Here is a 56,512-nt window from a genome sequence, read left to right on the forward strand (position 1 = left end):
TATGCTTCAAATTTGTTTCCTTGTTGTTCGTTGAATCCGAATCATGTCCAGTGGCCGTGCATCGCGTGCTTCAATTCTCTGCTGTTGCACGATCAGAATGGAACACCTTCGATGTCACGACGCTGAATAATTTGCAAAACCTTAAAAAGGGCATTACAGAGTACGGATGACTGTTTTAGCGGTTGGTTTTGCGATTGGATCAAACACATGCTTGTTCATTTACTGACAGTGAAGCCTATGGAGATATCACGTTGCTTCCCGTGGCTTTCGCGACATCGTCAGGGCAAGAAGCGGGACAGCTTCGAAACCTTACCGGACGATGTCGTAGTGGATGTGCTGAGCAGACTGGAAGTCGACCAGCTCGGCCGCACGAAAAGAATATGCAGAAGGTGGCGTGCTTTGATCGGGACGGCTCACTTCACCCGAGTGCATCTTCAAAGAGCTTCTTCGGTAACTGTCGTGTGCTCCATGTTCTCCGAGCGCCGGGCCGTTGACATGCCCTTTTTCTTCTATTATGACTGGGGCACTCGGGAGAAGATTAGAGGAGCAAAGTTACTGGGTTTGCGACCCATGAGGAGGACCATCCACAATTATTGTGATCTTCTAGGTTGTTGTGACGGACTGCTTATCTTCGTCGGGCCTCTCTCCAATTCTACGTATGAGATTTACAACCCCGTCACGCGGGAGGGAATCAACTTGCTGAAAGGAGGCTCGATCTGTGGTTTCTTTCTCCATTCGCTTTCGAACGAATACCGGCTGCTTTCTTACAGAGAAACTCTCAATGGCTTCTCGTATCACGTGGGCGGTCTAGGGCCAGCGGCGTGGGAAGAAGTCGGGGTGTTTCCTTATCGTCCCGGAGAACAAGAAGCCCCGTCCGGCGTAAAGGGTCGTCTTCACTGGATGGTGGTCGGGAAGGAACGCATGCCAGCCCCGTGTTTACATTCCATCATGGTCTTTAGCACCGGAGAGAGCGAATTTCGTTTCATGCCACATCCGGGAGATACATGTCTGTCGAGCCATGGACATTCGAATATGCACTTGGTGGAAAGGAATGGCCGCGCATATGTGTATGCGATTCGCGTTGAAGTCATGTGCGTATGGGTTTTGGAGGACTATGCGAGTTGGCATAGGGTAAAGAAATGCGATATCGATCTAGAATGGTGCTTAAATCCACATCCTGAGTTTGTAACAAGCTACTCAAACTACAAGAACATGCAGCTTGTCGATAGCCGAGATGGCGAGCTGCTACTGTTCTGGCCTCGCAATGGATTCTTTCGGTATAATCTGCGGTCGGAAACGATCACAAAAGTCGACTACTCCAAGTAAAGTCTCAAATCTCGCACAAGCGTAGCGATGAGCAGGGTGGTCGTCGCGGAGTGTAAAACGAGCCTCGTGTCCTTGAAAGATCTTCAGTGAAGATAGTTTGATTTTTCTAGGGTTTAGGGTTTGGGGGAGAAGTTTTATTGTTGACACTGGTTTACAAGGCCATGTGACGTACCTCTTTAGTCTTCATTTTCAGCATCGGAAGGATCATCTGTTTGGGACTCGGAATGATTTCTATTGTTTTGACTTTTGATCATCTTTGTGGATCCCTTGCTTTGACTTTATAAATTGCGAGTCACTTGAAAAGCCTCGTTACCTAATTTTTGAGAAAATTATTTTAATATTATTTTTTAAAAAAAATTCGAAAAGAAAAGTCAGGAGAAATCATCATGGAAAAGTACCAGAAAAACCATGATTTCTCACAAAGTGATTATTTGGGTCGGTTATTTTTCCTCGAAAAGTCGTTAGTAGGGTTGATTAATTGTTTATATTCGTGGCCACAATATAAAATGAAGCCGTGTCGAGAATAAAATATCTTTAGGAAAATCTATGCTGGAGGAGCTGGACTTAACAAATTATTTTAGCTTAATATAAATTTTTTGGGAAAAAAAATCTATACACTTGATAGAAAAGTATCTCACCTGCAAGGTAAATTTGAAAATAAGGAGAAAAAATTGCTTATATAGATACTTAGGTAGCGAATGATAACTATTCTGTTCCGGAATGAGTTCCTGAACCAGAAATAGATTTTTCTATTTTTGGTTCCTGGATGAGTTTCTGAGAAAAAAAACCCGTTTGATAACGACAAAAATTTCTATTTCTGTAACGTAAACCCGTTTGATAACAAAGACAAAATTTCTATTTCCCGAAATAAAAACTCGTTTGATAAACAATAGAAAATTCTATTTCCAGGAACAAAATTCCATTTTTTTAGAAATGGAATAAAAATAATAAAAAATCCGAAAAATTCATAAAAATCTTTAAAAAAATTCAGAAAATCTCAAAAAATTGAAAAATTCCAGAAAAAATCATCAAAATGTCGAGAAAATAAAAAAAATTTAGATTTCGGGAAAATAGGAAATTTGTTGAATTTTTTCAAAAAAAATCAAGAAATCAAAAATTTCAAAACTTCACAGAATTGCTTAGAATACCTGTGGCTACCCACTTTTAGTGAAATTTAAATTTTTTTAGGTGCCAAAAAAAAATCAAAAAATCAAAAATTTCAAAACTTCACAGAATAGTTTAGAATACATGTGGTCACCCGCTTTGAGTGAAATTTAAATTTTTTAAGGTGCCCAAAAAAATTCAAAAACTCAAAAATTTCAAAACTTTACATAATGGCTCAGAATACCTGTGGCCACCCACTTTGAGTGAAATTTTAATTTTTGGAGGTGAAAAAAAAGCAAAAAAATCAAAAATTTCAAAACTTCACAGAATGACTTAGAATACATGTGGCCATCCACTTTGAGTGAAATTTAAATTTTTTTAGGTGAAAAAAACATAAAAAATCAAAAATTTCAAAACTTCACAGAATGACTTACAATACCTCTAGCCACCCACTTTGAGTAAAATTTAATTTTTTTTAGATGCCCAAATGGTATTTTTTATTTTTTTTTTATTTTTTTTGGTTCCTAAAGAAAATTAAATTTCACTCAAAGTGGATGGCCACATGTATTCTAAGCCACTCTGTGAAGTTTTGAAAATTTTTCTTTTTTGCTTATTTTTATTTTTTTTTCGACAACTAAAAAAAATTAAATTTCACTCAAAGTGGGTGGCCACAATGTATTCTAGCAATTATGTGATGTTTTTTATTTTTTATTTTTTTATTTTTTTTGGCACCTAAAAAAATTTAAATTTCGCTTAAAGTGGATGGCCACAGGTATTCTAAGCCATTTTGTGAAGTTTTGAAAATTTTTTTTTATTTTTTTTATTTTTTTCGGCACCTAAAAAAATAAAATTTCACTCAAAGTGGTTGGCCACAGGTATTTTAAGCCATTCTATAAAGTTTTGAAATTTTTACTTTTTTGCTTATTTTTATTTTTTTTGGCATATAAAAAAATTTAAATTTCACTCAAAGTGGGTGGCCACATGTATTTTAAGCTATTCTGTGAAGTTTTAAAATTTTTTATTTTTTTATTTTTTTCGGCACCTAAAAAATTTAAATTTCATTCAAAGTGGATGGTCACAAGTATTTAAGCCCATTCTGTGAAGTTTTGAGATTTTTGATTTTTTTTTTTTTTTTTTTTATTTTTTCGGCACCTAAAAAAATAAAATTTCGCTCAAATTGGGTGGCCACAGGTATTCTAAGATATTCTGTGAAGTTTTTAAATTTTAGAATTTTTTTTTGGCAACTAAAAAAATTAAATTTTGCTTAAAGTGGGTGACCATAGGTTTTCTAAGCCATTTTGTGAAATTTTTTATTTTTTATTTTTATTTATTTTTATTTATTTTTTTCGGTACCTAAAAAAGTTTAAATTTCACTGAAAGTGGGTAGCCACAGATTCTAAACCATTCTGTTAAGTTTTGAAATTTTTGATTTTTTGCTTTTTTTTCTCACCTCAAAGATCGTGACTTCCATATGAATATGTGTGTTGAAGAAAATGAATTCCTCAGAAATGGTTCTCACTTTTGTTCCAGAAATGAAAAACCAACTTTTTTTTTGTTCTCATTTCTGGTTTCAGAATCAGTTTTGGAAGCAAACTTGTCCCGGAAATAGAAAAATGAAATTGCGTTACCAAACGGGTTTCTGGTCCAAAACTGATTCTGGAAACAAAAAACCAGTTCTGGACAGAACCAGAATGGTTTTCATGCAGCACCTTAACAAGCGGCAAGAGGAGGGCCGGCTTCGAAAGCCCGTCACGTCATGACGGATGTGCTCATGAGACTGCGGGCCGACCAACTCGTCTGATCGCAAAGTCTGCGCAGGAGCAAATCACCTTGATTCGAGGGGGCCTTCATCTGCTGCTTCTTTCTCCATTTGCTTTCAGACGAGCACCGGCTACTTTTCCGTGACGAAACGGGCGATGGCCTCTGTCATAACGTAGGCAGTTCATGCTCAGCAATGGATGATTACAATTCTGGAAGTACATCATTTCTGGATCCACATTGAATAAACACACAGAAATATTGCAGAGTACTATCATTCATATAGAAAATTTACTATACCTTAGCATTGTCAATGACATAAAGATACCAGCACAGAAACACAAAAAAGAAGAAAACATTGGGCAAGCAAAACTTCGACTCAGAATCTGCTATTGGCCGATTCTTCTGTCTGTAAATTGCAAATACAATGAAACAAGAAATTGTGGAAGCACGACTAGGAAAAGAAAACGGGATGCTATCGATAGAAGTGTAAAGAACACTTCAGTCTCATCTTCCACCAGATAGCTGAATTGCGTCTTGATTATTCATGGAGTCTTCTCCCCAGTCGAACCTTCTCTGCAGCCTCTCATATTCTTGCCTTCGAGTGACTTCGACGTTCTGCCACTCCTCCCACCTCTCGGCCAGCCCTTCGCCTTCCAGCATCCGGACAACGTCCGACATCGCCGGACGTTCCTCCGGTGATGCTTGGGTACAAAGAAGAGCCACTTGTATCATCATCTCCACCTCTTGCATGTTGTAGTTCCTACCTAAGTTACGGTCTACGATAGCATCAAGCCGTTTCTCCCTCTCCAGCTTCTTGACCTTCATGCACACATATGAAGTGAAGTGATCAAGCATAAAGAAATACTTCACAAAGCATGAACATCTACTCAACTTTAGAACAAGTCTCCGCAACACAGGAACAAGTCACCCGATTTACAGTCTAACAGCACCATCATTCAACCACCAATTCAGAGGTTCATAAGCTGCAAGCTTAAACAGCTTAAATGCTGATTCAAGCCTTTAAAGGCTTAGCAAAATTAACACAGGAGAGCAACAAGGATATGCACGCTTCTATTTGTTGAAAGGATTACAATGTCCTTTTTCTCAAATTGGTGGAGGTCAGAAAATGACGATGAGAGTTGATGCATAGTGAAATCCCAGTTCCATGAATGAAGCAACCACTTTAGTGAACATAGAAAAGAAACGAAAATAAGAGGCTCTAGCTACATGGAACCTGCCTGGAATATTGATTTCCCACAGCACAAAATGTGGTTGAGCATGGATGCGCAAGCATCAAAGCCAGTATCATCATTCCTATGTGCTCAACTCACTTCTGGAACTTATGTAAATAATGATAAACAAGCAGCAGTAGTAGTTCGACTCTGACGAATAGTTGTTTAGTCTATTCAGCTTCACTGAGAATGTCATAGATAGGTACACACCAATCATTCTTTGTTAGCCAAAAATACTTCCATTTTGAGCATCCTACAATAACAAACGGATAACTAGAAAAATAGGAAGGGAGGAGGAATAAATTCCATAAAGAAACAACGAGAAGAATAAACTGTCTTACATGATCAAGCAGTAGCACATCATCTTCTTCTTCTAGACGTGAGAAGTCAATTGCACGTTGACCTGTTACCAGCTCTAAAAGCATAATTCCATAACCAAAAACATCAGTCCTCTCTGAGGACTTCCCAGTTGACAAATATTCTGGCGCAATATGGCCCATTGTCCCACGAACTTGAGTTGTAACATTAGTCTGTCTCACGTCAACTAATTTTGCAAGGCCGAAATCACCCACAACGGCTTCAAAATCCTCATCGAGCAAAACATTAGCGGCTTTTACGTCCCGATGAATAATCTTAGGATTACAATGTTCGTGAAGATACTCCAGACCACGTGCAGCACCTAAAGCTACCCGTTTTCTTCTGGGCCAATCCAAAACAGGCTCTCCAGGCTTGATCTCTGCAGCAGTCAGATCAGATTAGTGCGTAAGTGATTAACAAATAAAAAATCATGAAAAAATGTTAAGTCTTAAGCAACAATAAATGTCGGAATGTGTCATCCATGATATGAAATCAATTTTCGTGATCATCATCCATGAGTATTAACTATGTAATGCAGTATAAAGAAGTATGGGCTAGAAATCTAGCCTTGATAAGACTTTCAACTCTTTAGTTAGTCCGACAAATTTTTGTTACCTAAGTAAAGTGCAGTAATATATCTAACAGGAAAAGACTGGACATAATAATGGTCAAAGTAGGTCTGAAGTTCACTGCAACGTCTGATTTAAAGCTTTTGTCCAATAAGGATATCACTAAACTGAATTCTCATCCAAGTATGATTTCAGAAATCAATTGCCAATAAGTCTCTTCTTTTGCTTGGAAGCAGTACAAGAGAGCATTTTCGTTGACGAATAATTTAACAATTTGTGGACTTGCACCAAGCGTTCTCACCTCGAAGCCGATAGGCAACACTTAAGTTTTGCATGAAGGGATACACCAGCAAGCGCTCTGTAGGTGTTGTGCAAAATCCAATCAACCTCAAAAGATTCCTATGAACTGCAACACTTATCATTTCGACTTCACGTTGAAAAGCTGCATCTCCGCCAGGACTCTCGAAATCAGTTAATCGCTTCACGGCAATTTTCATATTATCAGCGAGCACTCCTTTGTAGACTTTCCCGAAACCTCCCTGACCAAGGACATTTTTCTCATTGAAGTTGTCTGTTGCAAGCTGCAATTCCCTCCATGAAAATCGTTTTAACTGGCCAAATGCAATTCTCCGGTCTACTTCACCTGCCAGCAGGACGTCATAGTTAGTACTAGCAAAAGGTACATTAAAACAGGATAAAAAAAGTAACTCTGATAAATCCAGTTCAAGGCTTTCTTTCCAACAATCAATCAAATTCAAACTCTGTACACCGACTAAATTCTACTGACTTCAAAGTAAAGTATCCTTTTAGATGCTAACAAGACCATTAGTCAGGTCATTGACAGAAAGAGCAACACATACCTGCGACATCTACAAATACTTCACGTTTATAGCCTTTGAGTCGACCCTTATATAGAATAAACACCAGAATGACAAGGAGGAGAATAAAAAGCCCTCCAACTATACCAACTATAATTCCAACTTTCGGTTTATGCGAAGCACCTGTCAGAAGAATGAAATTTACATCATCAAGGCATATGTGCCTCATATGACACTGCCTGGTTACAGTAAAATAATTTAGAGCATTCAATACTGCAAACTACCTGAATCACCACTATCAGAGGCACATGAATGCGGTTGATTAATGCCACAATTCAAGTTGTTTGCAGAAAAGCTGCAATTAACAAACAACAAGAAAATCAATGCTCTAGCCCATGCGATAAGTAGAATATACATGTGCCTCTGTGCGAGCGCTCGCGTGAGAGAGAGAGAGAGAGAGAGAGAGAGAGAGAGAGAGAGAGAGAGAGAGAGAGAGAGAGAGAGAGAGAGATTCTTAAAAGAAGTAAACAATCAAGAGGAGAGGCTTAATAAGGTAAAATGATTAATTGATAAGTATTACTGTTGCCATACTTGTATTTCGGAACTTGAAATAAGTGAGCAGGAATTTGCCCTTGAAGGTTGTTGGAGGCAAGCTGGCTGCATAAACAGCTTAAATAGTACCCTTAGAATTTGCTGAATAATTGAATAAAACTAGGCACAAACTCATAGCAATCAACTTTTAAAAAAATTGAAAAAAAAAAGATGATTAAGTATGATGCAACCATACCGACTCATCTTGAAGTAAAGAAGGAATGACTACTTACAGATTGATCAAGTTAGGAAGAGCAGAAAGTAACACAGGAATGGTTCCGCTGAGATTATTTTGACTTAAAGACCTGCTAGCACGGTAACTCATATCGTTAAGGCTGCGATTTCCCTATAGATTGTTTCAGACAGTAAAAGCACTGGAGATACTGATGCTTACAAAAATTGAAGCTTTTGTAGATTCCCAAGGGAAGATGGTATTTGACCAGTCAAACGATTGTTCTCCAGATCCAAGTTGGTCAAACTTGTCAAATTTCCAAACTCTTCAGGTATCTCACCAGTTATGCCATTCCCTTGCAATGTACTACATCAAAACAATGGCAATATTTAGAAAGTACGAAAAAGGCGAGCACACTAGAAATAATTCAGATTGCTTAAAATAACCTTAGCGTGAAAGGGAACACAATGCTATCACCAGGCGCAATGTAATCTTTTAAATTGGAAATAAAAGTAAATTTTCTATCACGGATTAATAAATTGAATTTTTCAAGTTCACACAAGGTTTCACGAAGATAAATAGGAGAGAACCAATTAACAACCCAATGGACTCTATGACTTTTCCCATACTTCGACATGTGAACGACTCTGGTCCACACTTACAGTGTAGTGAGTGTCTTCAGCTGTTCAATTTTGGGGGACAATGTACCTGAAAAGTTCATTGATGACAATGTTCTGCATACAAATAAGTCAATCTGAAATTAGAGCCTTCATATGAAGTCAACCTGAAGGAACAGCCGCACAAAATGATAGCTTACAAAGAAATGACGTTGTTATTTGGATCACAAATGACATTAGACCAAGTGCAAGGATTAACTTGATTTGGATTCCAGTCTGTGAGCTGACTGCTTGATGCATTTAATGAATATCTCAATGAGTAAAGTGCATCTCCTGTAAAACCAGAAGAATTTAGTGATATTCAGCATCTAATCAAGCTAGCAGCAGTGGCTCAAAAAATAAGACCAACAACACAAACATTCAGAACATAGAAACCATCATAAATACATTAAAAATGCAGATCAAGTGAGTCTTTAAGGTTATTCAGTTCATGTCATTGAATAAGCCGAATGTCCTTATTTTGTTACATTATTAAATTTATCATGGAGGATGGACAAGAAAGGGTTCTAATTAATACAGCGTACTCAGCTTGTTTTTGTGGCAGATGCTTCTGGCTTTCAAAAGCTGTAGTAACTCTAGTTGAGCATTTGGCAAAGTTTTGAATGTACAGGTAGGGGAAAGCTTACGAAGTCAAAACCAGGTTTCTAGAAGATGTAGGGACATAACTAATATCCTTCTGATTATTTCAGCCATGATCTACTCTCAGAAAGGAGCCAATGAGAACAAATTTCTAGCTAATTCGTTTTAAGAAGGGTACCATCTCTTCACTTTCATTCTAACCGACTAGCAATTTCATTTCCTTCCTCAAAGAAATAGTACTCAAAAAAAGACATTAAGGCTCCATTTGTTTCGTGGAAAATGGATGATTTGGAAAACATTTTCCTAAACATAATCTCTTGTATTGCTTACAAAAATGGATGAACGAAAAAAATTTTCATTGTGCACAAAGATGTTTAGATTTAAATTATTGTAGATAATGTAAATATTTTTTATTGACTAATTATTTCGAGCAATATAAGAAATTATTTTAAGGAAAATATTTTTCAAATCATTCATTTTTCGCGAAACAAATGGAGCCTAATATGTTTGAGCTTACCCAGCAAGTATGGATAGAGACTTATAGACTTACAATCTAAATGGGACTTTGGCTCCTAATCAGTGCTCAGCATCTAAAGTCACTAGTCAATATAAATACTAAGGCATGGAGAAGCTATTGGACGTTTCTAACAGAGATCAGACCTTCTTATGGTACATGTTGTCCTTGATGAGAAGTAAAGTAACTCCCACCAGTGATTTGAAACGGTACCAAATTGAAAATCACTTAGGACTGTAGTTCCAGCTCAATCGATTCAGATAAACTCCCAGTTGGTAAAAAAAGCAATCAACATATCAATTGCATGCAGAAGACACCACAAAAAAAGGCAAAAGACAGATCATTCACTTCTGCCAAGTCACAGGTTGGAGCTCCAGACTCCACATTATTCCAAGTTTCACTCATAGATTACTTAAAAGAATTTATACAAGATCATTTTGTTAGCAAAGAAAACTATAGCCAGGTGGCATGGACAGGTGCTTCCTTGCCCTTGTGATGGGTTCTGCCTTATATAAAGAAAAACAGTGAGCCTCAATTGAACAGGTTTGACCATGTCAAATCTGCTTTTGACAGCCTCGAATTTAAGGGTATGAGCCAGACTGGACCTAAAACTCTTTCCAGGTACGACTGGTTGAACCGACCAGTCCAGTTATGAACAGTCCCGGCTCATGAGAATACACAATAACACCTTAGAGGCTTAAAAAAATCAGGAAATTCATCAGGTCAAGTCTCAAAAGAATTCATGTACCTTGCAAATCAGATAAGACAAAAGACTGCAAGCACGCCAAAGCCAAAAGAGCAAGAGAGACCTCCATCTTTATAATATCAACTGAAGCGCTCACAGCAGTGGCAAGCCCAGGTGAATATTAAAGCATATCCGCATGCCATCCCTGTCTAAACAACCCAGTATTTAGTAAATGTCAAAATCAACCAAAAAATGCATATTGACAAGCAACTGCACTGAAAAAAAATTTAGAATCTGCTATATGAGGTAAAAATATGAAGCAAATTGCCAATTCATCTCAACCAGAGTTTTCTCTGTTTATCATGTTGCTAAGCAATTCTTTTGGTCAATTGTTGCTTGACCACTAGCAAAAATCCCTTGGTAATTCCACTTAAAGTTTGTCCTTCGTGTAACTTTGCCCATGAAAATACTCAATCGCACTTTATGCACTAGTTTGGCCTAAATCCTAGGGGCAGATGAACTTTGCACCAGAATCAGATCATGCCTGCAATAGTTGACCCATTACTACTGAAATAAAATGTGCAAAGAAATCATTTGGCCACTTTACAACACTAACCAGTAAATTTTCAGCTCGGAGTTTCACTAATTTGTAATTGCAATCATAGAGCTCCACTGTTTAATGAAAGAAATTGACAACCAAATAATCTCGACGCCAATTCATTTTAGTGGAGGATTATGCTCATTGGTTTTGGCAATTATGTATCAAATTCTTCAGGGTGGCTCAACTTTGCCGAAAGTCACTAGCGATAAGAACTCGGGGCACCTTATTAGATTGTGAAAGTGTGGGGATAAATAAACCTTGGGAGAAAAGTGATATGGAAGGCAAATTTCATGGGCAAAGGGTGTTATCCGAAAAAAGAGTTTATGATACAATACCAATGACATGGCTAAATATGGAGAAGCGACACTGCTCATAACCCTTACCTATGAAGCTTATCCTCTACAACAAGAAGATAATTTGTTGCAAAACTTATCCTCTACAACTGAATCCTGTAGAACTTCTTAACATAGCAACTTTGGCATCATCAGGCTTAACAGAACATCTGCAACTGAATCCCATCAGGAGCTTATTGGCCAATTTTGAGTGCTCACTCTTTAATGTGCAAGAAATTGTACTCGTACGCAATACAAATTTAGCATCTTCAAGTCATTTATTTCAGTCATTTCACCAGCAAATGTATGCCTCAAGATTTAGTATACACCTCATTGAAAAATCAAAAGGAGTAGGGGAAAGAAAGAGTTCCGTAGGAACATGCATCTGTCAAAGATGACTGAACTATATCCAAAGCATCACCAGGAAAATTTTTCACAAAAAGTTGCTCATTCTGAGCTAAATAAACCAAAAAACTAAAACAGACTCTAGGATCGTTGCTCGTAATTTTTGCAAGTACATACCACGAATGATAGGGCAACTACAGCTGCATTACAAGAAAATGTGAAAACACCATGAAACCACAACAAACACCACCCCCCCCCCCCCCCACACACACACACACAAACACACACACAGAGAGTCTAAACCTAATTCACTCCAATCAGGCTCACTCGCGAAAGAATAATAAAATGATAAGCAATGACCAAAATGTTTCTAAAAACTATCACACCACCTAGAGAACTCTGAAAGAAGGGCAAACTTGTACCCCATCAGCTCCGACCTGATGCATTTTTTAAGTCTTCTTAATCATGAGCATTATAACCATAAATTTCACAAGAAATTGCTCATCCTGAGCTAAGCAAACCAGAAAAGTAAGCAGACTCTAGGATCGTTAGTCGTAATTTTTGCAAGTACTTACCACAAAACTCAAGATTTAATGATAGGGCAACTCCAACTGCATTACAGTCTGAGCATCAAGAGAGAAGGGGGGGGGGGGGGGGGGGGTATGTTCATAGTGTACAGGCCAAACAAAGAAAACAACGACCCATTAAAACAGTTGAGAAAGAACAATCAAAATGCAAGATTGACAACAACAACGGAAGATCTCAGGCAGCATTAAACGAAGCTTTGCAGCTCACAGAGAAATCCACTCCCCTTCCTGCCCCCAAGTTCTTTATAAAACAAATTGAATCAGAAAAGAAACAGAACAAAGGAGACACAAATTACAGAACAGAGACAACAAACCCAGAAACAGTAACCACCGGAACAGCACGTGAGACGACAAGGGACATGGAAAGCGGGGATCAAAGAGAAGAAAAATTACCTCCAGAGGAACCCAATCGACGGAAGTGTGAAATGGGAATGTTTCTTCCTTGAGCAACCGCACAAAAGCAGAAAAGATAACCCACCTACTGTATATCTTTCTTTATCTGTCTTCAAGCCTGGAACATGGTTTATTTTAAGAGGGCGAAGAGACCGAGTTGGACGACGACAGGCCACTGAATTCAAGAAAGGGGTAAGGGTGAAGGGACGGAGAGAGAGAGAGAGGGAGATCGAGAGAACAAAATCTGAAGAGAAGGTTCTTGTGTCCTGTTGCCTTTCCTTGCAATGTCTTCAGTTCTTCGCTAAATCTGAGAGCAAAAGAAGAATGCCCTTTGCGGGGAAGTCTGCAATAATTACCGCTTGGTCTTCAGAGGCTCGCCGAGGGGTGGACTTTTGGGGCGTGGGCAAGTCCGCCTACCCACTCACGACGCTTGGTCTGGAATGAATTCCACGCGAAGACTGATAAAGGACAGATTTTTAAAATGGCTCGCTCTTACCAAAAAATAATAAAGTGTCCGATTCCGACCAAAAAACACGAGCGTCCGAAGATAATTCGGAGTTAGGATAGACGATGAATGAAAACAAGATTCGGATTAGATCTCGAAGATTTTTTAATTGTAGATGCCACTCGATGCAATCCAAGTTTAGTTTGGCCACACTTGACCAATTTGGGTTTGGTTAAAAATCCCAAGTGAATCTCTTTGGCGGAGCTAAAATGGAATTTGCTTAGGATACAAGCCTACTTTCTCGTCTTATCGAGCACTTAAAATTCGTGAAGTCACAGCAATCATTGAAATTAAATTAGTTATTGAACACTTTAGTAAACGACAACAACCGGTACACACTCAACAACAAAGAGCTACCCATTCTAGACATGGCCATGGGCCGGTTTCAGCCCGGAACTGGCCTGGGTCAAATCTGGGACCGGCCTGTTGACCGGATCCGCAGTTCGGAACCGGAACCGGCCCGTGCCCTACGGGCCCGGTTCCGGTTCAAAAAAAAAAACTTTGATTACATTTTAAGTTCAAGCGCCATCTTTTTCTCTCTTTTTTTTCTTCAAATTTGATTATAATGTACATATTGATTATATTTTATATTGAATAATTTATTATTTCATAATCTGATAATTCATTATTTTTTTATTTTATAATTTATTTTTTAAAATTTTTACCGGCCGGTTTCGAACCGGGCCGGAACCGGAACCGGCCCGGAACCGCCGGTTCCGGTTCGTACGTGGCCACGAACCGGAACCGCCGGTTCCGAGCCGTGGGCATGTCTAACCCACTCTATGAAGGGGACTTTGGAGAGGGTTTCGATTCTTGGCGATACACTGTGAAGAAACATCACATGCCATTATACACGCATCATGCTCATGCTGCTCCTCGCTCTGCGAACCGCTCATCTATCCAAGAAGCGCTTCTTCTCATCTTCCCCGCTCTCGAGCTCCGACTACGTCCACGCCCGCCTCGGCTCCATCCTCTCGAGCCGCGCCCCTCCGCCGTCGTCCCTCCCCCAGTCCCACTGCCTCGTCGTGACGACCGGTCACTCCCAGAACGTGTTCATCGCGGCGAAGCTCGTCGCTCTGTACGCGTCTCTCGACCGACCCACGTGCTCGACCCGGGTGTTCGATCGTGTCGAGCCGAAGGACGTCTTTCTCTGGAACTCCATCATCAAAACCCACTTCTCGAATGGCGTGTATTCTCGGGCCATCGAGTTTTACTCGCGAATGCGGGCGGCGAACGAGCTGCCCGATCGGTTTACGATCCCCATGGTCGTGGCCGCCTGCGCAGACATCGGGTCGCTGAATTATGGGATGTGGGTCCACGCTTTGACGTGTAAATGTGGTCTCTTTGCGGGGAGTTCGGCGGTCGGGTCTTCTTTTGTGTACATGTACTCGAAGTGTGGCGAAATGATGGATGCCTCTTTGGTGTTTGATGAAATTCGCGTGCGAGACGTGGTGGCTTGGACCGCGCTTTTGATTGGGTACGTGCAGAATGGGGAAAATGAGAAGGCATTGGGGAGTTTGCGCGAGATGCTAAGGCTAGGCGGGTTGGATGAGAGACCCAATTTTAGAACTATGGAGGGTGGATTTCAAGCTTCTGGGAATCTGGGTGCAGTATCAGAAGGTCGTTGTCTTCATGGTTTAGCGGTAAAAAGTGGACTTTTGTGTTCTGAAGTAGTTAAGTGTTCAGCTTTGTCTATGTACTCGAGATGCGATTCCCCTGAAGATGCTCATTCATCTTTTTGTGAGATTGTCGATAAGGATGTTCTCTCGTGGACATCAGTAATCAGTGTCTATGCAAGGTTCGGATGTATGGCAGAGTGCTTATCTTTGTTTCTTCAAATGCAATCCAGTGGCACATATCCAGATGGAATTGTTACAAGTTGCGTGCTTTTGGGTTTCGCCAATACCATGAGTGTCTCAGAAGGGAGGGCGTTTCATGGGTTACTTATAAGGAGACATTATCTGTTAGTTCTGGATCAGATGGTTCACAATGCATTACTGTCCATGTATTACAAGTTTGGGCTCTTAAATGTTGCTGATAAGCTTTTTGTCAGTAGAGCGCATGAACTTGCGAAAGAGCCATGGAACATCATGGTTTCAGGATGTGGAAAGTTGGGAATGGAAGAGAATTGTATACTGTACTTTAAGAATATGCAACATCTAGGCATCGAATCTGACTCGGATTGTTTGGTCTCTGTCATTTCTTCATGTTCAAAATTAGGAGCAACCAATCCGGGCAAGTCAGTTCATTGTTATGCCATCAGAAGATCAATTGATGGGAATGCCTCATTTAACAATTCACTCATAGGTTTCTATGGTAGGTTGGGTAATTTGGCAGTTGTACAAAGAATTTTTTCAAGGATGAAGAGAGATATTGTCTCATGGAACACTGTAATATCATCTTATGTTCATAATAAGCATTATGAAGATGCCATTGCTCTTTTTGATAGAATGGTATCAGAGGATATGAAGCCCAACTCTGCAACATTAGTCAGCGTGCTTGCAGCCAGTGCTAATCTGGCTTCATCAGAGAAAGGAGAAAGGATCCACCAGTATCTGGAGGAAGAAATGATTGAAATCAACCTTCCTCTTACAACTGCATTAGTTCATATGTATGCAAAATGCGGAAAACTTGACAAAGCGCGTGAATTATTCGACTTAATGAAGGAGAGGGACATTATTTCTTGGAATGTTATGATTTCTGGTTATGGAATGCATGGACATGCGAAATCTGCTGTTGAGATTTTCCAGCTGATGGAGAATTCAAAGGTTAGACCAAGCGCACTCACTTTTCTTGGACTTCTGTCAGCCTGTGCACATGCAGGTCTTGTTGAAGAAGGGAAGCGTCTCTTTTCTAGAATGCAACATTATTCCATTGAACCCAACTTAAAGCACTATACTTGCATGGTAGATCTTCTCAGCAAGTCTGGTGATCTGCAAGGAGCTGAAGAGTTGGTTCTTTTGATGCCTGTGCGACCCGATGGTGGTGTATGGGGGGCTCTGTTAAGTGCTTGTGCCATCCATGAAAAACTGGAGGTCGGAATGAGGGTTGCAAACCATGCGATTCAATCTGAACCAGCTAATGATGGATATTACGTGTTGCTTTCTAATATGTGTAGTTCTATGGGGAGATGGGAAGAGGCGGAGATGGTCAGGAAAATGATGAAAGGTGGGGGTGTGCCGAAGCGAGCAGCCTGGAGTGCAACATAATTGGAGTAGATCTTCTTGCAAGTATCTTGCTCTTTGAGATAAAGAAAGCCAATGACTGTAATGCTCCGCAGCAACTCAGTTTCAGAGAGGTAGGCTCGCTAAATACAGACTTGCTCAGAGGTGGACCTGGTTGCAATATTCGAGCTATATCGGTAAAAGCTTGCTTTTTAATTTTTTCCCCAGTTTGAGTGTGACATTCCTTGATCTTTCAAGAATACTGAAGAAACGAATGCTAGCGTTGTATATCCATCATTCCAGTTGTTTGCAGATTCTTGGTCAATCCATTTTTTAATCCTTTGCATTGAGTAAACATATCAGTGCTCTCACCTTTTTGGCCGATCGGTATGACAATAAGGAATGCATATTGCTTGTACAATTACAGGAGAACTATGTCAGAGTATGATAGCATAAGGGAGCCAGCATTCCTCTTGATCAGACATCACTGTTCCAGGGGCTGATGAGATCAAAGTTGATTGAGTTGGGATCTGAAGTTTGCTTTACATTCGGCTTAGGGTGAGAATTGCTGTCGCTTTGTGCTGGCAACTTTATCAACTGACAAATAGTTTCATCTTTAGTAAGAATTTGAGATTGTTTTTTTTCCCTTTGCATAGAATGATAGCTCATCTTGCTTTCACTTGCTGTGGTGGGTAGAATGGTGATACCAGTGGTTTTGGAGCAATCCTTGGTTTTGGGAGTATGATGCTGGAAGGTTAAAGGTAATTTTCTGCACTTTTATGAATGTTCATGCATGTGCACAATTTATGTGGCTGCTGGGTTCATAGCACAAGTGGAATTTCAAATAGAGACAAGACCCTGCTGAAGACCGAATAAATTACTTATTAATAGACTCCATCGTACTCCACCAGGCTCATAGTTATTAGAATACTTAACTTACCACATAAGAATGCCGCCGAATCAACCATTTAGTGAGCCAAATGAAGCAAGATTAGTTAGGCATGACAGTAATTTATTTGTAATCTTATTTGCTATAATATCCGGTACGTTTTGCATCAACTGATGCTTATTTTCTAGCTCAGAGAATCAAGGAATTTCGAAATGATGCAATGGATGTCATGCTGCAGTGGTTGTCATTGGTAGTTGAAGCTGATTTCTAACCTGACCACGGTTCTTCCTGTCAGTGAGCGAACTTGCTAATATCAAGCCACCATCATGTTGCGATCTTACTTGCAGTTTTACCGTGTGTTCTCTTTTGTTGGATATCCATTTTGCACGATTTTTGTGTCATTGGTGAATTTTGCTCTGGATAGTTGCTCTTTGGCTGTGGACTATTACCTGTTGCATTGAATTGCAGGGTGCAGTCCCCAAGTAATTACAATGCTCTGGGAACAAGCAAATGTGATCCGAGTGAAGCAAACAAATGGCCATGGGGTGTGTGAGCAGCCGGTATAACTTCAAGATCTGCAAGCATTGGCCAGTTGAGGTTTGTCGATGCTGTTTCGTCAGGTGCAGAGGCAACACTACATCCCCGTTATGTTCCATCAACTATTTGTAATTTTTTAACGGTAGGTAGATGCTGTTCCAGTTATTCGGTTGCCCTGTGCTATTGAACGTTCTTGATGTGAGACGTCTTTGTTAATATTAGCGTTATCTCTCGATTATAAGTTCCCGGAAGTGCTACGGCTCCTCCAAATCTTCAGATGGCTCGGGCTGAGCTTGACACGGCGAAGTTGTCGCATGGAATGCTCGAAGCTCGTCGGTTAAAGACAAAAATTTGTCTGTGCAGTGTGCACTCTCCAAATAGGATTGAGTGTTCTAGTAAAAGTGGCCCTTTGTAACTCTTTATCTGGTGATATGTCAATACCCAGAATCTGTCCAAATCACAACTAATTTAATCGTTGCCTAGAAATTTTCTTCTGGTATTATTTTTTATTTTTTTAGAGAAGAAGATAGATCTATTGGCACGTGGAATAAAACCTACGACATCGACTTTATTATTTTTTTTCCTATTTTTTATTTGCAAATTTATGATTTTTCTGCTAGTCGGCTGATTTGTTCCCATCCATACCTACATGTGTTGAAAAGTAAGGTCATGGAGTAGATTTCAATTCAAGATTAGGTTGATGTCGATGTCCCTTTTCTTTCTTAATAATTCTAAGTAACAGACGGGTAACCCGGCATTTTTTATAGAAAAATTAAATTAATTTTTTCTTGATGACAAAATTCAAAAGAATTTAAATTGATTGTTTTTTCAGATATTGAAACTAATACAAAAAAAAAATGAAGAAAATAAATGAGAAACACACATCCAATTGAATGCGAACATAGTACAAGCACATTTTTAAATAATTTCAAGGAGAAAATTAAATGTCTCTGTGCTCCAATGACAATTATACACAAATTACACTTAAAGAAATGTTTGAGACCCAAGCACAGTTCCAATCATGTCGGGTCGGGGCATGCCGTGCCCGGGTTGGCACGGCCGAGCGGCTACCCTCACAGGCGGCAACGGGAGGATTCAACGGCGGCAATAGGAGGATTCGATCAGAGTTGATCGGTCTCAACATATTTGCCTCTCTCTCTCTCATCGCAACTGTTATTGAATGTCCTAACTCCAGTTTCATTATCCGTCTTCGTTGGGTCGAGTGTACTGACAATCTTAAAACTTGTCACGAAAATACAATTAAGTTCTGAAACTTATCAAGTCGGTGCGATCAAGTTCTAAAACTCGTTAGCATTTTTCGTCTGTCAAGTTGGACAGGAGTCAAGAGAAGGACTTTGATTGTATCAATTTGACAAGTTTCAAGAATTGATTGCATCGCACTCCCTTGATAAATTTTAGGACTTAATTGCATAATTTAAAATTTTGAAGACTCTCAATTGCGTGGTTTCATGCGGTCAAAGAACGGGGGTTGGTCGCGGTACACCCAAAGACAAAGAAAATGACCAAAAAGAAGGGGAAACAAGTCGGTCAACCCCAGCCAATTTTGACCGTTGACGGATGGAAAACGGTTAAACAAACCCTCATCAGAAAACGGTGGAAGAAGAAGACCACCTCTGGCCATTCAGATCAACGAGACCCGTGATTCGTCAAACTGTATCTGTAGTCAAAGTGTTCGTCTGATGTTCCTGTTTTTAGCTTAAAATAAGGTTTGCCCAGGAAGACCGGCGCAGCGACAGCAGGCGATCGGTGAAGAAGAAGATCATCTTCGGCGCTTGCAGTCTTCAGCAGCAGACCTTTTCTGAAAAATTTGTACAGCCACTTCTAGAAAGAGCGTTCCCTTTCGGTGCATAACAATAATATCGTCTCGAGACAACCGTGAACGGCGGGATTGGTGTCCGGCCCGATTTTTCAAACGTACTCCCCCCCGTGGCTGACACTGATTTCACGAACTTTGATTTTAAAAAAACTTGACAAGATTGGGGACTCTTCGTTGCGCACTTTCGAAAACGACACCCTCCTTTTCCATATAATTTAACAATTACTTTTTGGGCTCTCGAAAAAATTAATTTTGTTTGTACCTCTGGGAAAGATGACAAATTCTTTTTGGCTCTGTTCATCCAGTCATGCACGCTCTTTGTCATCTCCTCTTTTCATGTGGGTGGAGTTCAAGCTGACGCGTAATTATTAAGAACAATGAGACAATTTTAACTCAATATATAATATAGTTCATAATTTTTTAATTTATTTAACATGATTCATGAATTGTAATTCAATATATGTAACGTGATCTCTAAATTTTTAATTTATTCAATATCATCCCTAAACTTTTGGTACATATTCAATGCAGCCATTCTATTAATTTAAGTTTAGGAACTATAATGAACATTTTCATATAATTTATATGTACAAAAAATTCAGGAATCATATTGAACAAATTAAAAATTCGGAAAACACATTACACATTGGACTAAAGTTTAGAGATCATTGTGTCATTATCCCAATATATTAATTAATTAGCAAATTAACGACGAAGAATCCACTTCTCTTGTCGAACTCGCCCGGCAAATCTGTTTGCATCCTCTGTTTCTTCCTCCATGTTTGAATGGTACAGCAACGACCATCACTCAGCAGCCGCAGAGTGACCCCCACCACGGGGTTGACCAACCCGACCCTTTGAACAAAGCGTCGTCGACCGTCGTCTTCCCCACTTCAGGAGAGACCCCTCTCTAATCGCCACACACCCACCATTGAAGCTCTGCTTCTACAGAGAGGGAGAGGGAGAGGGAGGCAGAGCCGCAGAGGCAGAGGCAGAGAGAAGAAGCTTCGAGCTTTAAGCTTCGTTCCAATGGCCAAGTGCTTCAGCTTCACGGCGACGAGGGACCGGTGCCTCCGCTTCTCCTTCTCGCGGTCCGGCCTTAAGTCCACCGTCACCGACCTCGGCGACGGCACGGTGATGCACTGCTGGGTCCCCAAGAGGCCCAACCCGGCGAGGCCCGACCTCCTCCTCCTCCACGGCATCGGGGCCAACGCAATGTGGCAGTGGAACGACTTCGTCTCCCCGCTCGCCGCCCGCTTCAACGTCTACGTCCCCGACCTCGTCTTCTTCGGGGACTCCTACACGACCAGGCCCGAGCGGAGCGAGCAATTCCAGGCCCAGTGCGTGGTTGCTCTGATGGAGGCGATCGGTGTGAAGAAGATGAATGTGGTGGGGATGAGCTACGGAGGGTTCGTGGCGTACAGCCTGGCGGTTCAGTTCGGGGAGAGGGTGGATAAATTGGTGCTGATCTGCGCGGGGGTGTGCTTGGAGGAGAAGGACATGGAGGAGGGGATGTTCAGGGTTCGGAGCGTGGACGAGGCGGTGAGCGTGCTGCTGCCGCAGCAGCCGGAGAAGGTCCGGGACTTGGTGCGCATTTCGTTCCACCGTCCGCCCAAGAAGATGCCCACTTGCTTCCTCCAGGACTTCATCGATGTGAGTAAAATGTTTATCCCAGATAATGTCATGTTCGCGTGTTGGATTGGGTTTTATGAATTGTAAGTTTTGCTTGAGCGTGCTAAAACTCGGTTCTTTTCGAGTCTGTGCTAGTTCATCGAGATCTGCTTATATAATCATGTCTTAAAAAGGACATTCCCGTGGCATCATCGTCCTGTTATGGTTGGGGCATTGATGCTGCTAATGGATTGTAGTTACCTCAAGAACTGGCAGTTTTTTGGAGAGCAATCTTGAGGACATTTTTGAGCGAGTGATTTGCGGAACCTCCTCAGTTTTCTGCTTTTGGGCATGTGATGCTGGGAAAGTGCAGGTGATGTGGATGGATGACAGTAATCCAGCTGGTACTAAGAAAGAATCATAGTTCCATAGGCTAAATTCGCATACATATATGGTTGACGGTGGTTCCAATTTGCTCATCATTATGGTTTTTAGAAGGGTTTAGAGTCACTTCCATTGAGTTTTGGACATTGCTGATACATGTTTGTTTAAATTGAAACCAGACCTTCTCCAATTGATCCAACAGGACGTTTAGTGGATACCTTGTTTAAACTTTGATGTTTTTCGCAGGTTATGTGCACAGAGTATCTTCAAGAGAGGATAGAATTGATTACTGCTCTACACAAGGACAGAAAACTGTCTAACCTACCAAAGCTAGCCAAGGTTTATGCTTCTTTATCTGTCAATGCTGTCCTAGATCTCTTCCTCCATACATCTCTTCATCTCGCTAAATCGTAGTTGACTCTTGATGCAGTCGCCGCTGATCATTTGGGGGGAGCACGATGTTGTATTTCCAATGGAGTTGGCTGAAAGATTGAAACGGTTAGCTTGTTGTACTATCTGAATGTGCCGTCGCACTGGAGACCCTTTTTGCATTGAGGGAGGGAGCAATTAAGATGCTAGAGTCTAGATTATCTGATAGTTTTCGCCCGTAATTAGGTTCCGCGACTTAATTAAAAGGACTCGGACAGTTGAAGCAGTTGTTCGCTCCTATCAAACTCCATCAAACAAGTCGAAAAAGCCTGCCGTTCTCATTTTCCTCTTTCCGAAACTTATAGAGACACCCTAACTATTTGGTTCGAGTACGCAGCTCCCTTTGTTTTAAAAATTCACATTGTCCACTGATTGTTGTCGCAGGACTCGGAATTTCATGGACTCAGGGAATGTAGATGACAATCTTTACAACTTTATCGCATTCCAATCTGTGTTGCCTTATTTTCCTGTCGTCAAACTACAGGATTGTGTCCGTCTGATTTGCCCCTTCTGTTCTGCTGCATTGAACAGGCATGTGGATGGAGATGCACAACTGGTGGTCATAAAGGATGCAGGGCACGCCATCAATGCAGAGAAGCCCAAAGAGATGTACAAGATCTTGAAAACTTACCTCGTCGATCCGCCCACTTCGCATGAGCCCGGAAACCAGATGAATGGTCGGAAGGCAGACTGAAGGCATCAACTTGCCGAGTTTTCGATCATATAATACTCGGGGAATGTATGGCATTTTTGGGACAGCACTGGAATTTTTGAATTGCTACTGGAATGCATGCAAGATGAGGACATCAAAATACAGCTATAGAATGTACAAAAAGTACATCTTTAATCATGTTTTTAATGTTGTATGGTTTAAAATACCTTACAGAAGGAAAACAAATTGGATTTAATTCTTCTTTTTTCAATATATTTCCGGCAGACATGGGAATATGGTGATTATTCGTTTTTAATCTAATCATTCAAATAGACAACCTCCTTAATAAAGGGCGATGTAAAATGCTAGAATTCCAATCCATAATTGCTAATTTGCAACGATTAAACTCATTAAAACTCACAGTAATTCTTTTTGAGTCCGGGCTAGTTCATCGATATCTGCTTCTATACTCATGTCGAAGAAATGACATTCTCGTGGCACTGTCGTCTTGTTATGGTTGAGGCTTTGATGTTGTCAGTGAATTGTAGTTTACCTCAGGAATCGGAAGTTCTTTTGGAGGATAAAGATGGGGACCTCGAGGACTTCATCGAGTGAGTAATATTGCGGGACCTCGTTGGTTTTCTGCATTTGGACATGTGGCGACGGGAATGTGCCAGTGAAATGGATGGATGATGGTAATCCAGTTGGTGCTTGAAGGCATTAAAGTTGGATAGGCTACATTTGCATACACATACGGTCGACGGTGGTTCGGATTTGCTAGTCATTATGGTTCTTGGGAGTTCAGAAGAGTTTGGAGTCATTTTGATGGAGTTCTGGACATTGTTGATACAAGTTTCTTTCAACTGAAACCTCATGTTATTCTCTAATCGATCGAATGGGACATTTAGTGGATGCTCAGTTCAAGCTTTGATGTTTTTCGCAGGGAAGCACAGAGCATCTTCAAGAGAGGATAGAGTTGATCCATGCTCTACACAAGGACAGAAAACTGTATAACCTACCAAAGCTAGCTAAGGTTTATGCTTCTTAATAATCAAGCTGTCCTGAATCACTTCCTTTCTACATCTCTTCATCTTGCTAAATCATAGTTGACTCTTGATGCAGTCGCCGCTGATCATTTGCAGGGCTCATGACAAAGTATTTCCGATGGAGATGACATAATTCATGCGTTTTGATTGAACTTCAAGCCATCCGATGGGTGTTGCCTTATGTTTTTTCATCAAATTACAGGAATGTGTCCGTCTAATTTACCCTTTCCCTTTTATTGTATTGAACAGTCGTGGGAATGGAAATGCACAACCAGTGGTAATAAAATATGCAGGGCACGCCATCATTGCAGAGAAGCCCAAAGAGATGTACAAGATCTTGAAAAGTTTCCTCGTCGATCCGCTCGCTCCACATGGGCAAGGAAACCAGATGAACGGTCGAAAGGCGGACTGAAGGTCTTGAATTGTTGACGTTTCAATCATATAATACTGGTGGAATGTGTCGCATAGAGCACTGGGATTTTTGAATTACTACTGGAACGCATGCAAGATTAAGACAGCAAATGCAATTATAGAATGTAAAGAAAGTAAATATCTTTATTCATATTATTTAATGCTTCCTGATTTAACATACCATGTCGAAGGAACCAGTGCAAACTAACAAATTGGAAACAAGAAGAGGGAAATCTTCAACCATGGTGTTTTTATTTCTTCTTCTTTCGATATATTTTCGGAATACTTGGGAATCTGGTAATTGTTCCCTTTGATCTAATCATTCAAATGGACAACCTCCTTAATAAATCTATTGAAGTCGTTGAACGATGACCCTCCGCGACGGGCGGCTTCCACAGCTCTCTCCTTCCACTTCTTAGCATTCTCCCTCATCTTCTTCCCGCCGACCCCTTCCATCACTTCCCGAACAAGAGCTTCTATTTCCTGGCGCCTCACGTCCTGGTTCACTTCCATGCCAATCCCCCATTCCGTACACGCGTACCGACAGTTTGTCGTTTGCTCGGCAAAGAACGGCCAGCAAATGAGGGGAACCCCTCCGCAGATACCTTCCAAGGTAGAATTCCAACCGCAGTGCATTAGGAAAGCGCCGACCGATCCGTGACTCAGGACTTGATCCTGCGGACACCAGCTCGTCAAGAACCCTCTGTCTTCCACTTCCTCGAGGAACTCCTGAGGCAGAATTGCAGAATCACCCTCCACAACATCAGGCCTGATCACCCACAAAAATGGGTGCTTGCTATTTGCAAGCCCCCAAGCAAACTCCTTCAGGTGTTCCTCAGTCATGACAGTGACACTCCCATAGTTCACATACACAACCGACTCGGCTTCTCTCTGATCGAGCCATTCGAGGCAGCTGTAGTCTTCCTTCCACAGATTTGACCTGAAAGACTTGACTGAGCTCGAGGGAATATCCTGGACGAGCAAGGAAAGGGGCCCAGTACAGTAAATTCGAGGGGAAATGTCTGCGATTTTCTCCAGTACTTCGTGTTCAAACTCATTAAAGGTGTTGAACAAGATAGCAGATGATTTCAGGCAGTGCTGCACTTCTTCTCCTTGGAAGTCAAACAAGATGTCGTTCCGGTCTGTCGTCCGTATGAAGCTCGGGATGTCCCGGAGTCGGATGTTTCTCATGCCTGGGATCCAATCGACAGGATCATTGAGCGTCCCGTTGTTCAAGAAGTCTTCATCTGTTACATTTAACATGTAGTGAGGATCCAATCCAGCACTCTAACAAGAGAAACAAATGAATGGAAATAACTCAAGAAGGGAGAGATAACTAAATAAACAAATAAAGATCTAGTGAGTTTATCCGAGAGAAGCAAAAATGAATCAAATAAACAAAGTAAGTACCTTTGAATGGAACGATCCCTCTCTTAACAAGCTCTCTGTACTGCAAATAACACATGAACCCACCAGCCGAGGCAGTCCAGAACCGAACCTCTGGAACTCCAAACTCCCTCGCAGCTTCACTGGCAAAACCCGCTATCCCATCTGCTATCACACAACTCACAGGCGGAACAACCTCGTCGCTATTGATCTTGGCGAGCAATTCCTTGAAAGGGCCCAAGCAGTTCTTCCGGGTCGAGTCGCTGAGGGCTGGGGGATCCTGCGTCGCGTCACGGTCCGATGGCGGGAGGCCATCCGGGATCGTCTCGAAGCGGAAGTTTTCGAGGTCCGGGAGTGAATCGGGCCCCTTAGCCCGGAGGAGGCGGCGGTGGTTGAACTCGGTGTTGACGAACGTGACGAGGACGCCGCGCGCGTGGAGGAGCTTGGCGAGCTGCATCATGGGGTTGATGTGGCCTTGGGCCGGGAAGGGGACGCACACGGCGTGTGCAAGTGCATGGGATTTTCTTGATTCTTGGGAAGACGAAGCCATCACCACGCCTTTCCCTAGGGCAAGATCAAGAAGTATTTACTGGGTGCTGGAACTCGGAACTGATCCAGTTCTGCCACATCTGTTCAATTTCGGTCGGTCTTTTCAGATTTATGTTAGATGCGCAAAAGACAGTTCAAACAATCACCGTTAGACACGCGGGAGATGCATACGTATATATGGTGATTGTATATTTCATTTTTTACACTAATCATAGAGTGCATACGAATTTTCTGGTCTTTTAGATGTGATTGACTGCAGATTCTTGAAAGACGACAAAGTGGTCCGTTGACTTAAGTACCTCGCACGCCAAAGTTGTCATTTGAACGGCAGATTTCACGGAAACGTTTCTCATTTTAAGGTGCTCTTTTCCTCAATTCCCTCCAAATCTTTTTTTTTTTTTTTGGAGGAGGGGATGCCCTTTAGTTGCTTTGCATGCTAGGGATCCTGAGGTTCGGACGGGGTCTAAAATGAAACCTTTTAAAAATATGCTTAGATTCGATTTGAAATTCTTGAAAGTTGACAAGGTGGTCCGGTAACTTGATTACCTCAAACACGTAAGTTGTGCCTTTGAAAAGTCATTTGGTTTGACACATGACCAACATCAATTTCCTAGCTGATAAAAAATCAGCTGGATCGATAACGACAATTTCATGGTGCATATATATGAATAAACATTACAGTATTAATTGTTTGTTTATGGTTTTGTGAGATTTTGTGATATCACTATCAATTATTTAGAAGTTTGAACTAATTTCTTGTGGCTACAATTTGGAGTATACAATGCGAAGGCAAATAAGGGATCTGAAAAGATTCAAATTCGAGAATCCATTCTTTGATACCATGTGAGCTTCAGTAGTGCCACCGTTAACTATTTTTAAAATTTAAGCCGTTAGTTGAACACGTTGTTTACTATTTAAATATACTACTAAGTTTATTTCTTTAGGTAAGAAAAATGTATGAAATCTTATTCATATCATGAAGATGCACTCGAAGCTTGAGCAAGGAGTTGAAAGTCCAAATTATTTGCGTTCGATAAAGCGAGAATCAAACCCTATAATAGTATTTCCTACTCACGAAAGTAATTTCTCAATCGGCCTACACCAACGATTTTTGCTGTAAATTTTTGTTCAATACTAGTCGGGTAATGATAATATCTTTTCTATCGATCTTAAAAAAATGCAAAAGATAATATCTAAATGCATTATATTAATTAAGTGATACTTAATCACTTGTTACAAAATTATTATTTACACTTAGATAGTGAATTTCGGCTGTAATTTAATACATATCTCAGCAGAATTACTCATGCAAACAGACAAAATTGCTGCACGACGCTGCGTGTCCTTTTTTCCTGGCTATTTTTCCAAAACGCACCGCGTTCGTGGAGTAATATTTGGTAAGACCAGTCAAAACGACGAAAAAAAGGGCTATATGTCCTCACGTGATTCAATAATGCTGTTCGAAATTGACCGGTATCGTCATCATCGGATGGGCGGACAAAGATGACCGGCGGTGGTTGTCCGGTTCGTGAAATTGACCACCAACATCGTGCCACGTCGGCACGTGTGGTCCGTGGAGGGGGGCTATTTGATGCGAAATGAGAAGAGGTTCGATTGGTTTTCGATCATGATCATATTTGTAGGGAAAATGATATACAAAAGGTTTAGGACCGAATTGACATAAATACAAAAGGTTTAGGATTGAATTGGCATCAAAAAAAGTTTATGACTAAATTGACACCAATGCAAAAAGTTTAAGACTGAATTAGTACCAAAAAAAAGATTTAAGACTAAATTGACACTAATGCCAAAAGTTTAGGACTTTTTTGACACTTTTCCCTTTATTATTGGGTTAGTTAATTGGCAAAAAGTAGGCCACTGAAATAAAGGTATATCATACAATAGTTGGTAAATTTAATTGATGAAAAGGCAAACAGAAGCCGGCAGAAGATAAGAAAATTATTATAGAAGATAAGTTGGTAATTTCAGGTGTAATTTTTGACAATTTTTTTCTATTGCACATCTATTAATCGAAAAACTTCCAGCGGTCCAGACACACTTGGTCTAACTAATATTTTTTTACAATTCCACCAGCCGCCCAAGGCGATGCCCTCTTGCTTCCTCCAGGACTTCATTGATGTGAGTATAATGTTTCTCCAAGATAATATCATGCTCGCGTGTCTGGTTCGGGTTATGAATTGTAGGTTTTGCTCGAACATGCCAAAAGTCGGTTCTTTTCAAGTCCGGGCTAGTTCATCGATATCTGCTTCTATACTCATGTCGAAGAAATGACATTCTCATGGCGCTGTCGTCTTGTTATGGTCGAGGCATTGATGTTGTCAGTGGATTGTAGTTTACCTCAAGAATCGGAAGTTCTTTTGGAGGATAAAGATGGGGACCTTGAGGACTTCATCGAGTGAGTAATATTGCGGGACCTCGTTGGTTTTCTGCATTTGGACATGTGGTGACGGGAATGTGCCAGTGAAATGGATGGATGATGGTAATCCAGTTGGTGCTTGAAGGCATTACAGTTGGATAGGCTACATTTGCATACACGTACGGTCGACAGTGGTTCGGATTTGCTAGTCATTATGGTTCTTGGGAGATCAGAAGAGTTTGGAGTCATTTTGATGGAGTTCTGGACATTGTTGATACAAGTTTCTTTCAACTGAAACCTCGTGTTATTCTCTAATCGATCGAATGGGACATTTAGTGGATGCTCAGTTCAAACTTTGATGTTTTTCGCAGGGAATGTGCACAGAGCATCTTCAAGAGAGGATAGAGTTGATCCATGCTCTACACAAGGACAGAAAACTGCATAACCTACCAAAGCTGGCTAAGGTTTATGCTCCTTAATAATCAAGCTGTCCTGAATCACTTCCTTTCTACATCTCTTCATCTTGCTAAATCATAGTTGACTCTTGATGCAGTCGCAGCTGATCATTTGCAGGGCGCATGACAAAGTATTTCCGATGGAGATGACATAATTCATGCGTTTTGATTGAACTTCAAGCCGTTTGATGGGTGTTGCCTTATGTTTTTGCATCAAATTACAGGAATGTGTTCGTCTGGTTCACCCTTTCCCTTTTATTGTATTGAATGTGAATGGAAATGCACAACTAGTGGTAATAAAATATGCAGGGCACGCCATCATTGCAGAGAAGCCCAAAGAGATGTACAAGATCTTGAAAAGTTTCCCCGTCCATCCGCTCGCTCCACATGGGCAAGGAAACCAGATGAACGGTCGAAAGGCGGACTGAAGGTCTTGAATTGTCAAGGTTTCAATCATATAATACTGGTGGAACGTGTCGCATTTTGGGGAGAGCACTGGGATTTTTGAATTACTACTGGAACGCATGCAAGATTAAGGCAGCAAATGCAATTATAGAATGTAAAGAAAGTAAAATATCTTCATTGATATTATTTAATGCTGCATGACTTAACAAAGCATGTCGACGGAACCGGTGCAAACTAACAAATTGGAAACAAGAAGAGGGAAATCTTCAACCATGGTGTTTTTATTTCTTCTTCTTTCGATATATTTTCGGAATACTTGGGAATCTGGTAATTGTTCCCTTTGATCTAATCATTCAAATGGACAACCTCCTTAATAAATCTATTGAAGTCGTTGAACGATGACCCTCCGCGACGGGCGGCTTCCACAGCTCTCTCCTTCCACTTCTTAGCATTCTCCCTCATCTTCTTCCCGCCGACCCCTTCCATCACTTCCCGAACAAGAGCTTCTATTTCCTGGCGCCTCACGTCCTGGTTCACTTCCATGCCAATCCCCCATTCCGTACACGCGTACCGACAGTTTGTCGTTTGCTCAGCAAAGAACGGCCAGCAAATGAGGGGAACCCCTCCGCAGATACCTTCCAAGGTAGAATTCCAACCGCAGTGCATTAGGAAAGCGCCGACCGATCCGTGACTCAGGACTTGATCCTGCGGACACCAGCTCGTCAAGAACCCCCTGTCTGCCACTTCCTCGAGGAACTCCTGAGGCAGAATTGCAGAATCGCCCCCCACAACATCAGGCCTGATCACCCACAAAAATGGGTGCTTGCTATTTGCAAGCCCCCAAGCAAACTCCTTCAGGTGTTCCTCAGTCATGACAGTGACACTCCCATAGTTCACATACACAACCGACTCGGCTTCTCTCTGATCGAGCCATTCGAGGCAGCTGTAGTCTTCCTTCCACAGATTTGACCTGAAAGACTTGACTGAGCTCGAGGGAATATCCTGGACGAGCAAGGAAAGGGGCCCGGTACAGTAAATTCGAGGGGAAATGTCTGCGATTTTCTCCAGTACTTCGTGTTCAAACTCATTAAAGGTGTTGAACAAGATAGCAGATGATTTCAGGCAGTGCTGCACTTCTTCTCCTAAGAAGTCGAACAAGATGTCGTTCACGTTTGTGGTCCGTATGAAGCTCGGGATGTCCCGGAGTCGGATGTTTCTCATGCCGGGGATCCAATCTACAGGATCATTGAGCGTCCCGTTGTTCAAGAAGTCTGCATCTGTTACATTTAACATGTAGTGAGGATCCAATCCAGCACTTTAACAAGAGAAACAAATGAATGGAAATAACTCAAGAAGGGAGAGATAACTAAATAAACAAATAAAGATCTAGTGAGTTTATCCGAGAGAAGCAAAAATGAATCAAATAAACAAAGTACCTTTGAATGGAACGATCGCTCTTTTAACAAGCTCTCTGTACTGCAAATAACCCAAGAACCCACAAGCCGAGGCAGTCCAGAACTGAACCTCTGGGACTCCAAGCTCTCTCGCAGCTTTACTGGCAAAACCCGCTATCCCATCTGCTATCACACAACTCACAGGCGGAACAACCTCGTCGCTATTGATCCTGGCGAGCAATTCCTTGAAAGGGCCCAAGCAGTTCTTCCGTGTCGAGTCGCAGAGGGCTGGGGGATCCTGCGTCGCGTTGCGGTCCGACGGCGGGAGGCCATCCGGGATCGTCTCGAAGCGGAAGTTTTCGAGGTCCGGGAGTGAATCGGGCCCCTTAGCCCGGAGGAGGCGGCGGTGGTTGAACTCGGTGTTGACGAACGTGACGAGGACGCCGCGCGCGTGGAGGAGCTTGGCGAGCTGCATCATGGGGTTGATGTGGCCTTGGGCCGGGAAGGGGACGCACACGGCGTGTGCAAGTGCATGGGATTTTCTTGATTCTTGGGAGGACGAAGCCATCACCACGCCTTTCCCTAGGGCAAGATCAAGAAGTATATACTGGGTGCTGGAACTCGGAACTGATCTAGTTCTGCCACATCTGTTCAATTTCGGTCGGTCTTTTCAGATTTATGTTAGATGCGCAAAAGACAGTTCAAACAATCACCGTTAGACACGCGGGAGATGCATACGTATATATGGTGACTGTATATTTCATTTTTTACACTAATCATGGAGTGCATACGAATTTTCTGGTTTTTTAGATGTGATTGACTGCAGATTCTTGAAAGACGGCAAGGTGGTCTGTTGACTTAAGTACCTCGCACACCAAAGTTGTCATTTGAAAGGCGAGCTCTACAGAACCGTTCCTTATTTTAATGTGTCGGTACTCGCATGCTCTTTCCCCCATTTACCTTCAAATCTTTTTTTTTTTTTTTTAGGAGGGGATGCCCTTTAGTTGCTTTACATGCTGGGGATCCTGAGGTTCGTATGGGGTTTAAAATGAAACATTTTAAGAACATGCTTAGATTCGACTCGAAATTCTTGAAAGATGACAAGGTGGTCTGGTGACTTGATTACCTCAAATACGTAAGTTGTGCCTTTGAAAAGTCATTTGGTTTTATACATGACCAACATCAATTTCCTAGTTGATAAAAAATTAGCTGGATCGACAACGACAGTTTCACGGTGCATATATAGGAATAAACATTACAGTATTAATTGTTTGCTCATGGTTTTGTGAGATTTTGTGATATCACTATCAATTATTTATAAGTTTGAACTAATTTCTTGTGGCTACAATGTGGAGTATACAATGAGAAGGCAAATAAGGGATCTGAAAAGATTCAAACTCGGGAATTCCTTCTTTGATACCATGTGAGCTTTAGTAGTGCCACTGTTAACTATTTTTAAAATTTAAGCCGTTAGTTGAACACGTTGTTTACTATTTAAATATACTACTAAGTTTATTTCTTTAGGTAAGAAAAATGTATGAAATCTTATTCATATCATAAAGATGCACTTGAAGCTTGAGCAAGGAGTTGAACGTCCAAATTATTTGCATTCGATAAAGCGAGAATCAAACCCTGTAATAGTATTTCCTACTCACGAAAGTAATTTCTCAATCGGCCAACGCTAGCGATTTCTGCTATAAATTTTTGTTCAATACTAGTCGGGTAATGATAATATCTTTTTTATCGATCTTAAAAAAATGCAGAAGATAATATCTAAACGCATTCTATTAATTAAGTGATACTTAATCACTTGTTACAAAATTATTATTTACACTTAGATAGTGAATTTCGGCTGTAATTTAATACGTATCTCAGCAGAATTCCTCATGCAAACAGACAAAAATGCTGCACGACGCTGCGTGTCCTTTTTTCCTGGCTATTTTTCCAAAACGCACCGAGTTCGTGGAGTAATGTTTGGTAAGACTAGTCAAAACGACGAAAAAAGGGGCTATATGTCCTCACGTGATTCAATAATGCTGTTCGAAATTGACCGGTTTCGTCATCATCGGATGGGCGGACAAGATGACCGGCGGTGGTTGTCCGGTTCGTGAAATTGACCACCAACATCGTGGGACGTCAGCACGTGTGGTCCGTGGAGGGGGCTATTCGATGCGAAATGAGAAGAGGTTCGATTGGTTTTCGATCATTATAATATTTATAGGAAAAATGACACAAATAATCTCTAAACTTCGGCATAATGTGTAACGTAGTTCATAAACTTTCAATTTATTCAATATGATCCATGAACTTTAACCCGATATACAATGTAATCTCTGAACTTTTAATTTATTTAATGTCGTCCCCGAATTTTTGATTTGTGTTCAATATAATCTTTAAACTATATGAAAAAGTATAATGTAGTCTCTGAACTTGAATTAATAGAATGATTACATTGAACATGTACCAAAAGTCCAGGGATCACATTGAACAAAGTAAAAGTTCAGGGACCACAACAAATATTAAGCTAAAATTAATGGACTATATTGAACAAATTAAAAGTTCAGAGACCACATTACATAATGGATCAAAGTTCAAGGACTGTTTGTGTCATTATCCCATATTTGTAAAATGAATGGTGGTGTGGCTCTACCGGAATAGGGTGGATCAGAGACAATTCAAAGTATCATTGCCCCTTGTTGTACTTTGTATTTTGTTCTCTTAAAAAGCAGCCACTTTAGGTCGGGTTCTAATTCTGGCCTGAATCCCTTTTCGTCTCGTGAAAGTACGTCAACTTTAGCTCGTGTTCCAATCTCGGGACTAACTTTTTGTTTGGTCTCATTTAAAAAGCACCGGCCCAGAACTTTTTTGGTGTCTCATAAAAAAATAACACCAATTCTCAGTCGGTACCTAAATCTATCACACGTCAAGGTCTAATGATGCCGTGTTCCACTTGTACTTGGCGGAAATTTGATGGCAGTTAGATTTAGGTATTGAACTAAAATTAGTGTTTTTTTACGAGAAAAAAAAAGTTCTGGCCATAATTGGACGTGAGTGAATTGTTACATTTTTATAAGGCAAAAAAAGTTTAGGCCAATATTTGGATTTTAGTTAAAGTTGGTGTTTTTTAAGGGAATTGAGCTGTATTTAGTTTCGATGAAATCTCCAAGTTTCTACTAAAATTAAAATTACAGCAATCGCTTTTTTTTTTCAGCTAACTTGTGTACTATTATTGTTATGCAATTACCAACTTTTTTGTTTATTTGTAAAGCACCAACTTTTATTTGTGTAATCTACTATCATTTCGGATTTACTAACTCTTAAATGAAAATATCAAACTAAATTAGTGTGACTTACAACTTCTCTCATATTAACTTACCAACTAGTATTTTGGATTATACCAGCTGTCGTTTGAGTTACTTATTAAACTCTAATTGTTTGGCCTAATTCACCAATTTTATTGAAGTTACCAACTTTTATTTACTATGGTTAGCAATTCCTTATTTACTAACCTTTTCAGCAATTGCCATTCTAAATTAGCGTAACTCGTCAACTTTCCTCTCATTATATTACCACCTAATATCAGGTCAATTCTCATTGAGATTTGACCCAAAAAAAAAAACTCTCATTGAGTTACTGACGGACATTTATTTTTTTTTTTAATTTGCTAACTTTTCTTATCGTTGACAAATTTTTAGTTCCATTTCTTAGTCACACCTTAATTTGCCGACTCTTTTCCAAAAATTACCAACTTATTTTTTAGCAAAAAAAAATTGTTCTTATTTTTTACAAAGCGATTTATCAACTTTTTTTTGATTAAGTTATTAACTAGTTTGGGGCTCTTATTAATTTAACCACTTTTTTATTGGGTTACTTAATTGGCAAAAAGTTTGCTGAAATAAAGGTATATCATATAATAGTTGGTAAATCTAAAGCTTTGATAACAAGGATAAATAGAAGTTGGTAAAAGATAAGAAAATTATTAGAGAAGAGAAGCTGGTAATTTAAGGCTGATTTCTTTTACAATTTTTTGCCATTGCACATCTAATTAGTCGAACAACGCAAAGATTCCAATAGTCCGATACACTTGGTCTGACTGATAATTTTAGACAATTCCACCGGCCGCCCAAGCAGATGCCCTCTTGCTTCCTCCTGGACTTCATCGAAGTGAGTAATAATGTTTTTCCAAGATAATGTCTGAATTGTAAGCTTTGGTTGAACGTGCTAAGAGTCGGTTTTTTCGAGTCCGTGCTAGTTCATCGATATCTGCTTCTATCGTCATATCGAAGCGTGACTTTGTCGTGTTGTCGTAGTCTTGTTATGGTTGAAGCATTAATGTTGTCAATGGATTGTAGCTTACCTCAAGAATTGGCAGTTCTTTTGGAGGATAACGATGGGGATCTTGAGGACTTTGTTGAGTGAGTGATATGGCAGAATCTCGTTGATTTTCTGCATTTGGACATGTGGTAGACGGGAAAGCGCAGGTGAAATGGATGGATGATGGCAATCCGTCTGGTGCTCGAAGGCATCAAAGTTCGACAGGCTAAATTTGCATACATTCCCGGTTGTCGATGGTGTTTCAGATTTGCTTGTCGTTATGGTTCTTGGGAGATCAGAAGAGTTTCGCAAGTCAGTTTGATCGAGTTCTGGACATTGCCGAGCCATATTTCTTGAAACTGAAACCTCATGTTATTGTCTGATTGATCCAACAGGACACTCAGTGGATTTTCTGGTCAGGCTTTGATGATTTTCGCAGGTAATGTGCACAGAGCATCTTCAAGAGAGGATAGAGTTGATCCATGTTGACTGGGTCCCACCTTATGTGGGGCCCAGCCAGCATGATACAAAACAAAAGAAAAGAAACAAAAAAAGTCAAATGGTGATCATTTGCAGTCGACTCTTGATGCAGTCGCGGCTGATCATTTGCAGGGCGTATGACAAAGTATTTCCGATGGAGATGACATTATTCATGCGTTTTGATTAAACTTCAAGCCATTCGATGGGTGTTGCCTTATGTTTTTTCAGCAAATTACAGGAATGTGTCCTTCTGGTTTACCCTCTCCCTTTTGTTGTATTGAACAGTCGTGTGAACGGAAATCCACAACTAGTGGTGATAAAGGATGCACGACACGCCATCAATGTAGAGAAGCCCAAAGAGATGTACAAGATCTTGAACAGTTTCCCCGTCCATCCGCTTGCTCCACATGGGCAGGGAAACCAGATGAACGGTCGAAAGGCGGACTGAAGGTCTTGTATTGTCGACGTTTCAATCATATAATACCGGTGGAATGTGTCGCATTTTGGGGAGAACACTGGGATTTTTTAATTACTACTGGAACGCATGCAAGATTAAGGCAGCAAATGCAATTATAGAATGTAAAGAAAGTAAAATATCTTTATTGATATTATTTAATGCTGCATGATTTAACTTACCATGTCGGAGCAACCGGTGCAAACAAACAAATTGGAAACAAGAAGAGGGAAATCTTCAACCATGGTGTTTTTAATTCTTCTTCTTTCGATATATTTTTGGAATACGTGGGAATCTGGTAATTTTTCCCTTTGATCTAATCATTCAAATGGACAACATCCTTAATAAATCTATTGAAGTCGTTGTACGACGACCCTCCGTGACGGGCGGCTTCCACAGCTCTCTCCTTCCACTTCTTAGCATTCTCCCTCATCTTCTTCCCGCCGACCCCTTCCATCACTTCCCGAACAAGAGCTTCTATTTCCTGGCGCCTCACATCCTGGTTCACTTCCATGCCAATCCCCCATTCCGTACACGCATACCGACAGTTTGTCGTTTGCTCGGCAAAGAACGGCCAGCAAATGAGGGGAACGCCTCCGCAGATTCCTTCCAAGGTAGAATTCCACCCGCAGTGCGTTAGGAAAGCGCCGACTGATCCGTGACTCAGGACTTGATCCTGCGGACACCAACTTGTCAAGAACCCTCTGTCTTTCACTTCCTCCAGGAACTCCTGTGGCAGAATTGCAGAATCACCCTTCACAACATCAGGTCTGATCACCCACAAAAATGGGTGCTTGCTATTTGCAAGTCCCCAAGCAAACTCCTTCAGGTGTTCCCCAGTCATGACAGTAATACTTCCATAGTTCACATAGACAACCGACTCGGCTTCTCTCTGATCGAGCCATTCGAGGCAGCTGTAGTCTTCCTTCCACAGACTCGACCTGAAAGACTTGACTGAGCTCCAGGGAATATCCTGAATGAGAAAGGAAAGGGGCCCGGTACAGTAAATTTGAGGGGACATGTCTGCTATTTTCTCCAGTACTTCGTGTTCGAGCTCATTGAAGGTGTTGAACAAGATAGCAGATGATTTCAGGCAGTGCTGCGCTTCATCTCCTAAGAAGTCGAACTTGATGTCGTTCAGGTCTGTGGTCCGCATGAAGCTTGGGATGTCCCGGAGTCGGATGTTTCGCATACCGGGGATCCAGTCGACAGGATCATCGAGCATCCCGTTGTTCAGGAAGTCTTCATCTGTTACATTTAATACGTAGTGAGAATCCAATCTAGAACTTTAACAAGAGAAACAGATGAATGGAAATAACTCATAAATGGGGAGATAACTAAATAAACAAATCCTGACAAAAAAAAACTAAATAAACAAACAAAGATCTAGTGAATAAATCCGAGTGAAGCAAAAATGAATATATAAACAAAGTAAGTACCTTTGAATGGAACGATCCCTCTCTTAACAAGCTCTCTGTACTGCAAATAACCCATTAACCCACAAGCTGAGGCAGTCCAGAACTGAACCTCTGGGACTCCAAGCTCTCTTGCAGCTTTACTGGCGAAGCTCGTCGCCCCATCTGATATCACACAACTCACAGGCGGAACAACCTCGTCACTCTTGATCCCGGCAAGCAATTTCTTGAAAGGGCCTAAGCAGTTCTTGCGGATTGAGTCGAAGAGGGCCGGGATGTCCTGCGTCGCATCGCGGTCTGACGGCGGGAGGCCATCCGGGATCGTCTCGAAGCGGAAGTTTTCAAGGACTCGGAGTGAGTCGGGTCCCTTAGACCGGAGGAGGCGGTGGTGGTTGAACTCGGTGTTCACGAACGTCACGAAGACGCCGCGTGCGTGGAGGAGCTTGGCAAGCTGCATCATGGGGTTGACGTGGCCTTGGGCCGGGAAGGGGACGCACACGGCGTGTGCAAGTGCACGGGATTTTCTTGATTCGAGGGGTGACGAACCCATCAACTGTCTGTCTCTCTTGGGCAAGATCAAGAAGTGTATACTGAGTGATGGAACTTGAAATTGATCTAAAGTTTGCCAAATCTATTCAATTTCGGTCGGTCTTTTCAGATCTATACCAGATGCGCAAAAGAGAGTTTATGCAAGTAGTGTTAGACGAGGGAGATACACGTGTGAAAACTCAGCAACAAGCACATATGTTTATATATTACAACTTCCGGTGATTGGTGTATTTCATTTTTTATACCAATTTATAGAGTGCCTAGGGATACTCTGGTGTTTTGTATTCGGCCGATCCTAGATTCTTGGAAAGAAGACGGCAAGGTGGTCAGATGACTTGATTACCTCGAACACGTCCCCCGTGCCTTGGAAAGGTCATTCAATTTGATAAATGACCAACATCAATTTCCTAGCTGATGAGAGAATAACAGGATCAAAAAAGACATTCATAGCGAATGTCTATTGTCTAGGGCAAATCATTTTCGCATTTATTGTTTTCCTATGCTTTCTTTCTTCAGGTGAGTAAATGTCGGATGTACGAAGTATCTCAATCGTGTCATGGATGTTTGCTTGAAGCTCGGGCAAGGAGTCAAATATCGAAATTATTTGCACTCGATGATGTGATAAATGAACTTTGTGATGATGTTTCCGAGTCTACACACGGGTCATTCTTTAATTTAGCCTACGCCCATGATTTTTGATGTAATTACTTTGTTCAGTAGTTATGTACGAGAAAACATTGCCTATCGATCTCCTGAAAATGCGGAAGATCATAGTTTAAACGCATCCTGTCAATTAAGCGAAATACTCACACGCTGCGGAATTATTATTTGCACTTTTCTCACGATGGCTATGATCGGATATGTCCAAAACATCTCCGCATAATTACTTGTGCAAACAGACAAAATACTGCTGGGCAATGGTCCTAGTTGCATCCGATACGACCATGTCCATACATTAAAAATCCAGCAATTCCATGGTTCTCAATAGATGAAAACTATACTTCGTTTCCTGGCTATTCTTAAAACGCATCGACCTCATCGAATGGTGTTTGGTGATGTGGTTCGAAATCCGTCCTTGAAGAACTCGAGCATGAAGACTAGTCAAAAGGATAAAGGGTTACGTCTTTACGTAGCTTTTGGCGTGGAACATGTTGTACAAGGACCTTTCAGATGCATCGAGGAGGAGATTTGAGTTAGAAGGGGAAGGAAGAGACCTAGGAAGACGTCGAGGGATAGAGAGGACGAGGAGAGATGTAAACTATCCGAACCGATCTAATGCGAATTGAGTGCGATGACTATGATCAGCTGCTACTGTTGTTGTTGTTACGTAGCAGTGTTAGAGATTCAAGAACTCACTTCTAAGGTGAGGGGTTTTCATGGTTACCATAAAATGGGCATTTAAAACGGCGGAGCATGATGAGTGTCCGATTCCTGTGTGTTTTAACGCTTTAGATGCACTTTGAATCGTTGTTTTAGTCTAAATTCGTTCCTTGTGGAAAACAATTGTCCCCAAATTCTCCTCTCTTTGTAAATTGAAAGGTGGGAGGGACGGTGGACACACAATTCAAACTGATCCTTCCGTTTTTCGGGCTCTGTATTTTGTATTTATGATATCACCTCATTTCTATGGCAAAAACAAAAAAAATGATGGTGGATTTTTCCTACAATTTATTAGGAACTTACGAATACTTTCATAAAATTGTCAACTTTTTTGTTAGTTTGTAAATTATGAACATTTGTAACTATTTACAAACTTTTGTTTGTAAAACTCACTTGCGTTTCAAATTTACTTACTCTTATAAAAAAATTATCAATGTAAATTAGAGTCTTATCAACTTTTTTTAAATTAAACTAGCCATTAGTTTTGAGTTACTTACCAAAGTTTGATTTCTTTTTTTTTTCAACTTGCTAATTTTTTTTATCAAGGTACCGACTTCTATCCACCTTGGTTAGCAATTCCATATTTACTAACTCTTTTTATTGATTATTGATCTAAATTAGCGTAACTCGCCAGCTTTTTTTTTGTATGCTACATTACTACCAATACTATATATTAGTAACTTATTAGTAACTTACCAATACTATTATAAAATTACCAACTTTTTTTGTTAATTTGTAAATTACGGAATTTTGAACCAATTTATAAAATTTTGTTTGTATAACTTATTAACGTTTTGATTTATTAAATCTTACAAAAATATTACCGATCCAAATAAGAGTCACCTACCAACTTTTGTCATATTAAATTAGTCATTAGTTTTGGGTTACCAATTTGAGTTACTTACCAAAGTTTAATTATTTAATTTAACTTACCAATTTTTTTTATTAAATTACCACCTTTTATTCGCTTTGGTTAGCAATTTCCTTATTTACTAACTTTTTTTCGCGATTACCAATCTATATTAGCTTGACTTGCCAACTTTTTTTATGTTAAATTTCTACTTAGTATTGGGTCAAGTCTCATTGAGTTACTCAGATATTTATTAGTTCCTTTTTGTATGGTAACCTTTTTTTACCATTCACAAACTTTTATTTACATTTCTCAGCGGGATCTTAATTTACCCACTCATTTTATAAATTATTAACTTTATTTTCTTTTGATTAACAACTTCTCTTATTTTTTACAACTTTTATTTGCTTATTAACTACGTCTTAAATTTATTAACACCTATACAAAATTGCTAACTTTTTTTTGGTCGGAATGAAATTACTAACTTCAACTTAAATGATTTATCAATTTTTTTTATAAAGTTATAAACTAACTTCGGATCTCTCATTTGAGTAAGTCATCAAAATTTATTTGGTTTGTTTAATTTACCTACTTTCCTATTGAGTTACTTTATTGGAAAAAAGCTTGGAGGTCACCGAAACAAAGGTTGATAATATCATATAATAGTTGATAAATTTAATGAAGAAAGGTAAATAGAAGTTAGTAAAAGAAAAGAGAATTACCAGAGAAGAGAAGTTGGTAATTTAAGGCGTAACTTTTGATAGTTTTTTCACTATTCAACATCTAATAAATCGAACATCACAAAGATTCCAAGAGTCCACTAAAAAATTCACAAATTAACTGAAGTCATATCTTGCATTGCTCAGATTGAATCGACGGGTGAGTAAGGTTGGGTTAGTCGTTACATTCAGTTAGATGAAATGAAACACAACAGCCATCCACACGAAGAACCACATTTTGATTTCCCAACAATTTTTGTCCATATTTTGATTTCTTTAAACTTTTGATTCGTTCAATATGATCCTTGAACTATTTCTAAATATTAAATGTATCCCTTAAACTTTCAGTTTATTCAATCTCGTCTCTCAATTTTCCATAACAAAATCAACTCGCTCCTTCTGTACTATTAACGAGTTTCATAATTGCAACATTACCCAAATCTTAGAATATCGTTTTGTTATATTATCTTTTTATTACCTATTTACTTTTTTGGTTTTTATAAATTTTACGATAATTCCACTTAAGTAAATTTTAACTTATGATCTTTATAATAGTAATAGTAGAAACTTCTTTAGAGCTGTATCGCATTGATACTCTTGCTATTTTATGTCTATGTATCTCATAAAGATATTTAGAAACGATATTAACCTATCTATAAATATTTGGACATATATTAATCTAAATCAAAATCTTGTTCCTTATTTTTTAGAAAACACAAAACACACAAGATTGAAAATTTGATCAATCCCAAAAATTAGGAACGAGATCTATATAAGTATGGGTAACTATAGATAAATTAATAGAGGTTTCAAATATCTTTAAGAAAACACTTAGACTTAAAAAAATAGAAATATTAACCAATACAACTCTAAATTAGTTTCTACTTTTACTATTATAGAGATCATAAGTTCAATTTTGCTTAAATGAAAGTATCACGATATTTAAAAGATAAAAAAGGTAAAAAGGTAATAAAAAGATTACACATTTTTTGTTGATCCAAGAAAACACTTGAAATAAAAAGATATACTAAAATCCGTGTAAAATTGCAATTATAGAAAATTGTGAATAGTACCGAAAGACTGAGTTTGTTATGGAAAGTTGATGAACTTAATTGAACAAACTGAAAATTTAAGAATTACATTGAACATTTAAAAATAGTCTAAGAGTCACATTGAATAAATTAATAATTTAAGAATGATATTACATACTGAATTAAAATTTATGAAGTATTGGTGTTGATGTCCTTATGAACAATTGGTGTCAATGTCCTTGCTTGAAATTATTGAGACAGACATGGGACCTCGACATGAACCAGTCTTGAATTATTATCTGCTCCATGCCTTCTTTTCAACAGATGTAGGTACGCATGGGAACAAACGAGCCAACTGGCTGAGGAATATTAAGGGCCCGTTTGGCAACGTGTCAAACAGTGAAAATTTCTGTTCTTTTGTTCCCAGAAATAGTTTGGGAACAGAAATGCGTTTGGTAAACTTTTTGTTCCCGGGCACATTTTTGCAAAAATTTGTGCCGAGAAACAGTTTTGGAAGAGAAACAAGAAGTAAAAAAAAGTTACTTATTGTTTCTCGGCACAATTTTGAGAATCAGTTTTTTTTCTTCTTTTTTTTTTCTTTTCTTATTTTTGTGTTGTTCTTCCCTGGGCTGGGCTGGCCGCCAGCGATCGGCCACAGCCCAGGGCCGGCGAGGGCGTCACGGCCCTCGCCGGCCGCCGGCGGAGGCGAGGGCGAGGCTGGACCCTCGCCGCCGGGCGAGGCCGCCTCGCCCCGAGACGGCGAGGCTCGACCTCGCCCGGATCCGGCGAGGCCGAGTCTCGCCGTCGCGACCCACGGCGATGCCGACCTCGCCGTGGGTCGCGACGGCGAGGTTGGGCCTCGCCGGATCCGGGCGAGGCCGAGCCTCGCCGTCTTGGGCGAGGCCGCCTCGCCCGGGCGGCGAGGGTCCGGCCGTCGCCCCTCGCCGGCGAGGGCGACCCTCTCCTCCGCCGGTGAGGGCCGTGACGCCCTCGCCGGCCCTGGGCTGTGGCCGATCGCCGGCCGCCGGTCGCCGGCGACCGGCCATGGCCAAAGAAGAAAATGGGTAGAAAGAAAAAAAAAATTTAAACAATTCAAAATATTATTAAAATATTATTTGGGAACATAAATTTTGTGTAGTTACCAAACGCATTTCTGTTCTTTTCTACTCTAGGAATAGAAATTTTGGTCAGTTTATCAAACGCCTTCAAATACTCAGAAATCGTTTTTTTATTTTTGGTAACCCAGGGAACCCCTGCACGGTCGACAGCCGGGAGGTAAACCCTGGGGGCGACACGTGCTAGCCACCACACACGTGCACCGGTTAAGTCACCCTGCGGCGCCCGGGATTCGAACACCCAACCTTTTGCGAGAGGAAGAGTGCCCTTTCCAGCAACGCCACCCAGGCGGGTGGTAATACTCAGAAATTGTTTCTGGGTACAGAATAAAAAAAATCATTTCTGTTCAGAAATAGTTCCCGGCACAGAATGGTATTCATGCGCACCCTAAGTTGCCAAATGCAAGAAGAAATAAAAAAGTTGATGTCGTCAAATCTCAAACTAGACCCATTGTCAAATATTTATTATAAATTTTTTTTTCTGTGACACAAAAAATCTTAAATTTATATTTATGTGGCACATTTATTCTCTATCAAGATTCCATAAATGAGTATCGTTAAAAATTTGTCTATATGGACACCTATTTGACTTAAATGAAATATAAATGACGTTGTTTTGACTGAAAAATCACTTGACGGAACTCTTGAAATGAAGTTTTGCTAAAGGGGCAGTTTGTGTCTTCTTAGTGCTTCTCGCATGTAAAGCTTCACTTATCCTCTGAGGATGTCGTCCCATCTAATCCAAAACAGTTTGATATGCTCTTCAACAAATTTCTAAGCATGAGCAATGTAAGGAACAAGTCAAAGAAAGGCACCAGGAGGATAGAGTGTGCAGAGTACATTCAACTCAACAGAAGGGACTCTCTCTCTTCTGAACAAAAGGGAGTCCTGAACACGGTGTTCGTGCCGTAAACACTGTGGATATTTGGCGCAATTATGTGATTGAGAAACACTCGAGTGTGTGAGCAATTATGATTGTGGAATTCTCCAATTTGTTAGTGGATAATTGGTGATTGGTTCTTCCCGTGGACGTAACTTCCGATACTCGAACCTAACCACTTAAATATCTTGTGTCCTTTATTGTTCATCATTTTATTTTTCTGTCAATTTTCTCTCGCTCTCGATTTAATTGTGAATTTCCGATTGGCTTCCGCAATGTTATTTTTACTACACATCGAGTTGCTAATAAAAAAAGTTAAACAGGAGGTTAGTGAAAGTATGCTCGCTAATGGGAAAGATTGAGCATAGATCAAGCATAGACCGCAGAAGAACAAATCTTTTATAGTCATAAAGAGATATCGCTATCGAGTAGGACTCTGCAATCGTCGTCGGAGTTGACAACTCTGCATTAAGTGAAAGTGACTGGGCAAACATTCGAGTTCTTGCCCGGAGTGATTGCTCCTAATAGGTTTAGGATATCATCTACTGCCGTATGATTTAAAATACCAAGTCGAAGGAACTGGGCAAACTAACCGATTGCAAAAAAGAAAAGGGAAATCTTGAACCACGGAGTTCTTAATTCTTCCTTTTTAATCTAACCGTTCAAACGGACAACCTCCTTAATGAATCTGTTGAAGTCATTGTACGATGGCCCTCCACGACCGGCGGCTGCCACAGCTCTCTCCTTCCACTTCTTAGCATTCTCCCTCATCTTCTTCCCACCGACCCCTTCCATCACTTCCCGAACAAGAGCTTCTATTTCCTCACGCCTCACATCCTGGTTCACTTCCATGCCAATCCCCCATTCCGTACATGCGTACCGGCAGTTTGTCTGTTGCTCGGCGAAGAACGGCCAGCAAATGAGAGGAACGCCTCCGCAGATACCTTCCAAGGTAGAATTCCACCCGCAGTGCGTTAGGAAAGCGCCGACTGATCCGTGACTCAGGACTTGATCCTGTGGACACCAACTCGTCAAGAACCCTCTGTCTTTCACTTCCTCCAGGAACTCCGGTGGTAGAATTGCGGAATCACCCTTCACAACATCAGGCCTGATCACCCACAAAAATGGGTGCTTGCTATTTGCAAGCCCCCAAGCAAACTCCTTCAGGTGTTCCTCAGTCATCACAGTGATGCTCCCATAGTTCACATACACAACCGACTCGGCTTCTCTCTGATCGAGCCATTTGAGGCAGCTGTAATCTTCCTGCCACAGACTCGACCGGAAAGACTTGACAGAGCTCGGGTGAATATCCTGAATGGGAGAGGAAAGGGGCCCGGCACAGTAAATTTGAGGGGACATGTCTGCTATTTTCTCCAGAACTTCGTGTTCGAGCTCATTGAAGGTGTTGAACAAGATAGCAGATGATTTCAGGCAGTGCTGCGCTTCTTCTCCTAAGAAGTCGAACATGATGTCGTTCAGGTCTCTGGTTCGCATGAAGCTCGGCATGTCCCGGAGTCGGATGTTTCTCACTCCGGGGATCCAATCAACACGATCATCGAGCGTCCCGTTGTTCAGGAAGTCTTCATCTGTTACATTTAATATGTAGTGAGGATCCAATTCAGAACTTTAACAAGAGAAACAGATGAGTGGAAATAACTCAAAAATGGGGAGATAACTAAATAAACAAACAAAGATCTAAGTGAATTTATCCGAGAGAAGCAAAAATGAATATATAAACAAAGTAAGTACCTTTGAATGGAACGATCCCTCTCTTAACAAGCTCTCTGTACTGCAAATAACACATGAACCCACAAGCCGAGGCAGTCCAGAACTGAACCTCTGGAACTCCAAGCTCCCTCGCAGCTTCACTGGCAAAACCCGTTATCCCATCTGATATCACACAACTTACAGGCGGAACAACCTCGTCGCTCTTGATCCTGGCAAGCAATTTCTTGAAAGGGCCCAAGCAGTTCTTCCGGGTCGAGTCACAGAGGGTCGGGACGTCCTGCGTCGCGTCGCGGTCCGATGGCGGGAGGCCGTCCGGGATCGTCTCGAAGCGGAAGTTTTCGAGGCCTCGGAGCGAGTCGGGTCCCTTAGACCGGAGGAGGCGGCGGTGGTTGAACTCGGTGTTGACGAATGTGACGAAGACGCCGTGCGCGTGGAGGAGCTTGGCGAGCTGCATCATGGGGTTGATGTGGCCTTGGGCCGGGAAGGGGACGCACACGGCGTGTGCAAGTGCATTGGATTTTCTTGATTCTGGGGGTGACGAACCCATCCCCTGTCTGTCTCTCCCTAGGGCAAGATCAAGAAGTGTATACTGAGTGATGAAACTTGATCTAAAGTCTGCCAAATCTATTCAGTTTCGGTCGGTCTTTTCAGATCTATATTAGATGCGCAAAAGAGAGTTTATGCAAGTAGCGCTAGATAGAGGGAGATGCACGTGTTGGAAAATTCAGCAACAAGCACATATGTTTATATAAGACAACTTCCGGTGATTGGTGTATTTGACTTTTTGCACCAATCATAGAATAAGGGATATTCTGGTAAATTACATTTGGCCGATCCTAGATTCTTCAAAGAAGACGGCGACGGGAAAATTACCAAAAAAGTCTTAAACCTACTAATTCAATCATAAACCTTTTCTTTGTATTAATTGAGTTCTAAACATTTTCTCGTTTTGCTAATTAAGTCAATACAACCAATTTTGATAGGAAATCACTGATTTAGGCACCTGCTGTCCTACGTGGCACGAACGGCCGGTGCTGACGTGGACGTTTTTAATAATATATTAATATTTTTTGAATTTTTTATTATTTGTTCTTCTTTTCTTTAACTTAGGGAGACGAGGGCCACGACGCCCTCGCTCGGGGCTGGCAAGGGTGTTGCGGCCCACACTGGGCCTAAGTTCAAAAAAAGAAAAGAAAAAAGAAATTTTTTTAAAAAAATTTAACTACTATTAAAAATGTTCACGTGAGAGTGGTCCGTTTTACATGACATAACCGGTGCCCATATCAGTGATTTCAGACTAAAATTGGCCAGATTGACTTAATTAGCAAAATATGAAAAAGTTTAGGACTCAATTGACACCATATAAAAGTTTATGACTGAATTAGTATAAATATAATAGGTTTATGATTATTTTTGTAATTCTCCCAACGGCAAAGTTGTCGGGTGACTTGATTGCCTTTTAACACGTCCATTGTGCCTTGGGAAGGTCAGTCAATTTTGATACATGACCAACATCAGTTTCCTAGCTGACGAGAGAATAAGTGGATCGAAACAAATAAATTTTTGGCATTCAGTGTTTTCCTTCTTGTTTCTTTCTTCAGGTGAGAGAACGTTCGATCTACGAAGTATTTCAATCATAGTCTAGAGGTGTGCTTGAAACTCAGGCATGGAGTTGAACGTCGAAATTATTTGCACTCGATGAAGTGAGAATCGAACTTTGTGACGCCGTTTCCTAGTCTACGCATCAGTCATTCTTTAATCAGCCTATGCCCGTGATTTTTGATGTAATTACTTTGTTCAGTAGTTAAGCGCGAGAAAATATTTTCTGTCGATCTCCCGAAAATTTGGAAGATCATTGCGTATACGTATCCTATCAATTAAGTGATAAGAGCCGCTACGAAATTGTTATTCACACTTGATCTCACGATCGTTGTGATCGGATAGGTCCAAAACATCTCCATGGACTTACTCATGCAAAAAGACAACCGGACAGTGGTCCTACTTTAGTCCCATACAACCAGGTCCATACATTAACAATCCAGCAATTCTACGGTTCTCAATATATGTCCGATGATGTTCGGGGATGTGGTTCGAAATCCGTCGTTGAAGAACTCGAGCATGAGACTAGTCAAAAGGACAAAGGGTCACGTCTTCACGTAGCTTTCAGCGGGGATCGTGTTTTGCCAGGACACTGCAGATGCATCGAGGAGGAGATGCCATCACGGGCGAGAGATTTGACTTAGAAGGGGAAGGAAAAGATCGAGGAAGACATTGAGGGCGAGAGACGACGAGGAGAGATGTAAACAATTCGAAGTGATCTGATGCGAATTGAGTGCGATGACTATGATCGGCTGCTGCTGCTGTTGTTGTTACGTAGCGACGTTAGAGATACAAGAACTAACTTCCAGGGGTGACGAACCCATCACCTCTGTTTCTCTCTAGGGCAAGTTCAATAAGAACACGTATGATAATCATTATATTTCTGGCAAGATCTATTTTTCTGTTCCCAAAAATAAGTTTAGAACAGAAATCTGTTTGGTAACGCAATTTCATTTTTTTTTAATTTATGAAACAAATTTTTAGTGTAGAAATAGGTTTGGAACAGAAATAAACAATAAAAATTTTCTACTTTTTTTTGGAAAAAAGAGAAACAAAGACTCTTCTCATCGCTCGCTCTTGCCTCTCGCCGCCGGCAACCAGCCGCCGACCACCACTCGTTCGATGAACGGAAAAGAGCATAAGAGGCAGATATTTTAGAGGGCCTATCAAACGAATTTCTGTTTCGAAAGGAGAAATTTTGTGTCGTTATCAAACACGTATCTCTATTCAAAAACTCGTACAGGATATAGAAACAGAAAAATCTATTTCTGACCAGAAATCTATTCCAGGAATAGAATGGTTATCATTCGCGTTCTAAGTGTATTCTTGGTGATGGAATTGATCTAAAAGTCTGCCAAACCTATCCGATTTCTGTCGGTCTTCTCGGAATATTAGATGCGGAAGAGAAAGCTTGTACAAGCACGTGGTGCATGTCTGAAACTTCAGCAGCTTGTCCAACCACAAGTGTCCAGGTCTCTCAGATTCGACTGACCCTACTAGATTCTTGAAGGAAGACAAGGTGGTTAGGTGACATGATTTCCTCGAACACGCTTCAATAATTAAGAGATGTGTTCGCTCGTTTTACGACGAGGAATACCCTTCACCGAAATTTCGATCTTCGGTTTTTATCAAGGTAGGTTATGTGGTTTGACTACTAGGAGAGTTGTGATGAAACGTAAAGTGTAACACAGGATTGTATGGAATGGATAGAAATCTGATGGATTGAAAATGGATCTGGACTAAACAGAGTTTCAAGCTACGTTACAATACTCCTACGAAAGCTGTAAATGACTCGAAAGTTAACTAGAGCTACAGGAAGCTGTAAATACAGGAAGTAAAGATGCATAGGAAACTAAAGTGCAGATAAACTTGAGTGTTTTTGCATTGTTGTTAGTCGTGTCCTTCTTCTTTGTTTCCTCTGAGTATTTGTATCTCCCCCTGTCCTGCAACTGCTCTTTGGTTACTTCCATGTTTTCAAACTTTGAATATTTTGGCGCTTCCAATAATTGCTTTTCTAACCACTTTTTTTTTTTTAGTTTTGTTGTCCGCCAAAACTTGATCTCAACCGCTAAGATGATTTCAAATCTGGACAAGTAACTTCCCATAATATGCTCGTGCTCACTATCCCCACTTCTGCTCGTAACTTCTTGCTGTCATGATTTACGTGATTGGACTGTGATTCTTCAGTGCATTCTCGAAGCGTGAACCTCCCGAATTTCTAGAAAGTGTCGTTGTCCTGAGGTATAAATATTCCAATGTCCCGAACTATAACTCTCCATATTTCGGTAAGTATACATATTTTCATCAACTACCAAATTCGAGACACGATACCATTCACACTTGCTTCTCAACATGTTTCTGAATTTGGTCTAGACGTGTTTCGGCAAATGGTTGATTTCCATTATACACCATATTCGGCATTAAAGCCGATTCGGCACTTATGCCGATTCTTATTTTGGTGTCAACATATGCCCCATTTTAAAAGAATTAAAAGGACTTTTAATTCTTTTAAATGCCGAAAGAAAAGACACTTACGTTTTATTATTGCTGTCGCTTCGTCACCTCACTTCGCGCGCTTTGCCCTTTCGTCTTCAAAACCTTCTTCTAAAAATCGTTCCTTTCCTCGTGCCCTGTATACCTTTTCTTATGCTTCCTTTGACAAAATATCCTGCAAGCTAAAAGATAACCAACCTTTTGTTGAACTGACCACACTGGTTCGGGGTGTTTATCGATTGTTTCGTGTTGTCGAGTTCATTGGATATCCCAATCGTTCTTCAGCCGATTTTGACCTCTGGTGGGATGGTTATCGAAAGACCGTATTTTCAGATTCTCTGGATCAAATTCTCCTGAAGATAAAGGATGCTATTCCTCTCACATTGTCAAAAACAATCGAAGCTGCCAATGTACCTTCAACCAAACCAGCAGAGACTTCTAAAGGTAACTTGATTCTGCTTTTCCATATCCATGTATTTTATTTGATACTCAACTTCCAATCTGACTTTTTATTCTTATAGTGAGTAAGAAAAGGAAAGCTTCAGACTCACCTGCTCCTGCTCCAAAGAAAGTACCAGCAAAACACAAGGTGAGGAAAGTACTTATTCGATCCTCAGAGTCACCTCCAGAGAGCTCTCCCTCAATGAGTCAATCTCCAGAACCCACACTACGAACCATGATAAAGCCACGCACACCAAAAGGTAATCCTCAGGCTTTACTTTTGGAGATTATTACAGCCTTAACTTGTTTATCTTCTGATTAATCCAGGAACTCTTAAGACCTATCAGCCCCGTGCTGCTTCTCCAGTTTCTCTTCCTGGCAAGGCTCCTACTCCACCAGCTTCCAATCCTTTACCACTGATTCTTGCTCCTTTGTCAAAGGCTGAATCAATTCAAGAACCACCTTCTGTTCCACATCCGAAAGAGAGTATACCGCCAAAGGATACTCTTACCCCTGCTATAGGATCTGAAAAAGATTTTTCTTCGTCTTTCATCGGTAAATATTATTATCTTTTGTCTGCTTCAAGATTTTATGCTGTTGTCTAACATACATAGGCCAACATTTGCAGTTACTGATGAGACTATTCATGTGCTTTAAGAAACTTCAATTTCTAAAGAAGCATCAAATGTACCACTACTTGCAATTACCGATGAGCCCATCCATGTGCTTCAAGAGACTCCAACTTCTGAAAGAGCACCAAGTGTACCACTACCTGCAGTCACTGATGAGCCTCAAGAGACCTCAATTCCTGAAAGAGCATCAAGTGTACCACCTGCTACTTATACAATTACTGTTTTACCTCCCTCCACATCTCAGGCTGTGCCTAGTCCACCTGCCGAGATAGAAATCTTTTCTCAAGCTAAACAGGCAGAACTGGAAAGGATATTAGCAAGTACTCATCCTAGCTCTTCCACAGCTCCAGATTCTCCAGAGTCCTCAACTTTATCAATATCAGCCGAAATTCCTAGAGAAATAGCCAAAGCTAAATGGGAAAAGCTCCTTAACTTTTTGGAACCTGGCTATGGAAAGTTGATCAATAACTCTGATAAGGAACGCCAAGCAAGGATTCTCCTCCAGGAAGTGTGTTCTGGTAATCCATCCTTTGTTTCATCTGAGCCTTTCCAGGACAAGATGGATCTCTTTGCTGTTGGCTTTGTGGATGCTGTGAGCACAATAAGAGTCAACCTTGATCAGCTTCCTCACCTTCTTTTTGGGGAAAACCGAGGACTGGCAATCCAAGATGAGCTAGCCCGTAAGCGTGAAAATGCTCGTCTTTTCTACAACAATTTCAAAGTTGAAGAGAGCAAACTTCAGCGCGTGGAGACCAGGAAAGAAGAGCTTGAGGCAGAGCTGAGGATGGTGAATGCTCAATTGGAAGAACAGAAGCTCACAGTTTCAACTTTCTGTCCTACACTCAGACGCAAAATGAAGCAATGTCGGGAGTTGGAGAAAGAATTTGATGCTACCATTGGAGTGGTTAGAGTCCATGAAAAGAAGAGAGCTGAGATCATGGATGACAACTATAGGCTTGAGACTGAATTGAGAGACTTTATAATCGAGGCCAAAACTCCGTTGGCCAAATGGCAATGAATTGAAAGTCTTGCTTGCTGGATTTTGATCTCCTTTACATTCACTCAATATCCCGATGACACAAACTCCCGACGCTGTACTCTGTTCACATCAATAATTTAATCCTCTTGCTCAAAGTTTAAACTTAATCTCGATTCGGCTCCTTTGACATTTAAACCAACTCAAAGAAAATTGCTCAATTGCAACTTTCATAACTTAAATGTCAAATAATAACCTTCCCTTTTGCTTATCCTCTCCGGAATTACTAACTTCAAAGATAACTGTTTGTCCATATGCATAAACCACGTTCTGCCTCTATCTTAGTTCCCAAAAATAAGATAACTGTTTGTCCATATGCATAAACCACGTTCTGCCTCTATCTTAGTTCCCAAAAAGAACTCTGGCGCACTACTACCCACAATCTGCTCCATATCCTTTACCTTTATAACTGCCCAGGCTACCAAATCTTTCCTGGAAACTCACAGTCCTGTTCATGATGTCTTCACATGGCTCTTCATCCCAATTGCTTCTTTGGTCCCGGTCAAGACATCGCATTTCCTATGAAGGTAAATTTTCCACTGAACATTACCAGATTTGGGCTTTGACAACTATCTAACATGGACAACTTGTTTATTCCACTACCTAGGTGATCGGTCCTTATGGAAGCGACTGCACGAATTACTATCTCAAGGACATCATGCTTTATTATTGAATTACAAGCATAAGGTAGAAGTTACCGATTTGACCAACTTCTTTAGATCCAAAGTGTTTCTGTCTGCGGATTCTGGCTTCTTGGATCTAGTTTGGGAGCTATGATCTTTATTCCCTGCTAGTTTTGATGAATTCGAACATAATGTGAGGGAAATTCGGAATTTAAAGCCTGTTATTGTGGAAGCTGACGCCCTTCATCTTCAAGTTGAGGAAGAATCTTCCCGATTACGATATTCCAAAGAGAAATATGTTCAAGCTCAGGACTTCTGTACTCAAGCTAGAGATGATGTTGAGATGACACGTCAACTTCTCAATTTCCTTTCTAATCATCATCGTGTGGAGCGGAGGATACTCAAAGATGAAATTTCCCGTGTCAAGTCTATGGTTGAAGTTGCTTCAAACAAGTACAGGCAATTGCTTCAAGAAGCTTGGGAGAAGTTTGAAATTGTCCGCTTTCTTTCTCGTCGCCTGGAATATCTCGAGGGACAACAATCCAAACTCCATCAGGATCTTGCTTTGCATTCTCATCATGTAGCTCAAAACCCCAAACTTGTTAATGACTTACAGACCTTTGTGACCAAGATTAGAATGTACTTTCATTTCGAATGAATAGATTAATTTCCTTGTGTTTCCCAGATTGATGGATGATATTTCTTCAAAAATTTCCCATTTATAGAACGTGATAATTCTTTTCCATTGACATCCATCAATCGGTATACATTCACACTAAGCACTTCGGTAACCAAATACGGACCTTCCCAATTTGATGACCATTTACCGAATTCCTTGTTTTGGAGGTTGAATGGCAAGATTGCTTTCCACACTAAATCTCCCACAATAAATTGTTTGACTTTAACCCTTTTTATTAAAAGCTCTGGCCACTCTTTTCTTTTGTGCAATCAACTGATCCAAAAAAGCCGCACGAACCTCATCTAGCTCATCCAAATTTATGTGCATCCAATCTCTATAATCGTCGGACAATATTTCACTCTACAATTGGACTCTTAAAGATTGTACTGTTATCTCCATCGGTAAAACTGCTTCTTGTCCATATGTAAGCATATAAGGATTGACACCTATGCTTGATCTTCGTGATGTTCGGTATGCCCACAACACCGTCGACAGTAAAACATCCCATTTTCTTGGATTTTCTTCCATATGTTTCTTGATCAGTCCAATAACAACCTTATTAGTTGCTTCAGCTTGTCCATTCGCCTGGGGATAATATGGTGTGGAATAGACCATTTTGATTCCTCTTGATCGTGCAAATTCTATTACTTTACTTCCAGTGAATACTGTTCCTTGATCCGCAGTAATTGACTCAGGTAAGCCAAACCGATGAATTATATTTTCTTCAATAAACTTGACCACAGTCTTTTGTGTAATACTCTTATACGGAATGGCTTCCACCCACTTTGTAAAGTAATCCGTAGCCAATAAAATGTAACTATGCTTATGAGAAGAGGGTGGATAGATCTTACCTATTATGTCCATTGCCCGTCCCCTAAATGGCCATGGCTTTATGATAGAATGGAGCTTCATAGCAGGTACGTGTTGTAACGGTCCATGCTTTTGACACGAAAGGCATGCTTTGGCATAGTTGATACAATCCTACATCATTGCTAGCCAAAAATATCCATACCTTTTTAATAGCCATCTCATCTTGATTCCTGCTTGATGGGCTCCACATATACCTTCATGTGCCTCTGCCATAACTAATTTCGCATTATCTTCATCAAGACAGCGTAAGAGCAATCCATCTGAGGATTTTCGGTATAATTCTTCTCCTAATATAACATATTTCTGGGCCTGCATCCTCAGTTTTCAATCTCTTGAATCTGGATTCTTCAAATATTCGATGATAGTTTGTCTCTAATCCTCTTGAACTACTTTACTAACTGCTATCGGTATCTTTCTTTGTTCAATAGAAGGTACCGACAGCGTTATAGTAGTTATGATGTCTGCCAACTCTTTTGATATTCGGTATCCAGAAGCTACTTGAGCCAACTCATTAGCCTCGAAATTTGTGTCTCTTTTAATATGGATTATGTCATACTCTCTGAATTGCTCTAATTGCTTTTTAGCCAAATAGTAATAACCAATCAAATTTTCATGTGAATATTGGTACTCCCCCTTTAACTGTTTCACTACCAATTGTGAATCACCAAATACCTTGATGAACTGTGCTTTCAACTCAATCAATATTCTCAAGCCAATAATTAATGCTTCATATTTAGCTTGATTATTTGAACATTCAAAGTCTAACTTACAGACACACCTTGTAAGTTCCCCATCGGGAGAAATTATTATCAATCCTGCTCCAACCATACCCTTAGCACGCGATCCATCAAAGTACATAGTCCATGGTAGCACTTGACTGAAGCTCTGCCCATTTTCTTCCATTTGTAAACATGGATATTCGGTAAGAAAATCAACAATGGCTTGGCCTTTTGCTGCTTTGATCGGCACATATATCAAATCAAACTCAGACAAGATAAATGCCCACTTGGCTATACGCCCTTTTATAACAGGTCGGGCTAGCATGTATTTTATTATATCGGTCTTGCCGATCACATGCACTTTAGTTGGCAATAAGTAATGTCTTAACTTCATACAAGCAAAGTAGATAGACATAATTTTTCAATTGCGGTATATCTTTTTTCAACATCAGTTAGTGTTCTGCTCAAATAATATACCGCTTGTTCTTTTCCACTTTCATTTTCTTGTGCCAACATACTCCCGATAGTTATATCGGTAGCCGATAAGTACAATTTCAGTGGTTTGCCTGCGTTTGGTGGCACTAATACAGGAGGATTCATTAGATAGGCTTTGATCAAATCAAACACCTTTTGTTGTTTCTCTCCCCATACAAATTTGTCCTGATTTTTAAGACGCAAAAGCTGTGTCATCGGCTCCATTTTAACAGATAAATTGGCAATGAATCTTCTAAGAAAGTTTATTTTTCCAATCACCATCTGCAATTGTTTCTTTAACGTAGGATGGGAAAGCTCCATGATAGCCCTTGCTTTGTTCTTGTCAATTTCGATTCCTCTCTGATTGACCTAAAATCCCAAGAAATTTCCTGCTCGTACTCCAAAGGCGCACTTGGTTGGATTCATCTTCAATTTGTATTTCCTCATCCTAATGAATGCCTGTTCGAGATAATCCAGATGATCTTCTTGGGCTGACTTAACCATCACGTCATCAATATAAACTTCTAAGAATTTACCGATCATATCATGAAAAATAAAGTTCATTGCCTGCTGGTATGTAGCTCCTGCATTCTTTAATCCGAAAGACATAACTACCCACTGAAAAGTCCCGATTGCACCATGACATCTAAATGCTGTCTTCGGGACATCTTCCTTAGCAATAAAAATCTGGTTATAACCCGAATGACCATCCATCAATGATAACATCTCATTTCCCGACGCTGAGTCTACTAACATATCTGCCATGGGCATTTGGTATTCATCCTTTGGAGTGGCATTATTTAGATCCCGAAAATCAATACAAACTCTCAGCTTTCCATTCTTCTTTTTCACAGGGACAATATTTGAAAGCCACTCAACATACCTGGCTGTTTCAATAAATTTTGCCTTCAGCAGCCTTTCTATTTCTTCTTTGACTTTACCGACCACATCTGGAGCAAATCTTCTTGCTAATTGTTTATGCGGACGAAACCCTTTCTTGATTGGAAGGCGATGTTCTACAATATCTCTTGATAAACCAGCCATTTCATGATAATCCCATGCAAAGCAATCTTTGTACTCTTTGATCAGATTAACCAATTTGTCTTTCATGCCCCCTTGCAAAAACGTACTTATATACACTGGGCGGAAACAACCAGGTTCTCCTATATCAACCTCTAATAATGGATCTTGAGCCTCCATTGTTCTGTCTTCTTTGACTAGCAACTCTTTCCATTCATCAATACAATCTGAGGCTTTAACATTTTGCTTTGTCATTTCCGCCAAATGTATGAAGTACCTTTCACAAACTTCTTGCAATACGAACTCGTTTTCCATAAAGAATGTGTAATTCTTCTAA

At 40.5% G+C, this 56,512-nt stretch overlaps 9 protein-coding genes across 22 annotated transcripts; 4 read left to right on the forward strand and 5 right to left on the reverse strand.

The window, feature by feature from the left end:
* Nucleotides 1–237: 237 nt before the first annotated feature.
* On the forward strand, nucleotides 238–1,326 carry LOC130138413 (F-box protein At3g07870-like). The gene has a single exon (XM_056312431.1). The coding sequence runs from the start codon at nucleotides 238–240 to the stop codon at nucleotides 1,324–1,326; it is 1,089 nt and encodes a 362-aa protein (XP_056168406.1).
* Nucleotides 1,327–4,440: 3,114 nt separating this feature from the next.
* LOC115682980 (probable LRR receptor-like serine/threonine-protein kinase At5g10290) lies at nucleotides 4,441–13,098 on the reverse strand. Of its 9 annotated transcripts, none has more exons than XM_056312329.1 (13): nucleotides 12,644–13,098; nucleotides 11,370–11,488; nucleotides 10,449–10,590; nucleotides 8,748–8,880; nucleotides 8,593–8,664; nucleotides 8,153–8,296; nucleotides 7,992–8,066; nucleotides 7,759–7,824; nucleotides 7,452–7,522; nucleotides 7,210–7,350; nucleotides 6,651–6,992; nucleotides 5,765–6,159; nucleotides 4,441–5,010 (listed from the first exon to the last, which is right to left on the reverse strand). In XM_056312329.1, exons 3-13 carry the CDS (start codon nucleotides 10,513–10,515, stop codon nucleotides 4,696–4,698), a joined length of 1,821 nt encoding a protein of 606 aa, XP_056168304.1. In that variant the 5' UTR covers nucleotides 10,516–10,590; nucleotides 11,370–11,488; nucleotides 12,644–13,098; the 3' UTR covers nucleotides 4,441–4,695. The 9 variants fall into 9 exon arrangements, with proteins under 9 accessions (XP_056168304.1, XP_056168302.1, XP_056168305.1 ...); XM_056312327.1 differs by having other exon boundaries at nucleotides 10,449–10,594; XM_056312330.1 differs by having other exon boundaries at nucleotides 11,370–11,494.
* An 855-nt stretch (nucleotides 13,099–13,953) lies between these two features.
* On the forward strand, nucleotides 13,954–18,224 carry LOC115682978 (pentatricopeptide repeat-containing protein At4g39952, mitochondrial). 4 transcript variants are annotated; one of them, XM_030607352.2, is made up of 4 exons: nucleotides 13,955–16,509; nucleotides 16,740–16,870; nucleotides 16,969–17,073; nucleotides 17,670–18,224. In XM_030607352.2, the coding sequence occupies exon 1, from the start codon at nucleotides 14,009–14,011 to the stop codon at nucleotides 16,355–16,357; it is 2,349 nt and encodes a 782-aa protein (XP_030463212.2). In that variant the 5' UTR covers nucleotides 13,955–14,008; the 3' UTR covers nucleotides 16,358–16,509; nucleotides 16,740–16,870; nucleotides 16,969–17,073; nucleotides 17,670–18,224. The 4 variants fall into 4 exon arrangements, with proteins under 4 accessions (XP_056168631.1, XP_030463212.2, XP_030463214.2 ...); XM_030607354.2 differs by having other exon boundaries at nucleotides 17,677–18,224; XM_056312655.1 differs by having other exon boundaries at nucleotides 13,955–16,446.
* Nucleotides 18,225–20,300: 2,076 nt separating this feature from the next.
* Nucleotides 20,301–22,947, forward strand: LOC115682960 (uncharacterized). 2 transcript variants are annotated; one of them, XM_056312636.1, is made up of 4 exons: nucleotides 20,301–21,228; nucleotides 21,817–21,909; nucleotides 22,001–22,068; nucleotides 22,484–22,728. In XM_056312636.1, exons 1-4 carry the CDS (start codon nucleotides 20,605–20,607, stop codon nucleotides 22,497–22,499), a joined length of 801 nt encoding a protein of 266 aa, XP_056168611.1. In that variant the 5' UTR covers nucleotides 20,301–20,604; the 3' UTR covers nucleotides 22,500–22,728. The 2 variants fall into 2 exon arrangements, with proteins under 2 accessions (XP_056168611.1, XP_030463188.1); XM_030607328.2 differs by having other exon boundaries at nucleotides 20,310–21,228; nucleotides 22,531–22,947.
* A 1,285-nt stretch (nucleotides 22,948–24,232) lies between these two features.
* On the reverse strand, nucleotides 24,233–26,129 carry LOC115667350 (linamarin synthase 1-like). The gene is made up of 2 exons (XM_030588941.2): nucleotides 25,519–26,129; nucleotides 24,233–25,355 (listed from the first exon to the last, which is right to left on the reverse strand). The coding sequence occupies exons 1-2, from the start codon at nucleotides 26,042–26,044 to the stop codon at nucleotides 24,424–24,426; spliced, it is 1,458 nt and encodes a 485-aa protein (XP_030444801.2). The 5' UTR covers nucleotides 26,045–26,129; the 3' UTR covers nucleotides 24,233–24,423.
* LOC115683029 (linamarin synthase 1-like) lies at nucleotides 24,233–38,065 on the reverse strand. 2 transcript variants are annotated; one of them, XR_008816857.1, is made up of 4 exons: nucleotides 37,362–38,065; nucleotides 36,260–37,170; nucleotides 29,575–29,646; nucleotides 24,233–24,354 (listed from the first exon to the last, which is right to left on the reverse strand). XR_008816857.1 is itself a non-coding variant. In XM_030607409.2 (2 exons), exons 1-2 carry the CDS (start codon nucleotides 37,885–37,887, stop codon nucleotides 36,239–36,241), a joined length of 1,458 nt encoding a protein of 485 aa, XP_030463269.1. In that variant the 5' UTR covers nucleotides 37,888–38,065; the 3' UTR covers nucleotides 36,077–36,238. The 2 variants fall into 2 exon arrangements, 1 of the variants encoding a protein (XP_030463269.1); XM_030607409.2 differs by lacking the exons at nucleotides 24,233–24,354; nucleotides 29,575–29,646 and having other exon boundaries at nucleotides 36,077–37,170.
* Nucleotides 28,332–29,303, forward strand: LOC130138414 (uncharacterized). Its single transcript, XM_056312432.1, has 5 exons — nucleotides 28,332–28,459; nucleotides 28,553–28,700; nucleotides 28,792–28,884; nucleotides 28,974–29,006; nucleotides 29,100–29,303. Exons 1-5 carry the CDS (start codon nucleotides 28,332–28,334, stop codon nucleotides 29,301–29,303), a joined length of 606 nt encoding a protein of 201 aa, XP_056168407.1.
* LOC115683031 (linamarin synthase 1-like) lies at nucleotides 29,540–31,391 on the reverse strand. The gene is made up of 2 exons (XM_030607412.2): nucleotides 30,717–31,391; nucleotides 29,540–30,557 (listed from the first exon to the last, which is right to left on the reverse strand). Exons 1-2 carry the CDS (start codon nucleotides 31,240–31,242, stop codon nucleotides 29,626–29,628), a joined length of 1,458 nt encoding a protein of 485 aa, XP_030463272.2. The 5' UTR covers nucleotides 31,243–31,391; the 3' UTR covers nucleotides 29,540–29,625.
* A 6,248-nt stretch (nucleotides 38,066–44,313) lies between the features above and the next one.
* Nucleotides 44,314–46,279, reverse strand: LOC115683030 (linamarin synthase 1-like). Its single transcript, XM_030607410.2, has 2 exons — nucleotides 45,611–46,279; nucleotides 44,314–45,447 (listed from the first exon to the last, which is right to left on the reverse strand). The coding sequence occupies exons 1-2, from the start codon at nucleotides 46,134–46,136 to the stop codon at nucleotides 44,516–44,518; spliced, it is 1,458 nt and encodes a 485-aa protein (XP_030463270.2). The 5' UTR covers nucleotides 46,137–46,279; the 3' UTR covers nucleotides 44,314–44,515.
* Nucleotides 46,280–56,512: the final 10,233 nt, after the last annotated feature.

This window comes from Syzygium oleosum, unplaced genomic scaffold, assembly GCF_021117445.2.
Source record: "Syzygium oleosum isolate NSW1041296 unplaced genomic scaffold, Sole_v2.1 Sole_v2.06, whole genome shotgun sequence".
NCBI lineage: Eukaryota > Viridiplantae > Streptophyta > Magnoliopsida > Myrtales > Myrtaceae > Syzygium > Syzygium oleosum.

Excerpts from the sequence above, each read along its gene's own strand:
- LOC130138413 (XM_056312431.1), top strand. The coding sequence starts at position 238 with ATGGAGATATCACGTTGCTTCCCGTGGCTTTCGCGACATCGTCAGGGC.
- LOC115682980 (XM_056312329.1), bottom strand. The coding sequence starts at position 10,515 with ATGGAGGTCTCTCTTGCTCTTTTGGCTTTGGCGTGCTTGCAGTCTTTT. Across the intron at positions 7,351-7,451 it reads CTCTGATAGTGGTGATTCAG|GTGCTTCGCATAAACCGAAA; the intron begins GTAGTTTGCAGT and ends TTCTTCTGACAG. Across the intron at positions 5,011-5,764 it reads ATGTGCTACTGCTTGATCAT|GTCAAGAAGCTGGAGAGGGA; the intron begins GTAAGACAGTTT and ends GTGTGCATGAAG.
- LOC115682978 (XM_030607352.2), top strand. The coding sequence starts at position 14,009 with ATGCTCATGCTGCTCCTCGCTCTGCGAACCGCTCATCTATCCAAGAAG.
- LOC115682960 (XM_030607328.2), top strand. The coding sequence starts at position 20,605 with ATGGCCAAGTGCTTCAGCTTCACGGCGACGAGGGACCGGTGCCTCCGC. Across the intron at positions 21,229-21,816 it reads TCCTCCAGGACTTCATCGAT|GTTATGTGCACAGAGTATCT; the intron begins GTGAGTAAAATG and ends TGTTTTTCGCAG. Across the intron at positions 22,069-22,530 it reads TTGGCTGAAAGATTGAAACG|GCATGTGGATGGAGATGCAC; the intron begins GTTAGCTTGTTG and ends TGCATTGAACAG.
- LOC115667350 (XM_030588941.2), bottom strand. The coding sequence starts at position 26,044 with ATGGCTTCGTCTTCCCAAGAATCAAGAAAATCCCATGCACTTGCACAC. Across the intron at positions 25,356-25,518 it reads AGGGATCGTTCCATTCAAAG|ATGAAGACTTCTTGAACAAC; the intron begins GTACTTACTTTG and ends TAAATGTAACAG.
- LOC130138414 (XM_056312432.1), top strand. The coding sequence starts at position 28,332 with ATGACATTCTCATGGCGCTGTCGTCTTGTTATGGTCGAGGCATTGATG. Across the intron at positions 28,460-28,552 it reads GACCTTGAGGACTTCATCGA|TTGGTGCTTGAAGGCATTAC; the intron begins GTGAGTAATATT and ends ATGGTAATCCAG. Across the intron at positions 28,885-28,973 it reads ACCTACCAAAGCTGGCTAAG|TCGCAGCTGATCATTTGCAG; the intron begins GTTTATGCTCCT and ends CTCTTGATGCAG.
- LOC115683031 (XM_030607412.2), bottom strand. The coding sequence starts at position 31,242 with ATGGCTTCGTCCTCCCAAGAATCAAGAAAATCCCATGCACTTGCACAC. Across the intron at positions 30,558-30,716 it reads AGCGATCGTTCCATTCAAAG|ATGCAGACTTCTTGAACAAC; the intron begins GTACTTTGTTTA and ends TAAATGTAACAG.
- LOC115683029 (XM_030607409.2), bottom strand. The coding sequence starts at position 37,887 with ATGGGTTCGTCACCCCTCGAATCAAGAAAATCCCGTGCACTTGCACAC. Across the intron at positions 37,171-37,361 it reads AGGGATCGTTCCATTCAAAG|ATGAAGACTTCCTGAACAAC; the intron begins GTACTTACTTTG and ends TAAATGTAACAG.
- LOC115683030 (XM_030607410.2), bottom strand. The coding sequence starts at position 46,136 with ATGGGTTCGTCACCCCCAGAATCAAGAAAATCCAATGCACTTGCACAC. Across the intron at positions 45,448-45,610 it reads AGGGATCGTTCCATTCAAAG|ATGAAGACTTCCTGAACAAC; the intron begins GTACTTACTTTG and ends TAAATGTAACAG.